Source organism: Osmerus mordax, chromosome 5, assembly GCF_038355195.1.
Source record: "Osmerus mordax isolate fOsmMor3 chromosome 5, fOsmMor3.pri, whole genome shotgun sequence".
Lineage (NCBI taxonomy): Eukaryota > Metazoa > Chordata > Actinopteri > Osmeriformes > Osmeridae > Osmerus > Osmerus mordax.
The window spans coordinates 12381996-12442726 of record NC_090054.1 but is presented as its reverse complement, the minus strand read 5'-3'; the positions used below and the strand labels follow the sequence as shown (position 1 = coordinate 12442726).

The 60731-nt window shown below is 40.9% G+C and overlaps 3 protein-coding genes across 3 annotated transcripts; 2 read left to right on the top strand and 1 right to left on the bottom strand.

The window, feature by feature from the left end:
- Window positions 1-218: 218 nt before the first annotated feature.
- On the top strand, window positions 219-14315 carry pitx3 (paired-like homeodomain 3). Its single transcript, XM_067236934.1, has 4 exons — window positions 219-352; window positions 5689-5815; window positions 8547-8752; window positions 11257-14315. Exons 2-4 carry the CDS (start codon window positions 5707-5709, stop codon window positions 11821-11823), a joined length of 882 nt encoding a protein of 293 aa, XP_067093035.1. The 5' UTR covers window positions 219-352; window positions 5689-5706; the 3' UTR covers window positions 11824-14315.
- A 4376-nt stretch (window positions 14316-18691) lies between these two features.
- Window positions 18692-25823, top strand: LOC136943316 (inactive pancreatic lipase-related protein 1-like). Its single transcript, XM_067236588.1, has 12 exons — window positions 18692-18746; window positions 18947-19101; window positions 19300-19422; window positions 19566-19700; window positions 20518-20626; window positions 20896-21015; window positions 21225-21344; window positions 22223-22341; window positions 24107-24233; window positions 24465-24576; window positions 24779-24946; window positions 25700-25823. Exons 1-12 carry the CDS (start codon window positions 18692-18694, stop codon window positions 25764-25766), a joined length of 1410 nt encoding a protein of 469 aa, XP_067092689.1. The 3' UTR covers window positions 25767-25823.
- A 2745-nt stretch (window positions 25824-28568) lies between these two features.
- hspa12a (heat shock protein 12A) lies at window positions 28569-58048 on the bottom strand. Its single transcript, XM_067236765.1, has 12 exons — window positions 57795-58048; window positions 46889-46965; window positions 46474-46604; window positions 43339-43525; window positions 42787-42891; window positions 42462-42578; window positions 40135-40306; window positions 37303-37389; window positions 36236-36340; window positions 35637-35895; window positions 33654-33757; window positions 28569-32478 (listed from the first exon to the last, which is right to left on the bottom strand). The coding sequence occupies exons 1-12, from the start codon at window positions 57835-57837 to the stop codon at window positions 31847-31849; spliced, it is 2019 nt and encodes a 672-aa protein (XP_067092866.1). The 5' UTR covers window positions 57838-58048; the 3' UTR covers window positions 28569-31846.
- Between the last annotated feature and the right edge of the window lie 2683 nt (window positions 58049-60731).

The window sequence follows — 60731 nt, the reverse complement described above, 5'->3', positions numbered from 1 at the left end:
GAGAGAGAGAGAGAGAGAGAGAGAGAGAGAGTAGTAATGTAGTGTTGGTGTGTGCGTGCTGTTACGCGAGAGTAGTGGGGGGCAAGCAAAAGCTGTGAAGTGGGCAGTCCTTTCTACAGTGGACCTGTCGCACTCGATATTTAGCATAAAGTCTGCCCCGCTCTGTATGGGGATCGAGCTTTCCCTCTTCGATTGTCTTCATGTCTGACTGCATTGAGAGAAGGAAACTGACGCTTTTTTACTTTACAGCCAGAGGAACTTTCTACATGTCAGCAACATCCCTCTTGGACAACGAATAACTCACACCAAGCTAGTCTATCCAGGGATTAATTTAACCAGAGCGGGATTTCATGTGAGTATTAGGTCCAAGTGTAGCCTATCTGTTTGTACACCTGTAAATAACGTGAAATGGTTCTTGATTCAACACGTGTAGAGAATACAGTCAAAATTACGCAAGCATCGGTTCATCATCCCGAGTTACTGCTAGAAGGGTGTCTATTCCTAAACCATAAACTGTCATAGTTACTCCACACAAGACCTGTGGTAAGATCATAATTAACTATAGCCTAAACGTTAGTGCATATAGGCCTAGTGAACGAAAATGCAAATAAGCCAAGCAAATAAAGTTTACTTTAAATATTCAGTTGTTGGATAATATTAACAATAGTGTTTTCAGACTCATATAGTTTATGGACCAACTCATAAATTGACTTGACTTAATGTGCTATAGGCCCTAACTTTTCTAACCTAATGTTAACTTTTCATTAATAGCCTACTCGCGCACAGCCTATAGTCATGCTTGCTGGGCTGGAAATCTTCCACAATATTCCACGCTCCGTTGAAAATAACAGAAGCCAGAGTGTTAGCGTCCCCTTCCTAAATAATGAATTCATTAAAGTATAAATGATATGTAATTGTGTCTACTTTATAATGTATCGCAGATAAGGACACTCGTGATGGTTATTACTTTTTATTTATTTATCGTAACCAGTTTTTTTCTCTATCAAACAAAACACAAATAAGCATAGATATAAAATAGTAGGCTAGTCTCCAATCACACTAACCATAACTTCATGGCTTGTGAGCGCGTTCGATGTGAAACCATTTCAGAGGTCAAAAATGTTTGGGGATCTAGCCGAAATTGATAGGTGGCAGGTGCTCCTGAGCCACAAGAGACCACAGAATGAAAACCAGAGCCGTGCCCCCTCTACCTCCTGCTCCCTTTCCCCTGTCAGCCTAGAGCGCCTCTACAATCATGTGTTCGCTCATTCTTCCTGTAGTTTAAACTTGAACAATATCAAATAGGCCTACGTTGTTTTCTTTAAACCCTATTGGGCTTTCCATGGCACCCTATGGGCCTATGGTAAATATGCTTTATCCAAAAAATTGTTTTGTTCCAGAAGTCTTTTGTTTTTTTGAGCAAGTTGTGCGCTACTGAGTTATAGGCTACTGAGCCGTGTTCAAAATGTCAAAACAAAGCTTTGAAAATTGATTGTTATTGCTATTTAACCTAGTATATAAACATTTTTTTTAATGTTAGAAAATAGCCCAGGTAGAAATGAGACAAATGAAATGGGCAAAAAATGTTTAGTGTATTGGTTGCTAAAATAAAAAGGCTATATTATTTGTATTCCATCAAAAGCGTGAAAGTGACCTCAATAACAAATGTATTTACAAACACGTTTTATCATACTTGACGCGTTGGTTGCCTTTTAATTTGTTTATGGAAATAGCGACTTGTTCTATCGGTTAAATAAAGTTGGCTCTGGGCCTGTGGCCAATTCTGTCATAGGTTTATAATTTACCATCAAAGACGTTTCACACCACTTGAATAAAAATAATTTTACATGCTAATTCTATAGCCTTGGATTACGCATTTTAATGGGATAATTGTAGGCCTACTTCTTCGGCAAGTACTAGTCTACAAAAGTTTTCTATCCTATATTTATCTCATAATGTGGTTGTTATTCCAACAAGGTGCTTTGTGAGTTCGAGTTTTCACTTGGCTTTAAATCTATCTATAGTCCTAACATTTTAATATCATACAATCAATGGTGTAATTTTCTCACATGCATCGGGACCCTGTTTGAATAATAATAATAGTCTTCTGCTTTTGAAATAATTTCAAAGGGATATTCGATATCCCAACAACCTTGTTCAATTGAAAGCTTTTTTTTTTTAATTTGTAGGCTATTTGGTTTATAACAATGACGATACGTTGTTCGGATACCCTATTTATTGTTGCAGTCAAATTAACACCAATTCATTTAGTCTTGGTCCCTTTGAGAGGCGTTTGGCTTAGACACTATCCCAATCTTGCAGTTTAAAGTTAACTGCAGCAATATCAGGACTGCTTAGCCTAATTGTAATAGCTATCTGGAAGTCCCAACAAGTTTATTTTTATGACATGTTCATCAGACTGGGTTGTTATGTCTCGTGTTGATGAAAAACTCGCCTTGACAGTCCTATGCAAATGTCTGTTAGGAGGGGAGAAATTAACATCTACAAACATTGGGCCGAAATTCCATCTGCCGCCTCCTCGAGGAGACCCTTAATAAGTTCTCAGACAGCAAAGTGACACACATCTTAATCAAGTCTTAATCCAGGGAATTAATTCTCGACGCGTTTCTGAATAATTCCAATGCAAATGCAAGTCCGTGGAAATATGAGCAGTCTGCCTCAGTAGCACCAACAGATGGACCCACCAATCTTCGGAAAAATTAGAGAATTTTGTATTCAATGTTTTTTATTAGATAGGCCTATAATGAGATCGATGTTCAAAGATTCCAAAGTGCTCTAGCAAACCCTAAAGTCCACGCCAAACACATTATTTCCCGCAGTTAGGATATGGCCAGACGTCTTTGTTTGATTGCAATGATTTACGCTTCTTGAGCACTAGACTGGCAGATAAACATCGAACACACTTGTAAGGTTGATGTGAAAGGGTTATAGGCCTATCGGCTGCACAATGCATATTAACACATCTCCTTATAATATGCTAAATGTTCCAATAAACTCGTTTAAGGGTTACATTGTGAATCATCGTGGGTTGTTGTCAGACAAGTAATTTGCCTGTAACATTTCAACATGTCAGGTTATGAACAAGGATTGGTACAGCTCTATCAAGATAAGGTAGGACAAATATTATCAAATGTCAAGTTCAGGAGGGCTCCTTAAACTGTAGTTATGTTATCAGAAATAGATTGAAACCAGTAGCAATAAGAGCAAGGTTATCATTATCATTTTAACAAATTTAAACAAAAGAATAATACATGCATTCAAAGTTATCTTTGATTTAAAACTGATAATAATTTAGCATAATTCCAATTAGAATTTACTAATTTAATAAGGTTTAGTTTGAAATGTATGTTTAAAAGTAGGCCATATTTAAAATCTATTTAGCAAAACTGCCATCAGTAAACAAAACAAGAAACAATACTGTTGCTCAGCAAAGTCCTTATCAATGTGAGGTGACATGGGGACATGCAAAGCAGTTCCCACAAAATATTTGTAGAGAAACTCACAGTACATGTGGAAATTTTAGTTTAGTCCCCTTGTTAGGTCTATGATGGCGTGTTGGCCATATCATATGCACTAGGGGGAGGGTCTTGATTTGGAGTTTGAAATATAGTAATGTCACACCTCCAAAGGGGGCACTGACACCTTGTTCCAGACAAAATGACCAGCTTGCGTCACCCCTACTCACTCCCTGGCAAGCTAGCCAGCCTCTCAGCACCACATTGACACTGGCTCATCCATCATTGTCACGGTGGATATGTGTCTGACTGGGTCATATTCATATTTATGACCAAAAATACTGTACACTGGGGATACTTGTCTTGGCTACACATACATACAAAGGACAGCTGTTGCTCTCAGGCAAGTACTCTTTGAGCTCTAGAAGATGAGACTACCATTGAGGGTTACTTTATTTGTGGAAAAACAGAAGAACATCAAACAAATAAGAACTGTAGTCAAAGACTGTCAGAACCCATTAGAGTACTTTTGCTACAGTCTTACATTGACTTTTAATATTGAGAATGGCCTCAAATTCCACCAGCTACTTATCTTTATTATTACATTGATTTGCATGACAAACAATGGGATATACACGATTTGATGTGTATGGTAAAGCAATTTTTCTACCTATATTTAACTTTATCCTCCTCAATCTCTCATTTTCTGCAAAGATAAAATACACATATCATTGATAGACTTGTGAGTTATCCTGCTGTGCAATGATTTGTTTTGTTTTTGTGTAAGTTCTCTATGTGAAACGTTTCTGGCTAATTGTGCCATAGGTTAACAGAATGAGCAAACTAAATCCAGTCTGGGATATTATATATTACGTCTTATCTTTTAAACTTTCATTTTATGCACTTGCTTGTTCCTCCTAAAATCTTTTGATGTTATTGTCATGGCTAATTTAAAGGAGAAACAGAAGTTCTGAAATATGGTTTAACACAAATTAAGATAGATATTGAGGTTTTGATTTTATTCTTGCAAAGCACTTTTAATGGAGGCTTTTAAACTTATTTTGCTATACATATTAAAATATAACAAAGAAGTCCCTCCATTAGCTATTAATTTCCCTTTTTCCAATGGGACAATGACACGTAATAACTGAATGGAAAGAAATACAAGTTTGTTAGAGTTAAAAGCCTCTGAACATGGATGCTCTGTAAGCTAAAAGGGAACTACTATTTTGATGGTGTAGCACTCCGTTTTGGACTTGGTCTCTTGATCAGTACTGGATCGATCAGGGGTTGTGATCTTATGCCATATGTGCACCTCTAAATTACTATGCTGAAATCCTACGTTTGATGAGATGGGAGGTACAGACTGGCATATAGATTGGCACATGGAGTAAACCAGCCAGGAGCAAGATGCGTGCATGGGAGACATTGTGTTAGGTTGGTTTAGGTGCAGTGCTATGGGCGTAAGTAAATCCCTTTGTGACATTGCTTGCAAAAAGTGCTATAGAGACTACAAATAAATTTGTTCTCGAGAATGAAGAAACTGTAATTGGCTACTTCTGCGTAGTTTTTAAACTACTTTTAGTTTGTCTTGTCAAACAAATGATACCACTGTTATTAGCCTGTTTGCTCTTAAACTCCCTTAAAGGGTGGCTAGTGGACTGGAACCTACCCCGTCATTAAACCCAGCCACGACATCATAAATCTCATGAAGCTTTGAGGGAGTGATTGTGCCCCCATATCTTAAAGGTGTTAACTGCGCTTGTATAAATAAACGACCTGTTATTTTAGGATCTATTACGTATCCGTCTCCCTCATGAGGATACTATTTTGGTTGAACAGATCATGATAAGTTTATGCCAATAACCAAATGATCAAAAATAGATCGACAGAGACAGTTGCAAAGACAAAAAAAGGTTACTCTGGTTAAATTATAACGTGACAAAATTACGTTCTAATCAAAAAATGGGCTATGAAGTGTTATGTTGTCTGTAGACAAGATATAGGCCTAGTAGCCTATAGATCGTATGCATTACTTTTCAATTATATTTTGTCGTTCCTGTTCAGAGACACAAATTCCTCCAGCAATGTCTGTAAAAAGTGGGCATTAGGCTAAAATGACTAAATATAACCATATTAACGACCACATTGATAAGCTTGTGTTTGTTTTTATATTGACTTGTGCTGAAATGTGTTGCATTGCTGTTTGCAGAGTCTGTCGGCCGGGGTTATGGATTTTAACCTTCTGACGGACAGTGAAGCCCGTAGCCCGGCGCTATCGCTCTCGGACTCCGGGACCCCTCAACATGATCAGGGATGCAAAGGTCAAGACAACAGCGGTCAGTTATAACACGATGACCTTTTTCATGACTATATTTGTAAAGCAGGATTTAACAGAGTTGTTCTGGTATACACAATTGCAATAAGTAGCACACAACGTGGGCTATTTCTAGGCATATATTTCAGTAGGTAGGCATACACAGCCTATAATATTACGTCAAATTCATGTAGATCCGGTGTACAGGCTTATAATTGTAAATACTTATTTCATGGATGAACGGAGTGAGCGCACGACAATTTTTATATTGTTCTAGGCCTAATTTCTAATAACAAATAGGCTAAGTATGCAAGTTATTTACTGATGGGCAATTATGTTGAGGATTCACGCATTATATAGGCTAATATAGCCAGGCTTTTATGCTTTGACATAGCCTAGTCAAGGTATTTTTGCTGTTTTGCATGCATGGGACTGGATATAGAGTAGCCTACACAAATGTCTCCAGGAATTGGAGCAATCATCTGCAAGCTTATCCTTGTGCACAAATCAATGACGTGTCTGAGGATCTAGCGGCACCAACTGATCTCACAAGCGTGACAAAAGCCTATTGGGTCTCTTTTTACCGAAATGGACAAGCTCATTGCAGAGTTACCCCGATATTTGTTGCAAAACAGGGTAGAAAAGAAACATGGGGCATGTTTAGCATTTATTTTGCGCTCCAAATCCGTCAGGCCCTGTGTGCTATTCGTGGATGAGGTCTTTTGTCTTTTTCAGTTTTATGATTTGTTGAAAACCAGATTATTTAAAAAAGACCAAATATAGAGTGAATATATTTTTTATTCTTTCCAAATCGTTTTTATATGACTATTTCTTATGCATTTTTCTACGAAACCCTCAATATTATGGACATTCATAGAGAATTCATAGTCCATTTTCGTTCATGAAATTATAATCAGCCTCCTAGCCTTATAGAGATAGGCCTAGATCATTGAGATTTTGATCAAACAAATAAAAGTATGCCATTCCAGATTCTGTAAACTAGCAAACTAATGACGAAGCTAGATAACTCTTGATGTTTTGAGTAGCCTAGTCCACATTCCGTTTTCAAATGTATAGCCTAGGTTTCTCACGAAGGGTGAACAAAGGGGTTCGTTTTATAAAAATACATCTAATAAAATACCGATCCTATTAATTTAACTGGAAATAATCGGCGCCCATGAAATAGAAGCATGGATGCTGAAATAACACATAGGCCTAGTAGTTGGATTGAAATAGCGAATGCTTCCAAATGGATTAATTGAATATTTTGAGCCTTTTGTGCATAAACCGCTATTTCACAACTGTGTGAGTTTGTCGACATGTGTGTGTATAGGGCCGTGCATGCATTTGTGTGTGCTGAACGTCTGTGCGTGTATGTATTCATGTGTTTTTAAATGTATGCATTTGCACATGCATTCTACCTACACCTCCATGTCCTGCCTGTCTCTGTTCATCCAGGGGACAAGCGCATAAATTCAAATTTAATTGCCAAACAACTGTGTCTGGCTTTGCAACCTCTGCTCATAAATCCACCCCTAACAAGCTTTCAGACATTCTGGAGCTGAGAATATCTCACCCCATGTCAGCCTCAACGACATTCAAAGAAATGTCATCAGTGTAATGTGTGCCTGTGGCTGCCCCTCCGGAACGTTAATTTACTGTTAAGCCTTTACTTATTTATAATCTTGTTTCACTGAACCGTTTAGTGTAGACGTCTCTCACTTTCTGTTCATTATCATCATAACTTTTCTGGTTGTCTAAGAATAAGTCTATGGCAAGGCTTGTAGTGATAATAGGTTCGAAGTCACTTTTATCCTTAAAAGGACAAAGGTGAATTGCTGTGACATGCCCCATGTATAATGACAATAAATATTTGATCAATCCATGTTCAAAGTTAACTGAGAAATAACCACATCAAAAAGAATAAAATATACCTTGGTGATCAACAAACAGTAGAATTAAATGCCACCAATGGCCATTGATAAGTTAAATCGCAAACCAATCTTTTCTACAACAAGCAGGGACCTTATTAGTAAGATTGCCTCCATTGTTGACCACAATAGGTTTTAAAGGGTTCCGACCTCCCCTCTGTATTGTGACATGGGAGTCAGGACAGATTTAGGCTTTTAGTGATGGCTAAACCAGTGTCAGTTTACTGGCAGATAACAGCCTCGGCCTGGCCTTATTGGTTTTGCTGGTGGCCCTGCAGAGTCTCTTTTAAACCCCGCTGATCATTTCAAACTCCTCCTAGAGAGCTAAGCCTTCGCCAAACAGTCCCAAACCTGCCCAGTCACAAAAGCCTGATCCAGGGGATTAGGGAGCCAGCTAATTTTGCACTTTCTGTGGGGTCCTCAAATTGCGGAACTCTGATTAGGAGAGGACGGTTCATTGGTAGACATAACATGGTTGTGTTGGCCCACCCTTTCTGTGATTTTTTTTGTTTCAGGGCCAAAGGAAGGCAATTATTGATTAGTTGTTTTCTGCAATATAGGTCCAATGAGCTGTTATGTGATAGGTTACATTGTTGTTGGTTTGACTTAAGTAGTATTTGTGAAATGTAAAAACATCTGTTTAGGATTGAGTTTTCTTGATTAAAAGATGGTTATGCATCTTAGAATAAACTATTTTCCACTAAAACCTCCCAAATACATTATTTTACTTTGAGCACATCTCAAAATCTGAACGAAAACTCGATATTTCTCAATGGAATTTGGAGTTAACTCTTGGGGGTCCACCTCCCGCTGCCCCTCCAGACACAGAGAAATCCCACCAGAACCAGACGGACGAGTCCAATGCTGAAGACGGCTCCCTGAAGAAGAAGCAGCGCAGGCAGAGGACCCACTTCACCAGCCAGCAGCTCCAGGAGCTGGAGGCCACGTTCCAGAGGAACCGTTACCCAGACATGAGCACACGGGAGGAGATCGCTGTGTGGACCAACCTCACAGAGGCACGCGTCAGGGTGGGTAAACCCCTCACGCACTCACGATGAAAATGATTTTGGTGATTATTGGTGATTGTGGTAGTGATTTGGACAGTGGTGTTGATGGTGGTGGCAATAATGATGGTGGTGGTTATAAAGCCAATGCTGGTGATAATTATGGTGGGGTGGGTCATTATATGGTGGTGATGATAATGATGGTGATAATGATGGTGGTGATGATAATGATGGTGATAATGATGGTGGTGATGATAATGATGGTGATAATGATGGTGGTTGTGATCATGGTGATAATGATGGTGGCGATGATAATGGTGGTGGTGATAATGATGGTGTTGATTACAATGATAGTGATGATGGCGATGGTGATGAAGACAATGATGATGAGGATGATGTCAAAAAGGGTATTTGAGCAATTATTTATTGTTGAGTGATAGTTGTTTCGCGGTGACTGCTGTATGTGGGTGGGTGCTGGTCAGTGCTACCTGCATTTGAGTTTCATTGTTTTATACACTTTCAAGACAGAGTTCTTAAATGAAAGGTTGTATCACATGTTACTGTACAAGAACATACGCATGGATGAGTAAGTAATTCGTACATGGTTTAAATTTGTGTCTGGTTGGTTTGGTAACAGGGATTTACATTATATTATTCCTGGATAATTCCTATATCAGACATGTTTGTGTTAAAAATACAGAGAAGTATATATTGACACCAAAGAAAGGTCCTCTATTCATACATTATAGTGTGTGACACAAAGGTCAGAAGGGCACAAAGCCCCAATCCTAAAATGTTCCTTCTCCAGCCCAGAGGTTTGGTCCACACCCAGTGTGGAGCAGGTGGGTGCACATACTGATGGACGACAATACAATCGCTGCCTGCCTGACAAGTAATGGATCAGATCATGTTGGCTGAATGAAAGGTCACATAGCAGGCAGTCTTGGTTGTTATTTTGAAAGGACAACAGACCACACAAGGGCTGGGTCCTAATGTCCATCAGTAGCCCTCTGAACCCTTCACGTTCCCCTCTAATCCAAGGTAGACGCAGATTCCACTGGCATACTGAGGATACTTCCCCTGTCATGTTGATTTATGGGATTTGTCAGAGTATTTGATCGTAGTAGACAAATTTGTCTTCTTAAGGTCCATGATGACACTGGTGTATGTTATTCCATGATATATGTGTCCTAATGGCACAGATAAAATACATTTTATATTGTATATTGTGTGTACTTATCACTGATTGAGGCAATCCACCAAGGAAAAAATTGTTTGTTAGTAAGACTATACAAATGTCAGCCCTTGAAGTCCTCTAATTGCCTTTGGTTTTAAACAGAAAAATAATATAATTCATATATTTAAAGTTGAGCATTTGGTCATGCTGGTCATTTACCAGTTTAGGAAAGTGAAGTTTAGTTTGATAACCTTTCCCATAGAACCATTTGACATTCATATGTTTCCATTAACAATTAAACAGTATTGCCCCAGAGTCATGTTAAGGGTGCGAGAAGAACTCTCCTAGAGGGGGTTTACCCACTGTCACTGAGTAGGATGGAAGACTTGGTGCTACACACTGAGCTCCACATTTAATAGTCAGGAGCATTCTTTTACTATCATAACAGATGTGGTACTGGTAGACCAAGCCTTTTGAAAGAGTGTAATCTTTCTATGCCCACAATATTAGAAAGACAGAACTGGTTGAACATTTTGTGTAAACAAAACAATGATTATAATTATAATTATTTCGAAACAACTCATCTGTCTGCTTGACATTACTATGTTTATGTATGCATTCACCTTTCAGTAAAAATCTGTGGGGTATACATTTTGTGTCTTCATAAAAAATGTACTTCTGAAAATTCTGCTCAAAAACGAACACTGAAGGGAAGTATTTTTTTCTCTATTGGGAACTTAATTTGGTACGTTCATAAAAAATTTGCCATTAAAATGTAAATCCATTTTATACCCTCTTAAAATAGAATCTTAAAATGACAAATGTGAAGTGGCATGGACTTTTCTGTCAGAGCTCATAATTAAAATAAGTGAATGATTAGTTTTAATAAACCATACTTTATATGACTGTTTGATAATACACTTCAACTTAGTTTCTTAAACAAGTTTTTAATTTCAAAGTGTCAGAATATACACTGGATATTGCCCAAACTATTTGAAAGGTGTTATGATTTTAGACATGTTTTTGAATTAAATTAAAAGGGGATTCTTTTCTGCTATTAAAACTTTTAGTAATGCAACTTACCAGTTTAGTTATATTATTTACTGGTAAAATAATTGAGTGGTTGGTACAACACATCATGTTTACATTTGAAAAATGTATAGTGGTTCTCCCATGTCTTCAAATATTGCTGAAATCTATTTATTATTATCTGAGCTGTGTTTGGAGTACTGTAGATTTTGTATACATCGTTTTCTTTGTGATCATCTTGGAAATGTTTAGCCCCTCACCATCATGAATTAAGATTAAGGTTAAAGCCCATATTTATCAACCTTTGTTTCCTTGCCTGCAGGTATGGTTTAAGAACCGCCGTGCTAAATGGAGGAAAAGGGAGAGGAACCAACAAGCAGAGTTGTGCAAAAATGGCTTTGGCACCCAGTTCAATGGACTAATGCAGCCCTATGACGACATGTACTCGGGCTACTCCTACAACAACTGGGCCACCAAGAGCCTGGCTAGCAGCCCTTTGTCAGCCAAAAGTTTCCCTTTCTTCAACTCCATGAATGTAAGCCCCCTGTCCTCCCAGCCCATGTTCTCCCCTCCCAGCTCCATCCCCTCCATGAACATGGGCTCCAGCATGGTGCCCTCAGCTGTGGCTGGGGTGCCCGGTGCAGGCCTCAACAACCTGGGCAACCTCAACAACCTCAACAGCCCCACGCTCAACTCTGTGGCGGTGACAGCGGCCACCTGCCCCTATGCCACTTCGGCTAGCCCCTATATGTACAGAGACACCTGCAACTCCAGCCTCGCCAGCCTCAGGCTCAAGGCCAAGCAGCACGCCAATTTTGCATATCCGGCTGTTCAGAACCCAGTGTCTAACCTAAGCCCATGCCAGTATGCAGTGGACCGGCCAGTATGAAGACAGACCACAACCTCCAACCCCCACCCCCCAGTCCTAAAACACCTACCTGTATTCTCTCCCCCAAATCCACTTCCCCCACTGCTCCCAGCCAATAGACCTTCTCCTGTCCTCCCTATACTACATCTATGAAATGTGTTACTGCGGTATGGACTGACTACCATGATGTTGTTTGAGGAAAAGGGGTGGTACACAACAGGAATAAGCTTAAACAGAGACAAAACTATATTCCCAGATGGACCACCACGCTTCAAAGAACTCTCTCAAATAAGCTGAGACTTTGTTGCTGAACCGACCAACTGTTAAAATGAGGATTTCTAAGATTATATCAACTATAATTGTTTTGGACTGCATGACAAGAGTGAATTTAAGGAAAACAAAGAAAAACCTGAATGCTGCAACTGCACTGGTGGTCAACATCTTGGCCAAAAGGAAATCATTGTTGAAGCTTTCCACCACCATCGCAGGAAAAGGGACCTGTGGTTGCAATATGGGGAAAAGAGGATGTATATAATGGACTTTTTTCCGTTTTGTATGTGACAAAACTATCTATGAAAAGTAGTTATTTGAAGATAAGAAAAGCATGTTCTTCAAGAGCATAGATTGATGTACTATGAGAACCTTCTTTTGGAATTTGAATCTTTGTTATGAATTCCACTAAGTTCAGAAGGTCCAGGGTCATAGTTCACATCAGGAGAGATAGGAAAAGTAGCAGGACGTCATTTCAGAGAGCACAAAAAAACAGTTAGACAAAACCACCACGGTTTACACATCTGTCAGAATATCAGAATCTTTTTAAAGTAACCCCCCAAAAAGCCATTGAATATATAGATTTGTGTGGTGTTATATGAAGGGAGTCCATTACTGTAAAAATGTATGTAAGAGTGCAGTTGTTATAAAACAAGCTTTTTTTGGTGTAGCCTGCTTTGTCTCATTAAAATGAATAAAACGGATATGTTTTTATGAACAACTAAGACTGCTATTTGAGTAAATACTGTGTAAGAAACAATAATTATTCTTGCTTTTTGTCTTCTCATCATCTATGGCCCATGACATTTGACAAAGTGACACAGACCTACACACAATGTTCTCTGGACATGACGGCACAACACCATGGAAACGCCATCTCACCTCCATGGCAACATTACGCAACAAGGACATGGGGAGAGAGATGTAGAGATATAGATGTTCCCGTTGGCTGGTCACCGATATGTTTGACCTACACTCTTTGAGCAGTAGCCACAGTGCGGTCCCCAGGCTATCCCGTAACAGGGGAGGAATTCTCAAGCCATGCTTCAGATGGTCTGTGGTCAATGCCAACATTACATAAGCGGTTGGGAGGTGTCCCTGTAGACCCCTATCTCAGGGGACAAACGCTCCATTGCCGAGCGGTGGCACTTGGCACTGATGGTGATATTTTACAACAATGTTGTTCTCGTTTTCTAGTTTAGTACCAATGCATACTTATTTCTAACTTGCCAGTTTTCCCAAAATCAACTGTCACTCAAAGAGCTTTAACATGCCACCTAGAGAATTCTAACATTACGGAAAGTATTTATTTGTTATTTTCTCAAAAAAGTTACGTGTTGGAATGGAATGTACTGTAGAAAGGGACTAAAATAATTTTTTCTACGGTGCTTTACATTATTAGATTATTTTTAATTGTATGATTTAACAACTATTTTAGACAACCATTTGTTATTATCAACCCAAGTTAAAATGGCTGTCTATTTGAAAGTTTTATAGTGTTTTCACTTACTGCAAGCAACATTTTTATTAGCTTCTTATCACTGTTTGCCTCTTCCAGTGACTATGCCAGCAATCACTTATATAGTCAGTGCAGTTTATTGAAACTTCATACTACTAGGTAAAGAGACCAAAGGGGCCAATAAGGGACAAGACTTGGACCTTTGATTATGGTTCTCATTTATACATTGCTTATACCACACAATCTTTTCTGGCTGGGTTGGAATGTGAACCTTTCTACCTTCTCAACATTGAAGCCTGTGTCTGACCTAAAAGCTACCACAGCTGTCCAACTGACCAGGCCTTGTGAACTCTAGACAACAAGGGAAATATTCTCCATTCTGCAGTTTCATTGGAAGGGAATAGACAACAATCAATACTTTTACCGTGATGGTTAAAATAGAACGTAAACAAGCACATTGCTGGTTAGTTTTGGGATGATCCCTTCCCAAACAGGAATAGGCTTTAATGTCATTGTTACTATAGTTAGAGTTGAGCACTGAACAATACACTTCCCCAGTTCCTGCTCTACATCACAGCATGATGCTTTACACATTATATTTGACAGATAAATCATGTGGAACTGGAGTACTGTACAAGGGGAGTACTATTCTACAAACGTTTGGGGAAATACTTGAATTAATTGTCTTTTGCTATGTCATTTGCATCTGCCCATGTTTTTGCTCTGTACAGAAATCTTCATGCATTGCATTAAACATGTTGAGTGATATTACTGACCCCATCTTGTGCTCTTTCTGTGTGTTTTACAACAGACACATTACTTCAATTTGTGAAAGTGTGTAAGCATTTAATCATTTCTGTACACATTTTAATCCTTTAAGAAAATTAAATTTTAAATTGATGTTGTACTCGTTTTGAAATTTGAAATCAGTTTTGCCAGGGATGCATTCAAGCTCACCAATTCTTGGAAATAACTATTTAGTCATGAAATACAGATAAGGTTCTGCACCGATATTTGGGTGTTTATTAAGACCTTTCTCCTGTTTGTTGATAGACTTTCTATGGGATTGTGTCTCCTCTTCCACACACCACTTACAATCAATATCCCACCACAGAGGACACACACACGTAAAGGCACTAAACACACACAAGTACTAAAAGGAAAACACATGTTCACTGGTCCAAAACCATAGTCTGGAAATATCTTGGAGAGAACTTGTAGAGATGATAACGATCACCTCAGAGAATAGAGAAGAGACGGGATAAGTGGTTTTATTGTTGTCACTGGCCTGGTGAAGAATTGAAAAAGATTTATTTTCAAGGAAACTATATCTATGCATTATGCCTAACCATTTGACATCCACTTGAAGTAATGAAGACAAGCACATTTCTTGTCTTCCTGTGCTGAATAAGTATATGGACAATGACTTTTGGCCAGTTTAACTGTTACTGTTGTACCTTCCTATACTGTACAGCACTTTGACACAGACAATGTTGGGTCAATTCTGTGCTAAGTAGTTGCAGTCCAGCAACACCAAAACTGTACTGTAAGCTTTCACTTCAGTTTGTTAATGGAATGGAATTAGTCATCAAAAGATGAGCAGCAGAGCAAGATGGACATTGTATTCTCTTCAAGAATATCTTTATAGACAATAAGTATCAAGGTTTTTTTTTTTTGGCCCACCACCACCCCCCTTCTTCGGAGGAAAGCTTTATTTTTATTTCAGTGTAGTTACAATAGTAAAAAAAAAACAAAGAGAGAAAAAAAATAAAAAATAAGTATCAAGGGGTGTTGACAGGCTTTCTATTATACAGCACTGTCTGTCTACCTTGGTCAAACAAAAGTACAGAGTAAAACAATTGTAGTTGATTTGTCAGTTGGACTATAGTTGGAGCTCTGGTGACATGATTAGATTAGGATGTCATTTTGTAGTGTTTTTAGAACAGAAACATGCAATTACCTGTCAACATTAAATAAATGACCATATGTATTGCAATACATGTTTTTTCTCTGATACTTGCTATTATTACTCAATGAAACCGAAAGGCATCTTGCGTCTTCAAAGTTTTTTCTATCATGTTTGATGGACAATAATACTCATCTGTTTTACATTACACACTGTAGACAGTGACAATGCATCTAAAGAGAAAGTTAGTGCATATCCAGCCTTTGTTACAAGGTACTGATTGCTTAGAGTTAGTAATTACAACTTAACAATATTAAGCCTATTATTTGAGTACATAGACCAAATACCCAGAGTCTTTAGTTTAGATAATTATATCTCTTAGCTTTGTTGATATTAAACCCATCACACCAAAAGCTGACTAATTAGAAAATCATAATGAAAACAGTTATTAAATTCCCAGCTATTAAATCTCTTACACTCAGAACAGTGAAAGATCATCTTCTTGGTTTCTTTAATTAGCTAATTGCAGATATCTTTGGCAACGACAATTTAATTACATTTAAGGACATAACAGCCATATAGTAAATGGAATTTGCACTTCGAAGTGTCACAGAAGTGACTGTTCAACATGCAAACAGAATATATCAAATACATAGACTTCTTGTTCCTTAAAGATAATTTAATCAATGAAAATTCAGAATTCTGGAATCACTTTTAAAACATTTACAATTCAGTGCAAAGTGACTTTCATTCTATTTCTTTATGACTCGTTTGCTCAATCTGTAGTGCAAACAGCCTGTTTGCTTTTCTGCATTTTTACTTTTAGTGTATGTCATAGGACCATGAATATTTTGCTGATTTAAAATGACATGTATCCACAATCCTCATCCTTACAATCCCTGTTATTATCCAAGGAAAAGAGTGAACACCCACTAAGTAAAGCTACGAACAAGATACTGTATGTTAGTCTGCAGATGTAGCGATACAACTACAATATAACATACAATATTTACAGTGTCTCGTGTACATGTTTCCTCTGTCTACACAAAGCCTGCAATTTCACAATGACATTCACATTCAGAAACACCTGTGCTGTCACATCTTAGCTTTATCTGAGGGAGTTGACTCACAATAGGAGTAATAGTAGTTTTGTCTGACAAGTCATATCCTGAGGGAGCTGGGAAAGGGACCACACAGCCACTGAAACCTGAAAAAGCAACACACCTAGTCCAATTTGGGCTCCATTGGGGACCTAAACCTTGTTCTTTTAACGGTTGCTACCTTATCCTACCTTTTAATACTAATTTCAACAAAGCTCCTACACACACACACACACACACACACAGAGCAACTGCACACACTATTGTTAAGAGGCAGCCTCTGCGTGTAATTCTCAAATAATGACAGGCCTGGACTGTGGTTCAGTCCTGATGCTTTGGAGAAGCTCCGGGCCTGCAGGCTCAGCGCAGTCTGTGGTCCTCCTCTTCTCCAACTGTAATACATTAAATGGATTAACATTCCGACAGTAAGCCCCCGCAGACGAACCTGACGGCTTTTCTGTTCTCTCTCCCTTGCCCTCCAGCTAGCTCTGTCTTGCACGTCATTTCTCTTTTATATTGCCCCCCCCCCGCTCACACAAGCATACAGATATACAGTATACACACACATGCATATATACAAACACACATACATAGAGAGAGAAGGAATAAACAAGTAGGATTTCCCTTTTAATGATAGATTAGTTCAAATGAAGTGAATTAGAGTCTACTCTCCACTCTACTCTAAGATATTCACCTGATTGACATTGCGATTGTTTTGCCCACCTACTGGGGTCTAAATGTTTAAAGTTTTCTTAAATACATATTTTAAAGGCTGCAAAAAATACGACCAACCAGCAGTAAAGATTACTACTAAACTCAAATAAATGGCACTCACAAATGCACACGCACGGACGCAAACATTAATTTGGCTCATGGAAATTGAGGCAGAGGTGCTTCACTAAACCAATCCTAGACACCTTTAATTAAACTTGTTTTTTATTATTTCTTTCTCCTAGAGCCCTAAACCAGAGAAGGCACCTTCAGGCTGTTTTCACATGTGATTAGCCTCTGTCCAAAATCACTTAACTCCACAATGACCATCCAAATGCTTTGACAACATCATCTGGCAAAGATTAGTCCTCCCTCCTTGTTTACCTGATCATGTTGGTTCACTTACTAGTTGAAATCTGGTCTATGTCTTCTGAATACTCCAGTTTTCTCTACCTGATCATTGGAGAGTGTCTCTTGATCCTAATATATTAAGAAGCAACATTGCAGTTCCAGGGTAATAAACATAATTACTGTACACTTAAAATGATGTCAATTATTTAAAAAAAGAATTATATTGGATACAAGTTAAATGATTTAAAGATATATATTTTCAGTTTTTAAAAGTTACAAGTATCATTGGTATTACAACTCTTTTGTTGCAGAATAAGTTTGAAATGTGAATACTATAGTTTGTTAAGTGTCAACAGACTGTGAGGAGAGCAGACTTACTTATTGCTCTCTAGTGCCATCTTTTGGACATATTTAGCATGACCATTCGGTGATCCAAAAGCAGTGCATGACCTACACATACACTATAGCCAAAAATGTGTGGACATCTGACTATTAAACCTGTATGAGCTTGTTGGACATCTTATTCAAAAATAAGCAAAATGGGAACTGAGTCCATATTACGGTAATGTACATGATTTTAGAATGAGTTTACAGGCAGGTTTCTGTATATTGAGCAGTGTCCACATACCATTGTCCATATATTGTATATAAAGAAATACTAAATAATTTTTACTTAGCAGGGTTTATACTTTGAACACATGACTTTGATAGTGCAAAGTCCAAGTTGCTCTTATCCAAAGGAACATGGAACACCTGTCAAAGCTTCAGTCCTTGACCATGAATTTGCACACTATACAATAACTTACCCTCTATAGGACTATAAGCAAACAGAACAGCATGCAAAATACTCTGAGTTTTTGGAAGACTGGCTCACACCTGCTGGTTTCCCTGACCTTCCATGCTGTGTTGTGCTGTAGGTGTGCCCAACCTGCCCAGGCTAGCATATATAAAGGACAGGGAGTCTCAGCCCAAAAGCCTGTGTTCAATGTAAGTGTCGGTTAACTGTTTGCATTAGAGTACAAAAGTGCTATTTCTTGTGTTTTTGGAGATTTGGGCTAATGGTTTGTTTTTTTGCTTTTCTTCCTCTTTCAGATGTCGGATATCTGGGTTTTGGGTCTTCTTGGTTGCCTTCTAGGCATTGCATGTGGTGAGGAAAAGTATACGTGTTGTTATCCATCATTTCCTTTCATATCAGCTTTTGCTCAGGTAGATGGAAGGTCAAAATACGTAACATTTTCAGGTTTTCATGATGTGTAGTTGTAAATCTATATGTGTGTGTTTGTGTACATGGCTAAATGAACAATGTATATGTCTGTGTGTTCACAATCTATGGGACTGCTGTAACAGGTGAAAAAGTATGCTACCCAAAACTGGATTGTTTTGAGGACAACGTCCCCTGGGGAGGGACAGCAGAGAGACCTATTGCTCGTCTCCCCTGGAGCCCAGAGAAAATTGGCACCCGCTTCCTTCTCTACACTTCGTCCAACCTCGACCAATTCCAGGCTAGTAACGACCTTTACCGTGTAGTAATTCATGAAAAAATGTGTGAATCTTTCTTAATGGGTCGTGTACACCAAATGAAGACAACTGTGTGTGTCCTGATCTTAACAACACACTCCTCTCCTCAACTCAGCTATTGTGTAGTGCATTGTGTGTACAGTATGCTAACACATTTTTGCTGCCATTACATGTATGAACAGGAGTTAAAACCTGACAAAGCCAGTCTCAAGGGATCAAACTATGACAGTGATGTCAGGACCCATTTTATCATCCACGGTTATCTGACGAAGGAGAATGAAAACTGGCCAGTGGATATGTGTAAGGTGTGTTCAGATGCAATTGTTTAAAGTGGAATACAGATGGGGCTTTGATATTACGTTTATCCAAATGCCTTAGACAAACATGTTGTGTCGTTTTTCAGGGTATTCTCAATAACCAGACTGTGACTGTATAATTGTCTTTCCAGACCATCGTGCCAGTGGAGTCCAGCAACTGTATTGTCGTGGACTGGAAAGAGGGCTCGAGGACCACCTATCCCCAGGCAGCCAATAATGCCAGGGTCGTAGGAGCCCAGGTGGCCCAAATGATCAAGTTTATCAAGGTATGTATTGTTCAGATTACAACCTCAAGCTTCACACATTCCATAAATATTCGTAGGAAATGTAAGTATGAAACACCAACTGTCACACTAAGGTGTTGGGAGGGCGGGGGGGGGGGGAGGCATGACAAGATGAGTGAGGTAAGATCCAAATGCAGAGTTTAAATAAAACAACATGGGACAGGTGTGTGTGTGTGATTGTCTTGTAATTGGTATTCTGGAGTGGCAGAGCATGGTGTGGCCTGTGTTCCGGGTGTGGGTCTTTTAGAGGAGTCCCTTTCTGCAACAAAGGATAGAGCTGGATCGTCTGGATTGGGGGACAAGAGGTCTGGAGATGGTTAAAAGGGGTGTATTGTTGTCACCTAATTAATATTCCGGAGAGGCAGAGAGTGGAGTGGCCTGCCTGTGTTCCCGGTGTGGGTCTTACAATGGGACACTCAGTTCTGTTGGTTGTTTCTGTGCAATTCTGATTATTAAAATATTGATGATGGTTTGGACCTGACAAGTTTCTGAATAAGGGCTTTAACTAGGTTTTCTGTACTGGCAAAAATATTGGAATACATGGTTTCTGTCCTGGACAATCGCATGTGACCATCACGCCGAGGTGATAATGAGGCCAAACAGCACAAAAAGTAATCCAGAGTTAGGCCACATCTGCTGCAATCTATACATTCTCACGATGAGCAAATAGGGCCAGCACTACAACCCTAACAAGCCTGGTTGCTGATCGGACCACCCTAACGATCCTGGTTTCTGATAGGACAACCCTAACAAGCCTGGTTTCTGATAGGACAACTGTAACGAGCCTGGTTTCTGATAGGACACCACCAGGCAGGGGACTGACACGTTCCACATCATCGGACACAGTCTCGGGGCTCACGCTGCTGGGGAGGCTGGAAGCAGAACCAGAAATCTGGGACGCATCACAGGTTGACACAGTAACAATTTGACAAAATGTACATATTGATTTAACACTGACCTGATCCAGAATGGATATACTTACATTCAAAGAAACAGAATAAGAATATCAGCTCTTAAAAGAACTTATGTCAACTCAGTAATGATTTATTTTTTGTTGAGGTTGTACAACTAAATGAAAACTAAATAATTTGTATTATTTAACATTTCTGACCAATTATTTAGTTTTCATGATTTTGTGGATTTTGTTATGAATATGAATGTTCTGGATTTTGTGCAGGTCTGGACCCAACTGAGCCCTACTTCCAGGGCACAGTTGAAAAGGTGCGCCTAGACGCCTCTGATGCCAAGTTTGTGGATGTTATTCACACAGACTCACTCCCCTTCAACCCAACTGTTGGTACGATCCACTTTTGATTCATGATAACACTGGGAAGAGTTAGAAAGTATTAAGTAAAGCGGCTTGATAAACAAAATACTGATGAGGGACTTGACTTTCAGAAGTTTCAAAAAGTTGTTTTTGAGTTGTAAATATCCCAATTTAGCAGCAATATGTAGAAAATTATGCACCTTTCCTCAAATAAATATTTTACTTGACTTACTTCACAGGTCTGGGTATGTCTCAGGCCATTGGTCATGTTGACTTCTACCCCAACGGAGGAGAACACATGCCTGGCTGTAACAAGAACCCCGTCTCTCAATATCCTGACATTGATGGGATTTGGGAAGGTAAGATGTGTTCTCAAAGCAGCCTCTGAAGGAGAATGTTTACACACTCATACACTTGTAAACATCTTTTAGATGCAGTTTGCATCTGGAGTATCCCATTCAACCTTAACATAGCAGAATGATAAAAAGTGACCTCGACAGCTGATAAGTTACTATGTTCATGTTTTAAAACATTATTGGACCCAATAAAAGGCCTTTATATACATCTCAACTATGTCAGAAAGGAATGCAAACTAGCAGTGTGTATGTGTATATATAGTATATACACATACTGTATATACATTGAGTGTCTTACGACAGATAATCCTCTCTGAATATTGGACAGGACTCAATGGAAATATCATAAAGAAACCAACCACCTCTCAAGGTTTTTCCAGTTACACTCATCTGAGCAAATATTTTTCTGAAACGGTTGACGGGCTTACTTTTGATGTGTGCCGCTGTGCGGCGAGGCTCATGTGGCAGCATTGGTGCCATGCCTGGGGGGGGCTGGGCACAGATGAAATCTGCCCACTTGATCTTCCAGATAAGAGAGGGAGAGTGGGAGCCAGGGCCACATAGCTGGAAGTCTTGGAGCGCCTCGTTCTGCACCACGCAGAGAGCAAAACAACACAGCCCATGACCTCTCTCTCTGTCTCTCTCTCTCTCTGTCTCTCTCTATGTCTGTCTCTCTTCTCTATCCCTTGCCCTTTCTGAACCCTCTTCTCTCATTTGCGACATCTGTCACGTTGTCACTCCACAACTGCCAGTCCCGTTTTATGAATTTGCCGACCTCTGCTTTGTAGACGGTTTCTCACTCAGTAGTTTACAGTCGACTCATTTCCCTGTCTCCTCATCCCTCCTGTGTCTCTTGTGTGTCCCCTGTGTTCCCTTGCAAGGCGTTCGGAAATTTTCCATCTGCAACCACCTCAGATCCTATGAGTACTACGGAGAGAGCATCCTAAACCCCAGCGGCTTTGCAGGATATCCCTGCTCTGACAAGGAGGCTTTCGACTCCGTAAGTGTTTTCACCGCATTTAGGGTGTCAAGGTATCCTCCTCGAAAAACTTGCTGCCGCAGCCCCGGAGGTGTGAGAGAGAGGAGAGTCAGGTGTCCAGACAACGGAGTCAGTGTCCTCCATTTAAAAATGACTCAGGGGTGGCTGTGACATGGAGGTTGGAGGGGATGTGGGGTGGGGTGGCGGGGGGGGGGGGGGGGGGGGCATGGGGTGGCAAACAGAGGAGAGTTGGTGGGGTGGGGGTTGCATCGTTGGCTTCTAGGCGGGGAGTGCATGTGGACTGAGGGCACCACCACCTGTCATTGTGTATGACATCGATATGGCTGTGAACCGTTTCTGTAGTTTTAAGAAGTTGATTCAGAGGGATTGTGTTTTTTGGGGGGCATAGTGGGGGTTGGGCCTGACGGGCTTCCCCCATGCCTCACTGCAGTGAGGGCCTGTGTCTGCAGCTGTCTGTGTTAATGACAGTTGATCCTAGCTTTGAGCCCCGTCCCAATCAAACAGGACCCGGGAACGCCCCAAATGACCTCTTATGACCATGTACCCTTGTCGGCACGGCAACGCCTCCTTGTTGTTCACCTCGTAAACGCCCTTGGATGTTATTCCTTCACCTCCAGTTGACAACCATAAACTGACCTGTTCCCACACTGTAAAGCACTACAAAAGCAGGGTAATCTCAATCTCTATATTTATAGGGTGTCAATTCAAGACATGTCAAAATTGAGGGGGAGCAAATCAAGGCTTTGAGGGTTCTCTCTTACTTCAGGGGGTGCTTGACAATCCACTGGTGTTGACACGGAAGGTGAGAAACTGCTTTGAGAAAAGATTATTGCTCCCAGGGACACCTCGAGTGTAGGTGTAAAGATGAGGAAAGTGCTGTGTCGTAAAATGTAAGATCCCGTTTTATGTTTCCCCTTGAGCTGTACAGTAATGGAGAATGACTCATGACAGTTTCTTAAACCTGTGAAAACCACTGACCAGTACTGTTCTAGAACTATGAAAGGTCACACATCTCATTTGGTAATGCAACATATTATACAACAGTTAAAAGGTTGTATTGTCACCATTGGATGTAGAGCGTAGACCCATAATAAAGTAGACCAAGCATGAAAGATGGCGTCCCATTAGTTTATTTGGCAAGTGCTCAGCGGTGCATTGAAGCTTGCAAAACAAAACCTCAAGGTCATGCAGTCTGTTGAAAATCAACACTGTAGCCTGAGGTTTCAGACCTACTACCCTGCTGATATTCAGCCAAACCATTCCATCTCGTGTGGTATTGCTGAATTATCTTTCAAATGATTTTAATATGTATTTTCAAGCATGTGAGGCCAAATCTATAACAATTATTTTTTTCAATCTAACATTAAAATACAGCAGAATAATTATGTTTCTGTTGTAATCAGGATTTATGCTAATACAGAATATACTGTAACTGCATATAAATAATTAGAAATTATATATTTCCAGACTCAAATATAATTTATGTCCCTGATCACACTGGTCTCCATACATGATGCTCACTTTGCTCCAACCATATCAGTATTAAATATTATTACACATTTTGAATATTATATGGCACAATCTCGTATATTTTCCCCACAAGGTTGAAGGTTAGTTGAAAAACGAAAAATTATACAACCACACTACCATACAAAGGATTGTTCTGCTGGTCGACCTGCCCATTTTGACCTTTTTGCAAAGCTATCTTCTTCTCTATAACAGGATGATGACTTCATACACCTGGTTCTTCTGCATGTCTTTATAGGGAACGTGTTTCCCTTGTGCCAACAAAGTGTGCCCCACCATGGGCCACTTCGCAGATAAGTTTGGCATCTCTCAAGTTTCAAAGACAAACTTCTACCTGAACACCGGCAAAGCTAAACCTTTTTCACGTAAGTGCTCTTTCACTGTCCTTTAATGTGTCTTGAATCACCTTTTGCTTGATTCTCCAAAAAGCCCTCTAAACAGTTCCTTCCTGTATTGTGAGTATGAGTGGGTGGATGAAAAACAATTTCACATCGCTGACTTAAAACATAGTTTAGAACCATAGAAATGGTGGGTCGATGACAACTTGTTTTGTTGGTTGAACTTAATGGGTTTACTGTGATCTATTTCTGTTCCAGAGTACGTGTACAGAGCAAAGGTGACCATTGATGGCACCAGATCCCAACCTGGCTTCCTACATGTGGCACTCCACGGAGATCAGGGCTCCACTCCTCTGCTTCAGGTTCATGTGTGAGTACACACTTCAATATGCCATCGAAATATACTGTAGATTCTCCAATAACAACTGCACATAAAGAGTTACAATTCTGGATGCTGCTTTAATCACATCCAGAATCATTCATTAATATTAGCGATTTACAGCCAAGCATTTGTGATAGATGTGAGTCTGCAATAAAATGACAAGACTAAAGAACTTAACGGTTTGTCTCAGGGGCCTCCTGACTCCAGGCTCCTCTTACGAGGCCACCCTAACGACAGAGCAAAACGTCGGACAGTTAACCCACATGACTTTCCGTTGGAACAACCACATCTACAACCCTCTGCTCCCAAAGTTTGGCGCCACAAAGATTGAGCTTGTCCGGGGGAGCGACAGCAAGACGTAAGTGGGACTGTCTGGTCGAGGTGGCGAGCTAGCCTGTGTGGCTTTCTGACTGCCAGGTCATCTACCGTCCTCGAGTCGTCTGACTTTTACTCGGCTGGTCTGTTTGCCTTGCACTAGAAGCTTTTTTTGGACTCTTTATATGCCCTGCTGGTTTGTCTGTCTCTCTCTGACAGCTCTCAAGACAAGTGAGTGTATTTCATTGATGCAGACTGTATGCCCTCTAGTGGTGGTGCGAAGCCTCTCACAGAAGTCTCTCTCTCAGGCCAGGCTGATATATAACTTGCATTGCTGTTAGCTTTACCTCCCAGTCTTGAGGATTGAAATGTGTTGCCTGTCGTTTTATTTACGTTCGTCTGATAAGTAATACATTTTTATAGATAGAAAGACACATCAATGTTAAAATATATATTTTTCAACAGACTGTAGAGGGCAGCGTGGTATCCATATGTTTCAGTGACAGACAGGGAAATATGAATTTCTTGAATGGCAATGTGATGTGAGGTATCATGATCATCGTGATAGACTGGCGTTAGAACTAGAGTGTTAAGCTAATCAATTATTATCATTACCTCACCTAACTAAACTAAAGGAGATGGTTCAAAGACCATACAGATATTATCAGGGACCTTGCGCTGGGATCATCCTAGTCTAAAATGATGTGATTAATTTGACAGGAAGGCCATGGTTTGATTATAGGCAGTCAAACAATTCCTTTTGCCAAACTTCTTCTTCTTCTCCTGTGTGTTGCAGCTATGCGTTCTGTGGAGAAGGGCCTGTACATGAGAGCTTCAAGCAGAAAGTGAACCCCTGCCAATGAATTGAGGAACGATCCCACGTGCAATTCTGGCCAATTCAATAAAGCTGAACTAAGTGAGTCACTTTGGTCTGATTACGTAACTGTCCCTTAACTGACATTCAAGCTGAACAGGATCAAACTAATAGAAAGTCAAAGGAAAAAACTATTTTGTAAAGAGTATACGCATCCCATTGTAATCATGACAACTTCACTGTTGTTTCATGCTTTAAATTCCACTAAAGACCACTGTTATTACTGTCACAAATGGTAGTTCATCCCTTCAGAAGCATTCCAAAATGGCCACATTTGCCTATTTTTTTCGAGATCGACGATCTATCTGTTTTCCTTAACAAAGCCCTCTATCCCCTGTCTGCCAAGCTGTGTCAGGGAAGGGGGTTGATAAATGTTACCCTTATTAATGCTCAAAAGACACATGAGGATACATGTGGGTGAAAACAAATCAACACTAAATAACATGTTAAGATCATTTCTCTTTTTTCTATCATAAAAGACCCAAAGTGCACCCAGACAAAACCCTATGTAACGTGTCACAGACTGGTGTGTGTGCGTGTGTGAGTATGTGTGTTTAGGGTTCATTAATCTGTCCCTGGCCTTTCACCAGTTTATGAAGTCCTGATTGTGTGTCATTGTTATCGATTCATTTATTTGAATTCACACCCTGTAATTACAGCTACGAAAATATGGCATTAAAAAGGCAAGCTGCCTTTTTCATCATCACGCTAACAAAGTACATTTGCATTCACTGTGACTTCTTCCTGAGCTGAGCCATCAGCACTCACACAATACTAATCAGCACAATCTTGTTGCTTGATGCTCGAACGTGACTACATTATAGCATTAAAACACCAAAATTGAATACGGGAGCCGAAGGGGTGGGGGCGAAATGTCTGTTTCTTGAAATTCTCTAAAGACATCAGTCACTGTCTTTCTTTTGTTTCCTTTTTATTCATCTTCTCATTCAGCGCCAAAGCTAATGACAAAATAACAGGCTAATTCCAGTAATTACTGCCTGTTTGTCTGAGGGAATTTGCACATGACAGCGCTTCATTTTGATCTTTGCGCCGAGGACATGAGGCTTTGTGGCTAACAACAGGCAGACAGGTCAGGCATTAGCGAGGTACACTTAAAAGAGTAAAACAAAAAAGATGAAGGGGAATGGCAGAAAGAAAGATTGGAGCCCCAGAGAAATAATTATCCAACAAAGTTAACCCTGACAATTAACAATTGCCAGATAATAGACCATTGGTGTGGGCCTACGTAAAATAAGACAGCCGGACAAGCAACAGAATAACAAGGAAGGTGGCGAAAGAGCTTGCTGTCCTAAAATGGATAATTTAAATGTAATAAATGATATTCTCTATGAGACCCCTTGAATAGAATGCTCAGGTCCATACAGTATTACTGTCATGGGGAGATAGATATGTCCTCTCTGGCTTTCAATTAGAGGAGAGTCTTTTCTTTCCAAGTATACACATACTAGCATGTTCAGGCTCTGTACAAACATCTGCAATCTATACTATGACAGACACAAATATGAACTTATTGCAGATTAAACCTCCTGTAGAAAGGCTTTAAAGTTTGAGTCAATAAGAAAGGTGTGTACGTGTGTGTGTATGTAACTGTCTGTGTGTGTAAAATGCAAGCCCAATTGTTGAGGGTTACACAAACAGTTCACTTTAGTTCACATTATTTAGTGACACTCATCTCATGGGTTGGCAAATAAACACTAATAAACTCAAATGATGTGTCACTACCCTCACAGGGAAAGGGTAATCCTCTTGGCAGGGCCTAAACGTACTCCAAATGGAACAAAAACATGTGAAGTTCCCACTTTTCCTTTGCATGATTTCATTGGTGGAAACACACACAGTTCCAAACCTGACCGTTACCCTGAAGAGTGAACGTGGGAGGAGATGGCACCTGCAACTGGAGGGCTGCTTCAACAGAGTTGCCTCTCGAAACTGCACCAGCAACTACCCCTTTTTATCCAGCCATTTGAGGACAGACAGCGTAGGCCTACCTGTGTCCACCGTCCTCACCCTGCCCATCCCCCGCTCTCACACTAAAAACAACCTTGCCCTATACAGGGTTGAGTACCACTTCTCAAACACTCCTGTTAGAATAACACACTTCCTGGCTAATGCAGGCTGTTATTGAATACGAAGGGCCTGCGTTTAGTTTCATATTCAGTGAGTTGGATCATTGGTGAGGGTCCTGCAAGGGAGCTATAATTCAGCAGGGGATTTAAATGACATCTGTGCACAAGCTAATCAGAATTGGTGTTTCAAACCAGTATAGATGTTTTTGTGTCATTTTACCTCTGAGCAATGTACACACACTATAGCCATGGTGCCTTCACTCAACACTAACCACCCTTATTGTCATGGAACTGTGAGGGCATATATTGTGTGACGGTGTACATTTCACAATATAACTACTAAACTCTCATGTCGTGTTTTATCATTCTAGGGTCAAACAATTGAAATAAACATCAGATTGTTTTCCCTCTGGTGCAGTTTTAGTAAATATCCAGTTGGTGGCAGCGTGATTCTTCTAGAGAAAAGCTGCTCATGCGCCACACAAACTACACACTCTGAGCTGAACTGGATTAGAGTACCTCAGGATAGAATCAAATTCATTTGTTCAAGAAGAACATTTTGTGTCGTAATTATGTATTTCACTCAAGGAATGTAAAGACATGTAGGTGTCTATTAGTGTGTCTTTCATATGTTTGATATGTTGATACAATGTGTGCGGTACATATGAAATCCAGATTACCAGAATAAACAACCGACAATCATACCTTTGAAAGACACATACATTTTATTGGATGACAGTTTTGACTGTGAATACTTGGCATTGATTAAAGTAATTGCATGAGCAGAACACTTAATATGTAACTCAAAAGTAGAAAAAGGGCATGTGCATCAACACAACAATCAAAAGAATGATGTGCAGAAAAGGTTTTGATGGTGGCAAGTTTGGCAGAGAGGTGAAGTCAAACAAATTTATAACCACAAACAGAAAATAAAGTAGCTTCAAATTTTTATATCTGCTTCTACTTCTAGATTAAGAGAACAGCACTTTTAGTTTTAGTATGCAAAAGCTAGCTAGACCAATGTCTCAGTACAGCAATTAATTCAACTTTAGGTGAACTAACATTGTAACATTGTAGCTTTTATGACATATTAGCTCCCTGGTTAGGGTTAGGATGCTGCCTTGACAACTGAATACAATGCTCACTTTAGCTAAACATGTCTTCATACAATTTCAACATAGCTTTAAAGATTAAGCATCTACATAGAATATTGTGCATTATATAGCAGTGGAGGCTGAACAAAATACACAGTATTTATTCAAAGGATCATACGTTAAAAGGTAAAACATTGCAGTTTTCTAATTATTCTTCAGAGTTAACATTCATCGATTAACCAGTCTATGAAGGTGAGAGGCAGAGGTTAGAGGGAAGAATGTAAAGCATTAATGAGGACAGAACGGGACTGTTTTAGGATTCAGTTGAGCAAGATACAGATGCTTACAGTCGTTGCATGAGCCCAGTGATCTAATCCAGCAAAATGACTTGTTTGCTAATGGATTAAGTTCACACATACTATTACACTGGCAAATGAAGTCCTCTTAGGTCTATACAGAGCATATCTGCTTGAAGGGGGCAACCTTGATAATAATTTTTTTTGACAAACCTCTTTGGAGCGCACTGACTCATTCAAATACGACTAATGTATTTTTGTGTTTCTTGCAGCAAATGATTGATCATGGTAGCAGTGAGACCAGACATATGTAACGTCATCATCAATGTTAACTTCGAAATTCATAAGTTAAGAGCAAAAGAAGGTGTGGTGAGCAATAATTATTTTAACCATTCCAAAGTTCCACATGCAAAACATGCATTGCAGGAGAGTGTGGAAGACAAGTGTAAGGTACTGAAGCTAGCGCAATTCTTAAACTGACAATTGTAGTGAGGTAATGCTAGAGTAACTGTCAATGGCCTCATCTAATCATTGTAACCCCTTTCAACCCCTTAGAGTGCAACAAAACCGAACAAATAATGTGGAACAGTAAACTGATTTAAATCCAATATTCTGTTAAGAATATACAAGCTATTTGCCTTTCTTTGACCACCATAAACGATGCATGATTTTTTTCTGTTCATGACCTGAGGTTAATCCTTTTGACATCTTATATTAGGCACTCCTTTATTGAACAAAATTACTTAAATACCACTTTCCATTATATTGATGATAAAAAGGTGTCATTGCAATTGCAATGGATCATTCTCCATTTGGGTTGAACATTGTTTAAATGGCAGAATCTTTATTGGTTGTACTTAATTAAAAGTAGGGAATGTAGATGCTAAATCAACATAAAAACAATAGTTCACAAATAGTTATTGCGTTTGGAAGATGAGGGGATAGGCTTTGGAACTGTCAGCTTTGATGAAAATGTATTACTTTTGGGCTTTTGAAGAATGATACATTTCTCAAAAGCCGAACCAATTCTAAATAACACTGTGGATTCCAATTCAGTTGTTAGAATCAATACTCCATAGTTCTCCATAACATATATTGATAGTTACTAAGCAAATCCAGACATTAGCCAAAACCATGCTTCAATATCTTTTAACCTAATTAAATAAAATAGCAAGATATTTGGGACAAAGGTGTTTCAATGTGTTATTTTACAGTCATTGGGCAAAATCTCACACATAGTGAATGCACCACTGAACATCTGCCTCAGACTCTCATGCTGGTGAGAAGAATGGAAAAAGTTGTTGATGTGACAGCCCGCACACGGCTTTGAAGCTGCTCAAACAATAACGCTAAAAATCTGTACAATATTTAAATACTGTATTTACAGAAATAAACATATTTTTCATTTCATCTTTCCCAAAGAACCTGTACTTTTTGTGCACAGCAATCTAATGGAATTGGCATGTTTAAAGCGGAAAGATTCTGTGGCTTTTTGTCCTTGGTTGTTTTAAATAACATTAACAAAGAAGGCAACAATTAAGCGCATTGCAGTGGCTACGTTAAAAATGAGCTTTCTGATTCAGCTAGCAGCATGTTCTCTGCCATCTGTCAAGACTCCTCAGTAAACCTTCACATTCTAGGATTCACATTCCGCTGTGGAACAAACAGTTAGAGTGAATTGTTTACATCTATATTGGTGAGGAATTATATATTGTAAAGACTTGTTATTTAAGCCTGATGTGTAAATAGTGTTAGTCATTCCCTTTTTGAACTGAAATTTACATGTAGCAATCAGCCAAATTCCTTAAACTGATATCAACAATATTGGAAGTTCTGCTTTAATGTAATCACAATGAACAGAATTCTCATATATTCTGAAGCGTATGCACCAAGTTTGTTTTGTAAGATATAATTCTTCCCTTCTATGTCTTTTGTCATAAGGAGTGAGGGGAAATAAGGTAAATACAAATTTGAAAGCTGTCCAGCATAGTTTTACTGTCAATAACGAAGTTGGTGTCGTAGAAGAAAAGCACTTCATTTCAGATGCACTCAAACCCTGACACAGCAACGGTGTGGCCTTATGGGTAGGAGAGTTTCTGAATGCAGAATTTTTCTCAAAGTTTTCTGTAGTTTAAATTATTCCCAACATTTATGAAAGTATCCTCTGATGAGCCAGGATTGGAGAGGACACTGATATACTGTAGCGCTGTGTAATGAAGCAGTGAGTCGGAAAGCTGGAAAACTTCTGTGTAAACTTCCTGCTTTTTAACAAAGCTACAGCTTCACCACACAACCATAGTTAGCTAACACACACAATGGACATAACACAGGACTGCCATCCTGTATCAATAACACAACCAGCATAGAGCAGGCTAGTACGTCATGTAGCATATCTGAATCATCTAGTGTGAATCTGAATGATGTGCCTCGTTACCAATAATAGATTAGCATAAAGGTAGGCCATGTTCTCAGGCCTGCCACCTACTGCATTTCAGCAACTGTGCCCAGTCCGTTGTGTGTGTGCTGTGCTTGCAGGTTTCTATTTCCCTATGACCTCTGACCCCTTTGTAACAGCTCTCTGGCGCCCCCTGTCTACTGACTGAGGAAGTCGATGCTAGCCTTGACGGTACGCGACGTGGCTACGTCCACAGCCATGGCCCGGATTTCCGTGTCTCCGAACTGCATGAGCGTCTGGATCTCACGCCGGGCGACTGGGCTCTCCGTCCCGCTCACGTCGAGTCGCAGCGTGCCGCACTTCCTCACCCCCGGCTCGCTGATGAAGCCCACCTTCTCCTTCTCCGAGCAGTAGACGTGGATGACGATGACCTGCTGGGACGGCTTGGCCGGCGTGTAGCTGCGCTTCACCGTTTCGCCCAGCGCCACGGACTGGTCGGCGGCAATGAAGGTGTCAAAGACGTCGGTGCACCAGCGGGTGCCGTCCTTCACCAGCATCTTCTCCGGCGGGTGTTTTCCCTCCACAAAGCGGTTGAGGACACCTACGCCGTAGGTGAGGGGCGAGCGGCGCACTTTGATGACCCCAGGGTCCAGGCCGAAGAGGACGGCACCCTTGAGGATGGTCAGACCCACGTCATGTGGGATGATGATGCGGCTGCGGCCTTGCAGCATGTTCTGGACCGCCTGCTGGAGGAGGGGCGACTCAGCAAAGCCGCCTACCAGGAAGAGGAACTTGATGTGGCACACCTCTGGTTTCTCGAAGAGCTCAGCTGAAACGTACAGGGGGGTTCTGGTTGAACTAGATATTGGATGAGGTGAAATTACACTCATCCTTGATTTGGAATCTGAATCGTTTAAACGCTTTGGCCTTTGTAAAACACATACAGTACCAGTCAAAAGTTTGGACACGTGTCCAAACTTTTGACTGTATGTTTAATGGGGAATACTAGAATATTTCTCTACACATTCCTATTTCAGAGGGTGAATAGACAAAAATGCCCGGCATATAGGCCTGTTATCACTCTCAAATCATAAGAAAACATGTAAATCATTGTAAGGACTCATGTGTTTGCTCAATTAGGGATAATATCAAAACACCTTGAACAAATACAACCATTTAAGCCACAGTGTTTCAGTATATTACCAAAAAACCTCAACAGAATCTCAGCCGAGAATGCCAGAAAAACCTGACCTACTTCTCCGCCGGTCAAAGACACCGTATGAATAATGGAGAGTGATGGATCTTGGGGGGAGGAGACTCTTGGTTGCCCAGATTGTTGCAAAAAAATTATGTTTTGGGGCGTGTTGGGTGCCCCAAAATTGTCTCCAGAAGGAATCACAGGATAATGTGTTTCGTTGATTAAAGTTTGGGCACTCTTGTACAGTAGGATGTTTTTTTGTACAGAATGTCTGTTTGATCAATAACCCAAAGCATCAAGGATAGTGTCTCTGTGATAAAATCTCAATTTTGTAGAGTGTTTTTTTGTGTTGTGGCTGCCTTTCAGCTAGTCAGTGATATTTCCAAATTCTGAAAAGGACACACCTGGATCGTTTTCCACTATCTACTACTATATAATCACAAATGCATCTTCAGGTGTTTGTGTCTGTGTTTGTGTCTGCATGTGTGTGTGTTTGTGTCTGCATGTGTGTGTGTGTGTGTGTGTGTGTGTGTGTGTGTGTGTGGATGTCTAATAAAGAAAACCCTGCACTCTGCTACACATTCACCCACCCCCAAAATTGCTATCTGACAACTACACTGACATTCTGGTTTGACACCTGGTCAGATCTCACAGACAGGAAACACTATGTATGGTAACTACTATGCATCATAGCACATTGTCCATGGGAACGACTGTATATCATAAGATACTGTGTATGTTAACTAAATCATAGGACATTGTGTGCAGGTGAGGGACCACAACATATAACTGTAGTTTCAACTTACTGAGGTGCTGAATGATATGGTCGATGGTCGGCTTGAAGAGGGAGTTCATGGCGTCAGGGTTCATCCTGAGCATGCCTTGAGAGGACCACTTGACAAAGTCCACACTGTACACAGGAGGTGGAGAGGAGGGAGGGAGGAAGGAAGGGGGAAGAGTGAAGGAATGAGGGAGGACGTAGAAGAAAAGAGAGGAGGGAGGAGGGTGGAGGAAGAATTTAGGAGGAGGAGTAGAAGAAACATCAGAACAAAAACACAACAGGCTAATGACACCATGACCACATATGACAGCAATGTGCAATGCAGTAACACTGGAGAAACTTGGTCAAAATGAGACCATGGTTTGTTCTGGATTTGACTGGGGGCCCTGCCTAATGTGAAAATGACATCCAGTGCTTTGTAGGCTACTCACAAACACATGTGCATACAGGAGAACAATAGAAGCACGGTGTGGCTTACACACAGCAGTCCAGGACATCCTCTCAAGAGACCAGCGCTCTGCAAATATTGATATCTCCACTCTCGCTAGCCTCCATCCCACATAACTGTAAATCCAGTCAGGATCTACAGCACCATCTGTTATCTGTAGGGTGTTCTCAGAAATGTGTGTATGTGTGTGTGTGTGAGTGAGTGTGTGTGCCTCAGACTATCTATCACACATTTTTGAGTCCAGTGAGCCAGACTACGTTTACAGCTATGAGTCAGATGACCCGGAGGGCTGGAGGCTTAGGTTTCCACCATGTGAATGTCTTTAAGGGTCCCAAGAGGGTTTATAAGAGGTTATGAAAATCCATACAGACGGAAAATGGTGCCATTAACAGCTTGACTACAGGATGGCTTTAAAGTGAGCAAGGCTCTCAAATGAAGATATCTTCGAAATCTACTAAGATTTACAGTAGTATTTGAACTTCTAAGCTTCATATCAGGGTAGGCGATTTATTTTACTGTAAGTATCCTGAATAACATCCGGGAAAAAGCATTCATGCACTGTAAATAATGACATCACAATCTTAGCAACTTGTAAATCCCTTGACGTTTCAGGTCTTCTCTACAGTCATTTAAACTCAAGAAACCTGAGAGGGGAATTCGTAGACAGCTAGTAGTCAGCTAAAAGTCAGTTAATAGTCAGCTAATGATGTTGTCAGGTAGACAGTCTCTGAGCTGACTGCACTGTTCTCTTTAAATTGGAACATTGAAGAATGCCTTACTGGGCCACTTTCCTAATCATAGATGCGTGAAAGGACATAAATTACAGATTTATTGTCCATTTTATCAGGTTACATTGAGTACTTTGTAATTACATAGCAATAACTATACTAACAACTTTGCAGGAAATTCTATGGATTTACACTTCATTACAGTTTATTTGTACTAAGTTATTAGACAGATGAAACTTGGTATCTAAAAGCCTGGACTTTTTCAGGGGTAATTGTATGTTAACATTGATCTTGATTTAGTAACTCCCCTGTACCGAGCCTTCTTGCACTTTTATAATAACCTATACCGCTAACCACAAACTGAAATACTATTTATTTACAGAGCAATTCCTATGTAACTACAACGTTTTTATAATAGGTACTATAGGTATTACACTATAGTTACGTGACTGTAAATGTAGAATTAATGTACACTTAGACGTAAGGTCATGTTTTTTTGGTTATAAATGTTATTTAGCATCTCTAGACATAGAAATTAACCACATTAATTGGTTATATTGTTTCATGATGTTTCTTATTTAATACTAATGGGAGTGCATAATATCTACTGTAGGTATGTGTAGTGATATTGTTCCAGCCAGTAAATAGATTAGAAACTGCTATAGTACAAACACACCGACTCAACCATGTTAACTCAATAGCTTTCAACCTCTCAGCGTATACTACTGAATTGTATTCACAAACCTGAGCATGTGCAGACACACACCAACACACACTCAGACACACACCAACACACACTTACACATACACACCCCCACACAAACACACTCACTTGCTCTTGCGCAGGGCATGCTCCACACTGTGCCCTCTGAACTTCTTGTAGTAGTCGATGAAGGAGAAGGGCAGGTTGATGTTCAGGGGGTTGGTCCGGTCAGGGGCCGCAGCCCGCTTCCGGGACTCAAAAGCAATCATCAGATCCACCCAGGCGGCTGGTCGCTTGATCTTGAACTGGTCGATAAAATCCTGACCGAAGATCTTACACAGGAGCTTCTCAAACTCAAAATCAATACCGATGGAGCCATAAGGACCGCCTACAGGGGGGAATATGAGGCTTGGTCAATAACAACTAAAAAATGGCCTGTGTCACTGTGTCGACAAAACTAGTGAGGGGCAGGTTTAGGGACAGATTATGGTTTTGTATTGAATAATAAAAGCCCATTGAAAGGGGAAGGTCTGTTTATCTTGCTTCTCAGTCCTGTAAAATTCTTTAGTCCACATGGTTACCCTTGAGAAAAATGGTTGCTTTAGTTTTGGTGGACCACTTTGCTGTCTGTCTTTCTTGGGGCCAGAAAACTCTGTCTAAAGCCTTTGCTAAAATATACCACTTGAAAATAGAAAAGAGGAGAGCTACAACACTGGGTGCTTCTGTACCTGAGGCCTTGTACAGCTCTTTGAGGTGTCCCTCAGGCAGACGAATCTGATGGACCGTGAGGTCGACTGTGCCCCCGCCACAGTCTACCACAACGTAGCGGTCACCTGGAGACAGGGAGAGAAAGAAAACACCATGAGAGGGAGAGGCGGTGGAAAGACGCAATTCAATAGGATTTAGGTGAACATGTAGCTCCGCCTCTGTGGAGTAACTTTTAGGTTTTCCCTCTAAAACTCTGCTTCTGTGTTTTGAAACTCTCTGAGGACAGTGAATGTTACATGAGACAACACAATGCCCTGAAAGAGAGACCTAGTGGGTCTTGGTGACCTAGTTTTCAACTACATATACAGAACTGTGGCAAGCAAACAGGAGGGCCATGGGGAGGGGCAGAGGGAAGGTGTGTGTGTGTGTGTGTGTGTGTGTGTGTGTGTGTGTGTGTGTGTGTGTGTGTGTGTGTGTGTGTGTGTGTGTGTGTGTGTGTGTGTGTGTGTGTGTGTGTGTGTGTGTGTGTGTGTGTGAAGAGATGGGATGAGGGAATTAGTACAGGTAGTGGAAAAGTCTGACTTGATGTAGGTCATTCTATGAAAAGATTCTACTATTGCCATGCATAAATTGTGATGAAACAGTCAACACATTTTGTACAATATATATAATGAAACATAAGGCCTGATCTGAATTCCCTCATAATTGTTAAACCAATATGCACTCATACTGTATATATAGTGTTTACAAAACATTACTGCCAGAACACACAATAGTGTTTATGACCAGGAAAAGAAAGACTGAAATGGATTTAACTTAAGTAACCCTGATAAACTTCATCTAAATTTATAGACAGCACTTGATAAGTGGAGAGATCATTCATTAGACTGTGAAAAGCTTCAGAACATGAACTGTTTCGCTAATACCGTGTAAGGGGCCTACATTTGTCATATTGAATCTCCATTTACGACGCAAGGTCGGCAGGCCTTAGAAAAAGCAAGGGCAAAAACAAGGAGAGAAAAAGAAAAAAACAGAGCGTGTGAGAGAGAGAGAGAGAGAGAGAGAGAAAGAGAGAGAGAGACTCTACCTTCTTCCAGCTCCGACCATAGCTCCCCTATGACATTTTCCACCAAAAACGTGCGGCTCTGTCGGTTGCGCCGGCCATGCTCCTTGGCTGGTTATTAACAGAGAGAGAATGGCTGGGTGAGTGTGAGAGCGGGCAGAAGAGCTTGTGGGCGTGAGGCTGTGGGTCAAACAATGTGAGGCAAGCGGCAGGGTGATTCTGTGGGGTCGAGACTAGGGATTCAGGCCTGTGAGGTGAGTGGAACACATCCAGAACATTCCACGGGGCCCGGCTGTAGTTACAGTACTACCGGAAGGAGCCTCCAACAAACATGCACTGTGCTGGCTGTTTTTTTTTTTCCTTCAAATGTTATGACAACTATTACAGTCTAAATTGTGTGTATCCAACTACAGGTTAAGTTAAACCTTACAACCCAACAATACAATTTCAACCAATTCTGTACACTGGTCATTGTTAAAATAGAAATCTACCTACTGTAGCTGCTTATAATTACAGATAGAATTGAGAAAATGTTAGCCAAACAAAGTTAGTTCTACTTAAAATAATTGAATAGGGCACTGAGGAATGCTAACAACTGCTAAGCTACGGTATAGGGGGAAGATACAAGAAATATTTGGCACTTTGTGTGAACTGTCAAACAACAGGAAAACACTGTAGTAGTTAGCATGACCACACTGACCTAAAAGTCAGACCGACATTTCCTCTAACAGGGGAAACTGCACAGAGGAGGAGAAAGGGCTTTTCAAATCCCATTAGCTTTCTAGAGGGAGTGACTGTGCACTTGATCTTGAATTTGATTATAACACCATAGCGACACTCCATATTCACTTCTTAACAACAAGAAACCATGAGCTATCGCTTGTACGTATAATGTGCAGATATTAAATTAGAATAGCTGCTTGGATATAGGGAAGGACATTGTGTGACAATTGATGCAGAGGAAGCATCTGGAGCAAAATCATTATTTCCTGTGAGCTTTCCTCACAACACCAAATGAAGGCATCTGGAAAAGTCTTGTAACATCCTATTTTATAAAACCCCAGTATTAGACTGGAAAATATTGATATTCTTTAACCTTTCCTTTTTTTTTTTTTACCCTTTGGATTGCTGCTAATTGGAAAGGCGGCAGTCACAGACCATTTGGGTGAAGGATATGAATTGTGGATGGAAGTTTCAAAAACACAGAGCATTTGGTTAAGCATTATAAAACGGTTGCCAGAAGCCATGGACCTCTGCACTCAAAAGCTGTCTGAACCAGGTCATTAAAAAGTCCATAAAGTAAAAACATGCGAGGCCATCTGCTTTGAAGATACACTAATAGCCCCTAGCGCTGCAAGAACATCCGATTAGCATGGTGAAACATAAGCACAGCACCAAACCAGTACACTGTCACCCACTGGCTGTGAAGTACACATATATACATGTGTGTTTTTATGCGAGAAAAAAAATTTCAATCAAAGTTTAGGCAACAGTTTTCTGTCCTAAACGAGCCAGTGTTACACTTACTACTAGCTTGAGATAAAGACATTTCAATCAGTCTTATCACTTCAAGTAGTTCCTCCTGTGCTTATTCAGTGCACAGTCCTTCCAATCTCAACGGTCAATGCAAACAGTATCTCGTGAAGTTCTTTTGAGTGCTAAGATATCCACTACCCAAGAGACCAAATAGAAACACATTACACAATACTACCTACATGTAACACTTCCCAATAAATATATGTCTTCCATCAATAGAAGAAAAAAAAAAATCTAATAGAATACAATGCAATCCGTCAATCTCAGAGGGACAAAGAGGAACCTTCATTTACTGTGTGAAGCTTTGACCTCTTCAGAACTAGAAAATATTCTGCAGAAGTCTGTCTACAACTGAATGCCAGACTGTGAATGCTATTCAGTCACATTCCTGTACAATCAGCCTGAAGGGACTGAAGAGACTGAAGGGGAGCGTCCTTCTCAATCTCTCCTTTAGATCATTGGTGTAGAACAGAAATGTTTTCAATACAAAAGAGTGTCGTGCGAAAAAGTGAAGGATGAGGTAATTTGCCATCGCTGCTTCACATGCTTGTAAATGTATAGGATTTCATTTCAGCTGAGGCTCAAACTATTTGTACATAAGACGTATCTACCTAAATGCATGTTTGAAATACCTTTTGGTATTTAGTATAGGTATGGTCTTTATTGCATGTACGTTTGCAAAAGAATGATACAATTTCTCAAATGTATTATGTCCAACACATCAAATGTCATCCGATGAAGATGCAATTTTAAACATCTTACTTTATGAACAAGAAGCAACAGCAAACTAAGAGGGGAATGTGGGGAATAACATAAAGGATTCAAAAGGTCAGGAATCCCTCTTGTTCATGCAACGGGTGTCTGAATTAAAATGACCATTTACCAGGACTTGGGGTACCTTAGTTTGGAGGGAAAAAATATAGAGAAAAGCATCAATAGATAAAAGAATTTGCTTAACAGAAATATTCCTGACACTCTCTGATACATGTTCACATTGTGATGTTAACTGACATGAACTGATAAAATCATAGCACAATACTCACTGTAGAGCATAAAATAAAAGTAGAGCTATACCAATCACAGTGTCTTACGTTCTGTGTTGGGTGCTACTACCAACTATTACCTCGGTTTCCTTCCAAGCTAATTGGACCATTAGAAAACAAATATTGAATACATTAAGCATTGATTTGAAGGTTACTGACAAACAACCAATCAAGATTAGTTTGAAAGACAAAAATGCAACATATATGGAATGTAAAAAATGAGGGATGGTGCAGTAGTGACCTCATTGGCCTATGCTGCATTGTGGGCGGGATTTACCCTGGGTCATTGCCGCCCCCACATTTTCAGTGGGGCTGAAGCCATTCTGGGTTGTCCGAGAGCTGATGTCAACCATCTGGTGAAGGCGGAGTTTGCGGCAGTAGATTGATGCTGCCTCTGGCTCAAGGGCAATGATCAGCTGCTCTGGGTTTTCACGGGAGACCAGACCAGACTAGAGGAGAGCAGAATACAGGAAGTACATGTTTTTAGCTCTTCACACGATGTAGTTCATAATGACAGCAATGGAAGTAGGAAGAGCGCCCAGGGAACAATGTATAATGTCAGCCATTCCAAGACTAAAGACGACCTACAATTTGAAGTGTGCTGGCCCACATGCTCGTAACTATGGAGAAATAACCTTTTGTTTCCCATTCACACTAATTATCCTTCATCATCACCACATGGCCGAAAGACAATATGCAGCTCAAAGGGAATTGTTCATTGAAAATATGATTACTGTAATAACAAGCATAAGTTATTGTCCTCCTAAATGACAAAATGAAAAATAGCCTGAGGAGAAGTGCAGAACTTTGGCCACGTCCCATCAACAGGAAATTACACCAGTAATAAATCACCTAATCCAAACATTTAAGTAAATCCCAAAAGCTGCTATATTACACAATTTTGACGACCACTATACTCGACTACTATGACATCTAATGCTTTTGCAGTGTGCTGGGCCGGTATCAGGAATGTCATGATGCTAGATGGCAGTTTGCGTTCTGCTGTTTTGCAGCCTATGAAGGGGCCCATCCCTTTCAGAGAGGCTGAGAATTCCTTCCTAGTCCCCAGTGAGATCTGTGACTTGTGACAGAGGAGGAGAGGGAAGTGGGTGGGGACAGTCCTCTCCTCCCTCATTCTTCCCTTTTATGAATATTAATGATCGCAGCCAGAGGATGCTGAGTCACTGCAGATGCGCACTTAACCCCCCCCCCCCCCCTACCCACCCACACACCACCTCCATGCTTCTATCCCCACTGCAGATATCAGATGATCCGAGTCGATAAAAGAGCCTTCTCTCCTCTGCGTCTCTCCCCTCTGTCCTCCATCATTCCACCTCTTCTCACATCCCTCCATCTCCCCTTCTCCACACCCCGCACACACATCTTTAATCTCCTTCGTGCGTCTTCCCTCTCGTCTCTGTCCCCTCTCTCCCTCCGCTAATCTCCCTCTGTTCCAGACCCTCCTTCTTGTTCCTTGCAGAGTGCGGTCTTTACCAGACGGCAGACTCACAGGCAGACAGCCACACCCATGTGACTCTCTCCTGCACATACTAATGCGCGGCCCCTCGCCCCCACGTGCACACAGGCTCGCCCGCCCGCACACACACACAGACGTCTCACAGACTCCCTGCCTCACAGACGCCCTGCCTCACAGACGCTCCTCGACGTGGGGGCACCACACCCATCGAGCCTGCGCTCTCTGACATGCATCAGCTACAGCCCGTCGTGGCTCTGTGGAGCAAAGAGCTCATCGTCACACTGCCACTTTAGCCATGTGGTACCGTTGATAACAGCTTTCATCATGGGATTGCACTAACTGAGATGCTTTTGTTGTCGTATATGTATTCCTCTACGGTGCTAAATGTGCAGTCCTCGCTAATAACATCTTTGTCTTATTAAACAGCAAGCATTCTCTACCAGTCGAGTACAGATTTGCTGTCTTGGCACCGACACCCCTCTCCCTGTCCCCTACTGCTGTCTGTAGGTCAGTGTGACTCTGCTGAGGCACAGTCACACATCCATGCGTGTGCGTGTGTGTGTAAGGGAGCATGTGTGTGTAAGTGTGAGATTGTATGTGCATGTTTCTGTGTGGGTGTGCTCGCGCACGTGTGTTGGCAGTGGGGGATGGAACACTTTTGGGCACTGCAGCTCCAGAACCTCCACTCCTCTCTCTCCTCTGCAATACATTACAGCAGCAGCAGCGGTGGCAGACAGGGCCGAAAACATAATCACGCCCAGTCATCACTAAATGCTCAGCACCTGCAGTACCTCAGACAAACAGCTGGGGGCTGAGCCTTCTGGGGAGCAGGTGAGGGGTGAAGACGGGGAGTTGCATCATGTCGAAGCTAAGGATACTTTAGTTGCGAAAGAAGCCTTTGAAATCAATGTTGAGAGAGGAAAGTAATGCCTTTCATAAAGCTATGGACCTGTTATGATGTAAAAGAGGACCTATGTCAAGTGTGTTTTGGTGTCTCTTTGTAAGTGTGCACTCCGTACTGGAATAGTGTACGTGTGCGTGTGAGTTTGTTTTCATGCTAATGCTGTGTGTATGTGTTTGAGTGTGCGTATGTGTCTGTCCGTCGCCTTTTACAGAGGCCATAGTACCTTGTAGGCAGCCTCTCTCATGAACTGCTTAGCTGGCATCTTCCAGATGGCTGGGACAGTGATGACCCATCTCACGTCGTTGTTGTCAAACTCTCCGCCCGACTGGTCACTCAACTCCTGCCGGGCACCAAATCCAACATGGCATTTAATCTCGACTCTCCTTAACCATCCCATTCTCCAACGGCACATTCTAGAATCTAGGCGCGAGTATCTAAACATTTGAAATACTATCTTTTGCCTCCTCCTGTATGCGTTGACAAGGTTAGCCCAATGGGAAATAAAACCGTTGGCTACAATACTGTTATCAAAGCTGTCCTCACGCTACCTTTAGGGCCTGCTCCTTGAAGAACGCCAGAGCGTACGCAAATATATCCAGAGCTTTTACTCTCTTCCCGTTGGCTGCATGGAGGTCTGTGTCAATGGAGAGATTCTGATTGGGGGGGAAAAAAGAAAACAGAAATTAATTTAATCCTCATCTGCTGTACATGTCTTAATTACAACACCACACAGACATGGACTGATGATGAACAGCTATATTGCCCTGGCTGACGAGGTGCACCAGTCCATCCACATTATGTCTATGTATGCAGAAAGGGTGGGCTGAACCAAAAGTTGCTGGCAGTATTGGCTTTGGCAGAGAAGAAGGGGCAGAGGATTTCAAGTTTGCTGCAAAGTCAGCTTAGGGCAGCCAAGTTGCTCACCTAGCACAAGGACAGACGGTTGCAGAGTAATGAGGAAAATGTGTGTGTGTTTGTGTAATCCTCTGTGTTTGCTAGAAGACACTAGGGTTGACCTTAAGCCCTAAATAGGGTGTGTGTTGTGTGGAAGGGGCAGGTGTGTATCCAATGGGTGTGTAAAAAACGGTATGTGTCCTTACTGCAGTGGTGTGAAGTTTCATTTTGAACTTCTCTAGGTAGAGCCATTGCTTGGACTCGATGGGGTCCAGGTCGTGATAGGTGTCACGTGCTGCATAGCCAAAACTGTGGAACTTCCTGTCCGGAGTTAGCAGGATGGTGGTAGGGGTCTTCTGATTGGACACACCTGGGTCACCGCCTTCCCAGCGTCTAGGAGTGACCAGCAATTCATATCATAAATCTGGTAACATTTCAGACAGTACAACTATGATTGGAACCAAATAATATATTAACTACAACTCCAAATTCATGCATTTGCAGATACTGTAGCATCAATATTCAGTGTCTATCTTGACACAGAATGTCCACACAGATCACTCAAGGTCAAACACGCACAATCCAACCTTCTTCACCAGTCCCTTGTTAGTCTTTTAATTATCATGGAAACATTTGTACAATGTATTGTTCACCTCTAGGCTAATTGTGCTAAATTTAAATGTAGGCAAATGAAGATTACTGTAACTAAAATTAGCCTGGGTTCCATCCCCGAGAGATGAGAATGATATGTGCATTATGGGATTGTGAAGCCATGTTACAGAGGGTGGCCTGCTGTGAGGAACCCATTTGGATATTTTTGGAAGTCACTATCGGGAAAATGGGGTAATCTGAATCATGACTAGATAATGTATTGCTTGTATCTATGCAAATAACATTTTCTCAAATAAACACACGCATCTTGATCCTAGTTCACATTAATTGATCCAGAAGGCCAATGCTTGAATTAAAATTATAATTATTCTACAGAGGCTAAATGTGATTCAAGACATATTATCATCATCAGCCTCGCCAAGAATGTGGCAAAGCAAAAATGGATGGCTTTGATTTATGCAGCTGCTACGCTAAGTAAAGTGTTACTGACTCACCTTGACCTGCGCTGATCAGTGAGGGGCTTTAAATTCTTCACATGAGTTCACTTAAATATGAACTAAAGAGAGTGAGAGGCTTTACATTTTGTATTTCCTTTCTCTGTGAGTCAAGGCAGTAAGACTACACTCTGGCTGGAAGGGCTTTGATGTAAAAAGCCTTGGGTCAACTACATTAATGTATTTTAGTGGCCTAATGGGAGATAATGCTTCTGGAATTTGGAGTTCTGGGTTAAATGTCATTTTTACATTTTATCGTCGAAAAACCTGCGTGTGAGTCTTGAACGAAGATATTGCTATTTCTGAATAGCTGTTTACAACTCTGGTTGGGTTTTCAATAGTTGGAGAGTTTTTCTATGCAATTGGATTCCTGAACCAATGTGTGGGGCCCGCATCAGTGAGGACAGCTGGTGAATGCTAATGTCCATGTCTATAGAGAAGAGTGTCTGGCCGACATTCACTGTCAATGCACCCAGTACTTTCCGATGAGAGGATAAGTTTGACTCTAGGATGTGTGGAGCCGTAAAATCCAATCCAAAATAGAGTGAGTACCTCTAGCTTGGCGATATAGTCACTCCAAGGTGCTAGCATGGTGTCAATGATCTTGAAGAAATGTGTTGAACCACACAATATTAAAATTTACTTGTGCCTCAAAAGAAAAATAAAATACTTTTTGTACTTTTGTAATTATCACAGGGCAATAAACTTCGAAGATCGAAACAGTCATGTGAGCCAGTGCAATTAGTTGAGAGTCCATCTTTACAAATGTTTAAAAGTAAACAACTTTTATTTTTCGGTTTGAAGGTTCATATCAAATCTTTATGGGTGAACAATTACAAAGACTCCCTTGAAGCAATGCCAAGTTGCTCAATCCATTTTGAGAGTTTAGGATATTCCAAGAAGTATTTGTTTGCGTAAGGATTTGGAAGGCAGATGGCTCAATCCAAAAGAAATAACCTCAGGGCTCCGAGGGCAATTTTTCTTGGAGGTCTGGTAGCAATAGTGCAAATACCTTACTCAACTTGTATCTGATGGCTGAACTTCATAGCAACAGATGTCTGTTTCTTGGCAAATGAAAGTTCACAGTACCTGGATGAACCCTGTTTATTTCTTTCAAGACAGATGCTGGAAGCTTAAACTAGCACTTTATAAACACCTAAAGTATCTTTGTGTCAAGGTTAGTTGTTAGTTTGAGCATGTTCTTTTAAAACAAAAGTATTTCAAATGATTAGCGATGGTGTGTGTGAAGATTCCTACATCTTATTCATACATAAGTTGATGAAGAGAGAAGAGATTTTTAACGCTGACCTTGTATCAAGGGCTTTCAAAACAGACCCTTCACAAGAGATTGGTAATTATCACCCAACCAACTGGTTTGGCAAATAAAAACTCAACAACACTGCTATTTCAAAGTCATCGTCAAGATAGTGCCTCCCAGAAAAAAACATGCCACGGATATAACATAAACACCTGTCAGTCAGTAGGGAATGTTGAAGAGGTAAACGTTGGGGTGCCTGGTACGTGTGTCTGTGTGTGTGCCTGTGTATGTGTGTGTGAGACGACTTGTCCCATTATCTAAACACACCGAACTGCACTTTGGTTCATTTTACAAGCCGACCATTTTGAGGGTCACTCCCATGCTATACATTATTAACTGACAATCAACATCCCCTCAACTAACTTACCACTGAACCTAACCTCACCCAAGTCTATACCAACTTCAGTTAGTAGTTTGACTATCCTACAGTTATCAATAGGGGAATCTCCTAGTGGTGCCCAGATGAGTTCCCAAGGGTGATTGCACCCCAGAGCAGTGAACCAGTCAGTCCCATCACTGACGGGTCATTACACTGAGTGGTCCTGGGCCATTCGGACATGATAGATGCCAATGAAGCAGATAAATAGTCAGAGGGAACACAGTTTCTCTGATATTTAAATACATTTCTAGCTTTAAACGTCAGTCTGCGTGCATCCAATCAAAGTGAAGAATGCAGCACTTATTTGCATCTGTGTCTATTTAGCATCCTGTGGCACAGCTATTTCGATTTTGATGGAAGCAAACAATAAAACACTGTATCACCTCTGCATATTCACTCCTATATTTCCGTCGCCAACAACAGTATTGACAGAGGTCCTGCAACAGTATAGCCTGATCTGAGAGCACCGGCATCTCCCTCCCTCCTTTGAGTCTCTCACTCTGTTTGGACCAGTGACTGCAATGCAGCGTTGGCTCACCTCATGGTGTGAATACACTCTGGCTCGTTGGTGAAGGCATAAGCATAGCCGCTGGATGTGGTGCCAAAGTCGATAGCAACCACCACCACGAAAGAGGGCCCTGTATGGGCATCTGGGTCTGTGTCATTTTGCTATGAGGGAGAGAACATGGGATAGACTGGTGAGAACATTGGTGATATTTAACTTTGAATGCTGGGCACTAGATTGATTAAACTACATAAGAAACATAGCCTTTTCCACCAAGCAATTGTAATTGGAACAAATCTGCTATCATTGTACAATTTTAAGCAATTACAACAGCACTGCATAAAGAGTGATACAAATTCAATCTGTAAAGTGTAAATAAAATCCAACTTCAAAAGCTGAAACCAAACCAATCTGAAAGAGAAATAACAACACAAGTCCACAGCATTACCTGAATGTGTGAGGGGGACAGCGGGGTGATGCCAGGGTCACCCATACTCTTGGCCGGAGACGGAGTTGCCATTGCATCTGAGGAGAGACAAAGAGAGATACCTCTTTAAGAAGTTCCACAAGCCAAGAGAAACTTCATTTCATACAGCAGCACCAAGAATTCTGAAAAACCAGTTAATTTAAAAAAATCAACAATCCAATTCCTAACAACTTTTATCACTCGTTGACAGCAATACGTCTGGCACACCTGCTTCTTAAACAATGACATTTCAATTCAATAACAATTGAATCTGTCCATTTGGCAGCATCATCTTCTTTAGCTTGACTTAATAGCACGTGTGAAAAGGGTTCTCTGAAGATGCACAGTAATGCCATTCCCTAAACGTATCGTAAGTGCCTGGGGAGGATTGTTTCTCGACGGGATATCACGTTATATGTCTGTTTTTCCACGTTGATCGTTCTTTTCTGTCGTCAACCCCCACAGAGCGGATGAGTGGTCTGAAGACCCAAAATGCACTTTGCCAGGCAATTATGGTGCTGAATTACCAGACCACCTGTGGATAGACATTTTCTTCAACCCATCCCACACTATTCTAAAATGGCCCCTACAACCTTGACTTCTTATATCAAAAGAGAACAATAAAAAATCTAATCAGGAGTGGAGGAGTAAAATAAGTTCTCTAGTGGTAAATGTGTTTCAGGACAGAGCAATTGAGCTATAGATGCTCATGTTGTTCAATGGTTGCGTCAGCATTTCTTTTAAAACATTTTGTTTACTAGGCAAATATGTTTGAAAATGAAAATTGTTAAGTGTAGGGTTTATTGACTTCCAGTTATTAAATGTCACTAAAAAGGTTTATCTGACAATTGATTTGTCTATGTTGGAGAGCTTTTTCAGGAAGTTTTGTAAGGAAAGTACAAAATGATGTTGTAGAAGGACAAAGAAAAAAGAAGTGGAAGTAAATCAAGTGTTGGTTTTCGGTGGTTAGTAATATATTATACAAGACATCCGGCACACGGTCCTGCACACTGTGTACAACATATGACTGCAAGGTCAAACCTATAGATATGGCTTTGTGTTTTGGGTACAAGCTCAAAGGCTACTATAACGATGAATTGAAAACCTTTCACTTTTCATTTCATAATTCACTGCAAAGTAAACACATATATATCACTTCAGGCTACATATGGATAGACAACGTCATTGTCACAGTGTTGTCGTGTGGTCTAGGGGGTCAGATGGCTGAGCAGTTAGGGAATCGGGCTAGTAATCAGAAGGTTTCCGGTTCGACTCCCGGCCGTGGCACATAATGTTGTGTCCTTGGGCAAGGCACTTCACCCTACTTGCCTCGGGGGGAATGTCCCTGTACTTAGTGTAAGTCGCTCTGGATAAGAGCGTCTGCTAAATGACTAAATGTAAAAGATCAATTTAAAGTTGACTCAAATTCACCACATTACTACTATATATCAACATTTTCAAACAGACAAAATATCTCTTAAGACCTCATCAAGTCCATGCATCCTGTCAGCATATTCAATTGTTATCGGAGCGCAAACAATTATAAGATCATTCAGCCACTGCAAACAGTACTTAGCGATCAAGCCAAAGATAGAGTATCCTGTTTCCTTGGCCCCTCCCTTTTCTCCCAATCAAATGGAGTGGTCCTGGAATGTTCTACTACACATTCTAACAGGAAGCAGCAGGGGTCAAACGCCACAGCTTCTCCACACAATTCTGATAGGCCTAACAGCAAAAAAATGTCTTGTGTCTTTTAAGGTTTGAAAAAGTTGGATTTATAAACCAGGCAGTAACAGCATTAGCCGACAGCCAGTATGTGTTTAACATGTAAAATGCCTACATGAACAAGTGAATGGAAGACAAGAATAAAAAGGCATCCAGATTCCCTTTAAAGACAGAATTTCCTCTCTGTTCTACAGAAGAAGCTATAACATCCTGTTCTCTTCACATTCCTGCTTTTCCCTAGACAGCTCTGAATGTGTAAGCTTCTCTGTGCAGATGTCAGACATGGTTTAATACACTGGGAGCGCAGACCTCAGGCTACAATGGTACAGTAGATTGATAACCACTTCAAAGACATAGAGTAACAAACCACCACCTGAGAATTATGAAAATAGTCAGAATATGAATAGTCCAGAAAGCTGCATTTATGGTGTGAACCACAGACACCCCATGGAAACAAAGTTCTACGGTAGAATGGAAATTCTATTACATTTTGGACACAAAGGGTTCACCAGGTCTAAAGACAACAAAGTATTGGACTTTATTGAACATTCGACTGACATCATAAACACTTCTCTTTCTGTACGGTCATTACTTAAATCAGCAGAGTTAATTGGGTAAGACATTAGCATCACACCTGCTAAAAATGTATCAATACAGAGAAGATAACCACATGTACATTGTTAGCACATAATGGTTCCTGGCTAATCTTTCCTGATATTGAATGTGAACAGCAAGGATGGGACCCTTTAACTGACTAGTGCCACTTACGTAAGTGCCCTTATTCTGTGTCTAAGCAGTCACTAAGCATCTCTCTAACTGCCTGGAAGGTCATTATAAAGTTGCTAATCTAGTTGAAGTCGAGGCCCGGAAACAGTTGAAACAAAAATGACAACACCTCTCACTAGACTTAAATTTCATTCCAAGCAGCTGGGCTCGCATCACCTTTTCAATGCAGACTCAAAAGCATGAGGATGAAATCAAATGGATGCCATACCACGTCCTTCACATTTTTCTCAGATTTTCATTCCTTAAAGGAAAACAAACTGCCACATTTCTTGTATGAGGATAGAGGGCATTTTAAGGAGATTGATTTTAATTTGTACGCGGGACAAAATTAACCAAATGTTTGACTTTCGTTGTTTTTAAAAAGAGTTGAAGCACTGTCGACAGCATGTCGATACTAGCAATTGTCCAACCAAAGCGCAAAGAAGTGCTACTGGTGCAGGAGGAAAACCACCAAAGAGTGCAAGGAGATCCGATAAAAATGTATGGCATTAATTGACACCTACAAAGGCAAAGAGATGCCCTATTCAATTTACTGCCACAAATACTCAGTGGCACCACAAAATAAATCCCCATTCAAAGGGCCACATTCATGGAAGGGAAAGAGAAATGAGTTTGGGGCGGCTCTCTTTTGGAGTGAATGTCCCATTTCTTCCCCTATCAGAGGTTCCATTCATGCCAAGCTGCAGCACAGCGCGCAGTCAGATTGGGTCTGTAGGAGCGAGAAAGAGAGCCATAGAGGGAGAGAGACACACAGAGAGAGACAGAGACACACACACAGAGAGAGGCCACCTCTCTTCCCCTCCCTCTATCTCAACTGCATCCAGCTGGCCATCTGCCCAGGCACAGCACAGGGAAGCAGACTGACAACAGCTGAGGCCAGCCAATGGTTTCTAGCACCGTTCGAAGTGCGTACCCACAACACACGCATTTTCACTTCAAACACACACTCCCAAGGATGCACACACACAGGCGTACAACACTTGAGACAATTCTCCTGTAATGTACAGTACACACTATTGACATTATTCCAGGAATGCTAGAGGTGTTTCTCTTCTTCACAGATGAGTAGGGTGGGAGCTGTTCAAATGCAAAACAAGAATTTGGCATGACACTCCAGAGAAAATGTCAACACAGGCCTGTAGCTAGAATTTGTATTGTGTTAGTACCATGGGCATTAACTAAGCTATTAATTAAATATACAAGTATCCAAAAATACATAATAAAAATAACAAATAAAAACATTTACACTTAAAAAAGATCAAATGAATATAACACATGCATACAAATATTTACCAGCAAGGAAATAAGAAAGTCCATATACAGTCTAAGCAGATATTTCCAATAACACACCAGCTGAGAGTAAAAAGGCAGACACGCTGATAAAATACTACACCTAGCATTCCCTAATCTATAAACCTATAGATCTGTGTCTGCAGTTTGCTGTCAAATGATATCCCCACTCTGGGAAATGTGCAGATCAGACAGAAATACAACTTCTGCAGAGTAACCCGATTACCACAGAACTACACTGCCTTCTATTAGATCAGCATAGTAATGCCTCACTGGTTGAAGATGCCACTGCAGATGGACAAAATCTACCTCTGTATCATTCAACTTATGAACAGTCGTACCCCTCGATTTGTGTGTTCATCTGATTCGTCTGAAGTCAGCAGTACTTGTCATGTAGAGTTTAAATGAATTTACATTTAATAACACCTACTGTAGGCTGAGGATTTACAACTGTATGGTGCATGGCATGCTATTGTAAATAGTGATGAGTGAAGAAGAAGGACAGAAGCAACAGTGTGAAGGTAATTGAGTTGCATATGCAGAAGCCATAAGGTTTCCCCCCCGAGCCTGTGAAAGCCCTCCTGTGAGCGTGGGTGAGTCTCCTTGTGGCCTGGTATATCAGGTGTCCTCCTAGCTGAGGACACTGGGATGGAGGGCGTGTCTATGTGTGTGTGATGGGGAGTAGACATCTGCTCAACTGCTGCAAAGTGAAATAAACGTCTCCCCGCTACAGGCAAGGCACCCCACTGGGTGGTTCAGAGGGAGGTCTCGGTCCAGATCCATGTGAAAATAAATTGGGAGGACATATTGACAGCACTGCATCAGCTACCTGTGTGGGGAGGGTTTGAAACAAGGCTATGATTGTGTCCCTGGGTCTCGGAGGTGGCTCTCCACTTTGGGCTCTGCCGTAAGAAGAGTGGCACACAAATGCACACTGTTTCCCCTGCTTTGTTGCGTTTGGACCTGAAAAATGGTCTTAGATATTTTTGTAATAATTTTCTTAAGGTTTCAGTGGCCAGTGTTGAAGCCAGAGGGCATGAATGTTATTTCCGAGTGCCTTTGTGACCCGTCGATAGTAATATTGAGAGAACTGGGGTAATGTATGTTTAAGGGTTGGTATAGGGTGAATATGGTTCGGAAACAGACCAAAATGATTTACATGTTTTGCTGAACTATATGAAGGGAGTCTTTCTTACCATATGAATGCATACTTTAAACACACCGAAACAGACATTCAGTACCAACTTTGAACTACATAGATAGACCCCAGTTTGTGGACCACTATGACTAGGAACAATGGTGAGAGAGATTTGAAAGAAAGGAAGAGTAAGACAAGTTCCCTGGGAGGGCAGTGTGTTTAGGTCACATTGGGGAAATTCCTCAAACCTCTCAAATGAACAATGGTCTTCCTTCCTGCCTGTCTACTCTATTCCCTGATACAAAAACAAAAACCTCACAAAAATAGTGTCTGATAGTAGACAATTCACTTTGACGCAAAGCAGATGTAAATAGATGCCATTGTTGTTATGAAAGATTCGCCGACACATTCAAAACCATTATTTGATGACTTTGAGTGTTCTTGCATTATAGAGTAGCTTAAGAAAGTGTTCAGACCCCTTCACTTTTAACACATTTTATTGTGTTTGTAAATGGCTTGAATTGCCATTTCTGCCCATTACTGAAAAATCTCAAACTGAAATCTCTCATTTACATAAGTATTCAGACCCTTTCCTTTGGCACTCCAAATTGTAGTCAAAACCCTCCTGTTTGCTTTATTTATCCCTGAGATGTGTCTCAAATTAGATTGGAATCCAAGTATGGCTAATTGAACAGATGGGACATATTTTACAAACGCACACATAAGGTCCCACAATTCACACCGTGAATTAGAACAAGAACCAAGCAATGAAGTTCAAGTTCAACTGTCTGTAGACCTCTGTGATACAATTGTGGTGAGACATAGATCAGGTTGTGAGTATAAAACCATTTATTAAGCTTTGAGTGTTCCCAGGAGCACAGTGGCCTCCATAATGAGTTGAACCACCAGGACTCTTACTAGATGTGGCCGTCCGGACAAACTGTGTAACCGGGCAAGAAGGGCCTTGGTCAGGGAGCAATTCAGCAGTCACCCGAAGAGAGATTCAGAAGTCCACTGCAGAGATAGGGAAACCTGCTGGAAAGACAACCATCTCAGCAGCACTCCATGAATCAGGCCTTTGTGGAGTGGCAAGACAGAAAGCACTCCTGAGTAAAAGGCAGGTGACAGTTCGCTCAGAGACAAATGGAATTTAAAGGACCGTTGAGAATGTGGAAAAAGATTCTCTGGTCTGATTGAACTCTTTGGGCAGCACCACAAGCACTATGTCTGGCGAACACCAGGCACTGCTCATCACCTGGCTAATATCATCCCTGCGGTGAAGCATGGAGGTGGCAGCATCATGCTATAAAGGTGCTTCTCAGTGGCAGGGACAGGAAGATTGGTCAGGACAAATGCATCTAAATACATAGAGGTCCTTGAAGAAAACCTGCTCCAGAGTTCACACGACCTCCACCTGATACTCATACTAAAAAATAAAGCCACTGTATGTATGTGTGACATGATCATGTCCAATAAAACATTGTGTTACTAGGCCTACCTTTTTTCTTGCTGTCGACAATTTCAGTTGCAACTCATTAATTATTAAGGAAATTATTCAAATTGTTTGTTTTTTACTCCTGACTTTGGTGCTTTCCTTATTTAAAGATACTTTCATACATTTAAAACATTCAAAGCATGTTTTTAAGAGTATGGTCATTGCATTCCCCAGTGAAACAGGGTCTTGCTTCCTCTCCCGTGCTTTTTGCAGCCCCTGATGTTTTTCAGGGCAGACACAGTTAAATAATTTACCAACCTACATTTCAGCTGAGATCCTTCACAGGCATTGTTGCATCATTCAGCAATGTGAAGTGTCTAACCACAACTAATTATAAAAGCTCTGATGTGAATGCATTATATCTACAGTATTGAGCACAAATCTTCAGTAGACACAAGGTACATACTGTCAACATGTCTTTGGCAGGTGGAAGACCTGGTGACTGTCAGCATCAGGATTAGAGTTGGAAAGGTACCGAAACTACAACCTACAAGAGTACCGGTAAACGAGCACAGCTTTTACATACCTCAAATACCATGGTAACATCTGAAATCAATAATGATTAGCCTTTTTGGGTGCTTATTACAAGCATTTCTCTATTCATATACATTCACGTTTTGAAGTATTTTTTTCTTCTTAGAAAGACATCTTTGCACAGTGTTTTTAGAATTTATTGGATGAGCCTCAAGGGTAATCTAAGAAACTGCTGATGGTTGTCCACTGCTTTTAGTTTATTTCGCTCTGAAGCATGCAAGCTCCTACCTAAATCTGACAGCACGTGAGTAGCACCTTCTCATCCTGCCCCACCCACTCTCTCTACAGGAAGGGCACCTCCCCCTAAGAGTAAACATTGGCAACATCTATGACATGACATAATGCAGAGCAGGAACATTCTTTTCACGAGTCAGTTTCTGTTTCACTCTTTTTTGGGGGTCTGTTGACAATAAAGATTGTTATTTTAAACTTGTGGAATTTACTTTAAATGGCTGGACTTTTAAATGGCTGCTTATTTGTGCCTGACCTTTTAGGACAACTGTACTGTTGACCGACAACTCCCTGTCTGGCACAAGGCTCAAACTCCACAAAACACAAACAATCCCACAGTAATTGAGTTCACCTCAAACTAAAATATTAATGACTAAGGTCTTAAATCATTGCTCCTGATGGTAAACCCCACCTGTTTTACCTCACCCTTCTGTCTCCAAAAAACACCTCCAACACGCTTTTCACATATGAATGCTAACCAAGTAAGGAAGTGAGAAGATTTGCTTAAATACACTTAAACAAATTAAAACAGCTAGCTATATAGTGTTAAAACACCAGTGTATTGTGGACTGCACTTGAAATGTAACACTCTGTGTTGTGCTGTTAGGACGTTCCTCATGAAGTAATCAAGTAGTAGTCACAGTATCAGTGCTATAGGAATCAGTAATAATGTACAATACAGTGCAGTGCACACCTCTGTGATTTGACCATATTTAGCACAAGCTAACCTTGTTTGAGCAAAAACAAAACAAGAATTCCTATGAAGTGTGAATTTTTCTTTTTTACATTAATTAACTATGCCTACTAAAAACCCAGTTGGGAGACAATATATTAGAATTACAATTATTATTCTACAGTAGTCAAGAACACTCTTAACTGCTTCTTCAGTTCCTCCACTCTTCATTGGACTCTTTAACAATAAACCCTTTCTTCAGAAACTGTTTCATTTCCTTTTAGTTGTTTGTATTAACCCTACATTTTCTTCACACGTGGACACAAACAAGCCCAAACATCACACATCAGTTGACTTCAGCCATGTTTGGGAGTGAAAAAATACACTTGATGGAGAGTAGCAGGACATAGCTGAGGATGCCTGCCTGTACAGTGGGCCCTGCAACACAGCAGAGTACAATGAAAGCCTAGGAGTCCCAACCTCTTAAATATCCCTGTTAGCTCGACATAGTAAATGGGAATTCCTAAGACTTGTGACAGTGACTTGACATACGGGTAATAACAAAGATTGTTTGCTTAAGCATAATATAACTACAATGTGACAGGTCTTGGTTTCTGGAAAGAAAACACGATGGGCCAAGAACATTTTTATTCTATCAAGTACAAAGAATGTTAGTCTTTGAGCATGCCTCCCTGTGTCTGTCTCTCCTCCCAAGCGCTGTCTTCAACATGTTGAACATATGGCTTAGAACACCACTCCCTTTGTTTCAACATTTACAGGGCTATATGACCCACGTTCAAACTCCCAAAAAAAATCCCAAGACGCTGTCGTTGATTTTGGTCTTTCTAATCAATTATCTGGTGGTGGTGGTGGTGGGTTCTAAAAAGAAAAGAGGGATAGCACAACTATGCAGCTTACTATAGATCGTTAAATGATCTTTTTTAAAGCCTGTTGCAGGATGGTTGTTTCTATGTCAGCTCCATGGAAACAAGGACTCCAAACAAAGACAATACAATATTTCTCATGCCATGGTTATTATAACCACACTTAAGAGACACTTGAAGAATCAATCCTGGTAATAAGCTCTCATGGCAAGAAACACTCCTTATGACTCAAGGATTCAACTCAGCATTGTTGTAGTTGTCAGTTTGTTGTGTTCATGCTGTTATAATGCCAAATATCACCACAGGATCAATAAAAGACTGACTAGCATCAATAAAGTGCCCTACACTGGTGACCACACCCTGGAATAGAGGCACTATTGTCCAGATATGCTGCACCAGCTCACATCTCTCTATGGATCGATTCTACAGTGACTAGGAGGGTGGACCTCTAAATCAGGGCTGTGTCAGCTTCTGTCCAGTTGTTATATCATGATTGGTGGGCTTGGGTTATGCAGTTGATAGAAACAGGCAGATAATTTCTAGCCCTTCTTCAAATCGAGGCCTTAAAAACTGGTTGGAAGCATTCCATCTGTGAACGATTAGGCAGAGCAGTACCACTGCATTTGAGTAATCGATTCTCATGACTGTTCTTTAAATCCCAAAGTAAATCACTTTAAGTTTGTATTTTTCAACCTAGCTATGTAGTTTGCATTGAGTTTACAACGAGGATGTCAAAAGCTGAAACGTGCGGTTTCCTTCCATAGTGACATCAGTCTCCAGAGATAGGTTTTAGTTTGGGATCGCGCGAGGCCTTGTGCATGTCTCTATGGCCTCAAAATTAACAATGGGCTCTTTATCAGCATCCTCAAAGTGTCACCGTGGGAACGTGTAAGGCAAGCATGCATTAGAACTAAATACGACGGCACGATATCTCTGCATCATTTGTTTGAACAGACAAACATGTTTGAACAAACATGTCTCCAAACAAATGGTCAGCGTCACGACCATGATACTATTTTAGCATAGGCAACTGGCAACAGGGTGCTATCTCAGTTTATTGACAAATTACAGGTTTGCGCAACACCCTGAGATGAAGTGTGACTTTTGATGTCAACAGAATTGGTATTAGGGGGGTAAAATACCAATTCTGTTGACATCCCCTCTTCTCAGCGAAACGTCTCAAGCGGGACACAAGAAAATGCAAGTCGTAGCTATAGGCTATAGACCAAACTTTGATCACCAGATTACTCTTTCTTCTTTAGTTGTCCTTTATGTGTTTTGGATTTCAACCATAGGAACACGGTCCACAACTACAACGCTACATCAGGCGTGCCTAATGTGCTGCTTTGAAGAAGAAAGGGAGACGCTCCTTTACGGGCTTGTAAAAATGTACCGTAATTCACGTTCATGATATAAATCAGAAACCTGACTTGACAGGGATGAAACAAGAACGTATGTGAAAATTGTTAATATGCATGTGCATCATACAATCTTGTGTGTAGGGTTTGAAGTAGCCTCGTAGCCGAGAGACTAAGCAAGGAAAAACATAATGCCTCTTCACCTAGGATGGTGGTGAGGCTGAAGCTACGCAGAATTTTGCTGCATTGAGTCAGTTCTCCCATGATACTGATCATGTGACCAAACCATGCACCGTTATGAGGAGGCATATGCCGCGGTTACTTTTCTAAACACCCCAAAAATGTGGCACCAAGTCAACACGAACTAATAAACGATAGCATGAACAGTGATACGCATATTGTATTCATACGACCATAGCTGTTGCTGTTGAGGTTCTACCTTGCCCACACACTGCGACAAATCAAGTCATCAGAATCTCCTAGCAATCTACTTTTCAAACCCCGAGTGCAAATTCTCATCTGTTACATTTCTAATGCTGGAATTTTGTGATGTAGACTACCTTAACTAACACACAACCACTCTCAGTTTTAGAGACTGGTTGTGTGTGTTCAAGTGCATGCAGGTCGACATAATTGTTAGCCTTGAAAGAACCCCATGTACGAAACAGTAAAAGCATTTGCGCATTCTCACAACTGCAACTTCAACAACGTAACAATGATAGTTAATTGTAGATGTTCAAAGTAGCCTACGAGTAGGCTTAAAAGTGATTTTACCTGCTATTATGTTGACTGTTGCCGACTCTTTCTCAGTCATCATATCCCGCTGTCTTATCTTTCCACGGCCCTCCCTGACACAGCTAAAACATGCAATTTTCCCTGTTTATTTGGGAAACTGTCATTCAGAATAACATGTAAAAAACAAAAGCCCTCTACAGTACTTACTAGTATTAAAATCCCTTGCCTTTATATTAACTTATTTTCTATTGGCTCCAGATATAGGCTACAGCTAAAGCTCGTTTAAGGGGTGCAATGCGCGGTTGACCCATTCAGTCGAATTAAGCTTGTGTCGAGTTGGGCCGTTCCACACCTCCTTCAGAGAAAGGAAGCCTGGTACCTCAAGCTGCTACTTTCCGATTGTTAGGTAGCCCTCTGTCCCGCCCCGCCCCTCCCATCAACTCACACTGCTGTCTGGCCAAAAATGTTGCCCATTCCACAACTTAAGACAACCTTACTATCAACCTACTTTGATATTGTGTGATATTGTGTATATTGTGATATTGTGTGTTTTTACTGTTATATGGTTTTTAATCAATTGCTCCTCTAGGGACAAATATTTCTGCTTGAGTCCTCATCTGGCAATCTGGGGTGCAGCTACCAACTAGTATTTTTCTATGAGTATTCATGTCAAATTATAAAAACCTCACCATAGCCTTTTTATTATATCCCATTACCAAATAATGATAGTTAGTAGGTTTATAAAAAACTGAAAGAAGATTTTTTTTTGATGTTTGCTTGCCTCCTTTTTCCTCTGGAAAGAAGAGACTGACTCACTTTACTTCGAAAATTCACTTTCCCGTACCAGACAGGAGCTGAGGGGTCAATCCAAAGGGACAATGAACATCCATTTTACCAAAAAAGGGGGAAATTATCCTACACTTTCAGGGGTCTAAGTTCAGACACCTTGGGCTGATTGACCAGTATAGACCATCTCCTTACCCCATCTAGTGGTCAATTTCCTTGTGACCTTCTCGAAAACATCAGACTAAAAAACCTTCTAAAAAGCTATTAGCAATTAGAGGTTATTACTCCATGCCAGCCATTTGGTGAAAATAAAAAAAATCTTTTATTGTACCAATTTGAAATAGTTCTTGTAATCCACGACCACTCTTGATAATTGTTAAATTAGCAAGTGGGAATTTGCCACAGGATAATGGGACCAAGACATGGTTCCATTTTAGTCCTTTCAGAAAGTAGGTTTAGACCCATAAACATACTAGATGGCAATATGGATCTACAATGTGAACAAATGGCATCCATCTTTGTCAAGATAGAATGGAATGAAGGAATTAAGTCAAATACCTGAGAGACACAACACATGGTTTTCTATTATGTTTAAACTCAACTAAAAGTAAGTAATACATGTGTAAAAAAATTCCAATCCAAAAATAACAATATAAACTATGTCATCCAACCATCTGTCCTCTGTTATAACCTCCACCTCCTGGTTAAATAAAGGTTATAATAATAATAATAATAACCATGTGGTGCTTCAGACATCTGGGAGTTTAGATCTTAAAGCACAACTATCTAGAATGGGGTCTGCTTAGACTGTACTTCTTAGTAAACCAGGTGCACAGTCTGGTCATCTGAGAATGATTGTCTCTCATTTCTTACATGTCACAACCAGGGCTGGTCCTTCCTATAGGCGACATAGGCAGCCGCCTAGGGCGGCATGAAGAGGGGGGAGGCATTTTCCGAAGTGCATCCATTAATTAACCCTCCCGCACTACCAGCAATGAAAAAAATCGTGAAGCATACATTGTGGAAAACCAAATAAGTGCCAAAGGGAAGAACCATAAGAGCATGCAGTTAAACAAGTTACAATTGAACAACATGAAACTCCCCACAAGAGTGCAAGAGTGTACCTGTAGAAAAAACAGTCAACAGGCCTGACACTTTACCTCCCCAGGAGACCTGGTAGGATCTTCCAGACAGGTAGGATGAGATTCACTGAAGTGCAGTGCCAGTGATACCCATCTCAGAAAGTCTGGCCAGCAGGATTTGATGGTTGACCGTATCAAACGCTGCAGAAAGGTCCAGCAGAATGATGAGGGATGACCTCGAAGCCGCTCTGGCAGACTAGAGGGCAGTGGTGACTGACAGGAGGGCAGTTTCTGTGGAGTGGCCAGTCTTGAAGCCCGATTGGTTGGGGTCAAGCAGCTTGTTCTGAGAGAGGAAGTTTGAAAGTTGGTTAGATACAGCGCGTTCAATTGTTTTAGAAAAGAAGGGTAGTAGTGATACCGGTCTGTAGTTCTGGGGAACATCTCCTGTTCAGAACATCCAATGGCTGTGTCCATGGATGAATCTGAAACATCCTTTCTTTTCAGTTAACACTTATCACAGTGACTGTCTTTGAAGTCTCTTAGCCTGAGACAGACAAGGACCTTGCATTTACATTTACATTTAGGCATTTAGCAGACGCTCTTATCCAGAGCGACTTACAGTAAGTACAGGGACATTCCCCCGAGGCAAGTAGGGTGAAGTGCCTTGCCCAAGGACACAACGTCATTTGGTTGGCATAGCCGGGAATCGAACTAGCAACCTTCTGATTACTAGCCCGATTCCCTAACCACTCAACCATCTGACTCCATCAGACCTCCAACCTTGACACTGTTAGCCTTTCAAAATATATGTAACTTCTTCTCCTTTCACTCTCAAAATATCTTGAAAATCCCCTCCCCAGCCTGCTGAATTTGACAATGAGTTAGGCTTCTACCTTTAAATTTAACAAGACCCTCTTTTGGCATCATTGTTATCTTCCAGTCAGACTGCATGGCATGAAGTTCCCAATTCTTCAGTGTGTTAACCTTCCAGTGTGTGGTGGGCAGCACAAATCGGGAAATGTTCTCTGTCTGGGGATACGGACTGAAGCATGTGGCTCTTCTGCATCAGTATGTTTATCTGTCACAGCCTTTACAAGGGATAACTCTT

What these genes read in the sequence shown, in the direction of transcription:
- pitx3 (XM_067236934.1), top strand. Translation starts at nt 5,707, where the DNA reads ATGGATTTTAACCTTCTGACGGACAGTGAAGCCCGTAGCCCGGCGCTA. An exon ending in CAAAGGTCAAGACAACAGCG is followed by an intron (nt 5,816 to 8,546) that starts GTCAGTTATAAC and finishes CTGCCCCTCCAG; the next exon opens with ACACAGAGAAATCCCACCAG. An exon ending in TCACAGAGGCACGCGTCAGG is followed by an intron (nt 8,753 to 11,256) that starts GTGGGTAAACCC and finishes CCTTGCCTGCAG; the next exon opens with GTATGGTTTAAGAACCGCCG.
- LOC136943316 (XM_067236588.1), top strand. Translation starts at nt 18,692, where the DNA reads ATGTCGGATATCTGGGTTTTGGGTCTTCTTGGTTGCCTTCTAGGCATT. An exon ending in CCAACCTCGACCAATTCCAG is followed by an intron (nt 19,102 to 19,299) that starts GCTAGTAACGAC and finishes ATGTATGAACAG; the next exon opens with GAGTTAAAACCTGACAAAGC. An exon ending in CCTCTGCTTCAGGTTCATGT is followed by an intron (nt 24,577 to 24,778) that starts GTGAGTACACAC and finishes GGTTTGTCTCAG; the next exon opens with GGGCCTCCTGACTCCAGGCT.
- hspa12a (XM_067236765.1), bottom strand. Translation starts at nt 57,837, where the DNA reads ATGATGACTGAGAAAGAGTCGGCAACAGTCAACATAATAGCAG. An exon ending in GAGTGTATTCACACCATGAG is followed by an intron (nt 43,526 to 46,473) that starts GTGAGCCAACGC and finishes GGTCACTCCTAG; the next exon opens with ACGCTGGGAAGGCGGTGACC. An exon ending in CCATATCATTCAGCACCTCA is followed by an intron (nt 32,479 to 33,653) that starts GTAAGTTGAAAC and finishes TGTACGTTTCAG; the next exon opens with CTGAGCTCTTCGAGAAACCA.